The sequence below is a fragment of the Dermacentor andersoni genome, chromosome 11, assembly GCF_023375885.2.
Source record: "Dermacentor andersoni chromosome 11, qqDerAnde1_hic_scaffold, whole genome shotgun sequence".
Taxonomy (NCBI): Eukaryota; Metazoa; Arthropoda; class Arachnida; order Ixodida; family Ixodidae; genus Dermacentor; species Dermacentor andersoni.
In genome coordinates, this window is record NC_092824.1 from 75,862,335 (window position 1) to 75,934,423 (window position 72,089).

Below are 72,089 nucleotides of genomic sequence, written 5' to 3' on the forward strand. Positions count from 1 at the left end.
GTCTTGAAAGTTCTCCCGGGGTATTTAGCAAGGCAGAGAGAAGAGCCGTGATGAATATTAGGCCCTGTACTAAAATAGCTACGCATTTTAATTAATACCAATCAAAACTGTTGTTCCGATAACTTTGATTTGTAATATCAAGAACTGGCCAAAGCCCCACGCGGCCCAGCGGTATGTGTTAGAGGATGCCAAAGACTGCTAAATTGGAATGAAGGATATCGTTCACACTGTTCGTTATAGTGTACAACTGCCTCAGAAGTGACTCAATAAAACTCCCCAATCGCTGCACCAACCCTGCTGTACGACTATCAGTGCGTCTCGCTAATAATCAGACTTGTTTGCGAAATTGTTGGCAGCTGCTAAATTACGATGCAGTGAAGAAGCTGGTGACTGTGGTTCCTCACATTAGTTCTGCATATCTGTTGTCACTACACGTTCAATATGAACGGGAAGGTAATGCTAGTTCAAGAACTACGTGATATAAACGTAAACGAGAGGCCGTAAAAAGCCCGCTTTTCCATAAAGAATCGATATAAGGTTTCATCCCGTATGTACAAGTAATGGAGACTAGTTTCAAAGCTAATCGACCCTGAAGGATGAAGTCAGAGCACGAATTTAGGCACCTAAAAGAACGAGAAAAGAACATTCACCTTTTAGAGTATCGTGTATGTAATGAATTTGTACAACCTACAGTAACTTAACGTGGACTCGTGGTATGCCACGCGAGAGTATCTACACTCCAACTCTTACGGAATGCGGCCGCTGCTGGAGGATGTCGAACCTACTACCTAGAGCTCAACAGCGAAACGCCATAGCCAATGAGCAAACGCAGCGGGCACTTACAAATAACCACGCTATGTACCGATGTTAAGTTTACTTGTGGCATATAAAAAGGCATGGTGTCAATAAAAACACAACTTTCTCGTGAATGAGAAGTGCGATGCATGGGCAGGTGAAAGCTTTTTTTTTTCCTTAGGGGGGGGGGGGGCGGAGGGAGGGGAACTATTGTGTTACCAGGCGTCGGTACGCAATCGCAGCGGTGGAGCGGGGGCGTAGAGGTAGGCCATTCGCCTCGCATGCAAGAGGACCGTGGTTCGAATCCCGGTGCCACGCAATTTTCCACTCGATTAAAAAAAAATCCGCGTGTTGATAAAATTGCGTAAACAGGCTTGGAGTGCGGCATGAAAAAGCTGGCAGCATTATGTATCTAGTTCTATGACCTTGAGGCTTGCCAAAAGTGCTGCCGATGTTTGCTCAGTTGAATAAAAGTTTTGACTTGAGGAAGACGGTTGTATTGGCCATCAGTAGAGCTTTTCGGTTGCTCTGTTAACCTAGAGGCACACCGCAACACGTTTTACTGCAGTCCTGAAATGCGATCGACATAATGGAGCTATATGCATAAATATCTTACCGCCAACACTATAACGATGCGTCAAGTTAAATCGGTGTTTATCGGCAAGGAAACATTGCCAATCCGCCACTCCTAGCTGCTCCCGCTATTTCTTGGAAGGCTTACACTGCGGAGGCTTCTATGGAGCAAAGCGGTGCTCGCGTCTCTGATATCCTGCAATGGTGAACCCGTATAAGGTAGGGTGAACCCTACCTTATATGTTGGCATTCGCGGGAAAAGAAGGTCAGTGAATTTTTACTTTTGTCAATGAGACAGCTGGAGGTTTTAAAGCGCAGTTTAGGGACAGGGAAATCGGTATTCATAGTTCGGCTATGCTCTTGGTGAATCGTTGATAATTTTTTTAATGAGTATACTTTATTGTAAGATTGTTGTGCAGGCCGAAAATGGATGGCGAAAAATAAAAAAAAAATGCGCCGCTGCGCCTTGGACTTCTCTCGCGTACATAGTTGCACCGCGCTTGAAATTCCTTTCATTACTTCCTTGCACCTAGTGAAACCACAATATAAGTGAAAGGACGTGCAATCGCTTACTTGGCATTTCCAGATGGGAGACCTTGTATTTAAGGAAATAGTATTGCTCTATCACTGCGGCGTGAGTGTGTTCTTTTCTTTTATAGGTTTATGTGTCACAGTGATTCGCAGAAGAAATGTAAGTTGACGTTTTTGTCTATGGGAACAGTAGCGAACATGTTAGTAGCAAGCATATGTACGTGAGGAGGTCTGAATAATAATAATGATCATCATCATACCCGACGCGGTGGCTTAACGGACATGGTGTTGCGCTGCTAAATACGAGGTCCGGGATCAAATCCCAGCCGCGGCGGCGGCATTTTGATAGGGGGCGATGTGCAAAAACGCCCGTGTAGTGAACTTTGGGGGCACGTTAAAGATCCCCTGGTGGTCAAAATTAATCCAGAGTCCCCAAATACGGCGTGCCTCATAAACAAATCGTGGTTTTGGCACGTGACATCCCGGAATTCAATTCAATTCATTAATCATCATGACTGTCACCGACGTCGTTTACTATCATCATCGTCACGTGTACGTGCACTGCAAGACGATCTCCTGCGATATCGTGTTACGTGCCCTTCTTGTGTCAGCTTATTTCGAGTTATGCCTGCAAATTTCCAAACTTCACCATACCCCCCCCCCCCCCCCCTCCCAGTTCAGCGCCATCCTCGACTGTGCTTCCCTTACCTCTGCACCCATTCTGTAAGCAATTAACCACTGGTTATTCGCCCTACGCTGTAAGTGGCCGGCGCACCTCCATTTTTTTTCTCACAGTGTAAGCTAGAATATCGGCTACTCCCGCTGCCTCCCTAATCCGCACTGCGGTAACCCATGAACTTGATGAGCAAACTGCTTCCTCTAATGCACGTGTACGCGCAGTCTTTCCATCACGCCGTTTCTCTCTCATTCCCTTGCCTTTACTTTCCCGAGCGTGAATAAGCATGGGGTTCTTCGGCTGGTACGACTGTCTTGTTCACTATGGCAGGGGCGTTGCGTCTGCCCGTCATCCTTCGTAACAGTGGCGACCAGAATTCCCGCGGATAAGCAACAGCGGCAAGGTACCGGCCACGACAGGGAGACACCCATCGGCCCAGCCGCTGTCATGGCCCTCAAGCTTCTGGATTTTATAGAGGGCACAGATAAGTGACACGCGTACCTCGTAAAAGTCGACGCTTACAGATGACGCCAAAAAGAGGGCCTTGTTGGTTGCCGCATTGGGATCTACGACCGTGGAGATTCCTTGGGGCAGAATAGCATCGACAAAGCCGAGCTCGCTAAGCTAGGAAGTCGTTTCAACATTGAATGAGCTCTATGATCCATCACCGAACGAGATATCGGAAAGTTTCAAGTTCGTTCATCGAAGCCAACAAGAAGGAGAGTCTATGAAGGCGTTTATCGTCAAGATTCATAGGATAGCCCATAACTGCAACTTCGATGTTGCAGCGAATACTGAGGGATAGCATCATATGCGGAGTGCGGTCGAAAAACTTGCAGAAACAGCTACTAGTGAAGAAAGACTTGACCCTTTCCGAAGCCGAAACGCTTGCTCCAGCAGCAGAAACCGCACTGCTAGGTTCCCATTAGCTGGACAGGGAAGGTGACGCCGTCAGTGGGCTCAACTTTCAGCTAAAAGAGGAACCCGCAATATTAAGGAATGAGCCGAGCATGTTATCGCAACAATGTAGCTGCCGTGGCAGACAGGGGCATCAAGGCACGGCGTGCTCATTTCGAAGGCGACGGTGTTACAAATGCAGGCGACAAGGTCACTGGGCGCGACTATGTTCTCGAACAGTTCCCGAACATCGAACCTTGACGATAACCGAATGTTCAGAGGAAACTGAAGATAGCGGCAGTAATGCATTGCCAGTACGGTCAGTAAAAAGTAATGAACGTCTGGCTCCGCCCATACGGAAACTTGTCACGTGGAATGGAATTCCACTGAAGATGATAAGCGACCCCGGCTCGCCTGTCTGCGTGGTGTTCAAAGCAGTGTACGAAGCCCATCGTCATAAGTGCCCACCGTTTTCTGAGGCTGCGTTAACCCTTTCATGTAACCTTGGAAAGTTACCAGTGCTTGGCGTTCTGCAAATGCAAGCTTCCTATACGTCTGCGACAGTTGGCTGCAATCTCGTGGTGCTGAACAGCGAATATCCTAGCTTTTGCGGCCGTGACTTATTGCATAAACTCGAGATACAAGGGGTGCCGTTTCTTCACAACGCGTCGCAGTCAGCGGAAGTGAAGCTGGAGAGTCAGGGAGCTGCACCCGTCATGGACCAGTAGGCTTACCTTTTGACGGAGGGCGTGGCACTCAAGGGTCTACCCGCACCGTGCATATAAAGGACGGAGGAACACCAAAGTTCTGCAAGGCAAGAAACGTTCCATTCTCTCTATTAGCCAAGTTATCCACCTAGTTAGACCGACTCATGGCCGTGGGAATTATTTCGCCTGTTTCTTATCCAGAATGGGCAACCCCGGTGGTTCAGGCATTGAAAAGCGATGGGACAGTTCACATCAGCGGAGATTTTAAAGTAACACTGAACCCAGTCTGTGAACTGGAAAGGTATCCTCTACCCGTAGTAGACGACATTTTCGCTATGTTCTGTGGTGGAACGTAGTTCAGCGTCGTGGATTTACACGAAGCCTACAACCAGATTCGTCTGGGCAAAGATTCTCCTAAATTAGCTGTTATAAACCCTCACAACGGCCTGTTCAGTTTAAATCGGCTGCCATTTGGAATTGCGTCCACACCTGCAATTTTTCATGGAACGATTATGTTCTGCAAGGCCTTCCAGGGGTTCAAGCGCACTTAGATGATGTCCTAATAGCAGATGCAAACGATAAGCCGAATACGAACCTGCAGGCAGTTCTGCAGCGTTTCAGGAATACGGCATCAAGCCACGGGCAGACAAGTGCCGACTAGGTGAGGCGTCCGTTACGTATCTAGGACATAGAATTGAGTGGCGGTGTTGCACCCGTTAGAGAAGAATATCGAGGCAATTAAGCTGGCTCTGACTCATAGAAATATTGCGGAACTGCGGTCCCTTTGGGGCATGATTACGTTTTATAACAAATTTTTGCCTAATCTTTCCACGCTCCTCAGCTCCTTATACACACTTCTGGAAAAGAAAACGAAAGGGTCTTGCGAAGGGCCCAATCATGATGCATTCCGGAAGGCTAAAGCCATTCTCTGTTCCGCTCCGGTGCTGACTCACTTCGACACTTCAGGAGAGAGCTATTGTTGGAGGTTGACGCGTCACCCTACGGTGTGGGAGCGGCCTTATTCCATCGAATTGCAGGACAGTATCGGCCCCTAGGATTCCCATCTCGGACGCTCACTGCCACAGAAAAGTTATTCGCAGATCGAACGTGAGGCATTAGCTCTTGCCTATAGGCTGTCACGAGATTCCGAGATTATCTGCTGAGCAGAGAATCCACACTTGTAACTGACCACAAACCATTGTCGCGTCTCCAACGAGCGGGCAAACAAACGTCGGTTGTGGCCGCTACCCGCATTCAGCGATGGACTATCATATTCGGCGCCTACCGATGTCAGTTGCAACATAAGCCTGGAAAATTCACGTGCAATGCCGATGCTCTGAGCCGCTTACCTCAACCCTTACAGGAGGAAGCGGAGTGGGAATATGAGGCCCAAATTGTACTGACCCTGGACCAGCGGAATCAGCCTGCCGTGCCATTAAAGGAATTGAAAGCACTCACGGGAAGTACACGCGGGAAGGTTGGCAGCACAGTTTTGACATGGAAACGAAAGAAATGGCGGAGTTCTGCAAAAAGCGGCATGAGCTGTCTGTTACTGAAGTGGTTTACTGGGGCCATCACTTTGTAGTGGCAACAGATGCGCGAGTAAAGCTGCTAAAGCTACTACATGCAGCCCACCCAGGCGTGTCCGCTATGAAGGCAAAAGCCAGGCCTTTATTTTGGCGGCCTGGCTTAGAGCAAGTCATCGAGCCCGTTGCTGCAATATGCAACAACTGCGTGCACACATTACCGACGCCTCAGGTGAAAGAACCAGTAAATTGGCCCGATACGCGCGAAAGGTGGTCGCGCTTGCATAACGACTATGCGGGACCAATAAAATGAAAAATGATACTGGTAGTCGTCGATTCACACACAAAGTGGATTGAGGCGGTTTCCGTGTCACAGGCACCATTAATGGCCTCAGGACAATATTTAGCCGTTTTGGCGTGCCGTGCACGGTCGTGTCCGACAACGGGACGCCATTTGCAGCATGGGAGTTCGAGCAGTATACGCAGCGAAATGGAATCGCGCATATTCGAACGCCTCCCTATCAATCCCAGGGTAATGGCCTAGCCGAGCGAGCCGTTCGCACAATCAAAGAAGGCTTGAACAAGATATTAGGCGTTTCCCTCATAAAGTCGTTGGCTCTGGTGTTCTGCAATTATCGAAACCCACCACACCAAGCGCAACCACAGGAGCTACGCCGCTCTGCGCGATCAAAGGTTACTGAGGGTGAAAAAATGCGCTAACCCATGTACTTGACGAGCAAGCTATTTCCTCTAGTGCGCATGTGCGAAGTCTTTCTATCGCGCCTTCCCTCTCCCCTTTCCTTTCCTTTACATTCCCGAGCGTGAATGAACCCGGCGTTGTTCAGCCGGTACGACTCTCTCGTGTACTACGGCAGGGGCGTTGCCTCCACCCGTCAACCCATCGTAACACACACCAGTGTCTTCCTGTCTGTTAAACGTTGCTCCCTCCATTTTTCATTCTTTTGCTCGACTGCTATTACACATTCCTAGCTGTGGGTAGCGCTCAGCGGACGAAGGACAAAGGTAGTATTGTATCGTTTACTTCTTTTGTCTTTGGTCAGGGCTTGCGCAGCCCTCGTTAGAAATATCTTCAGTTACGAACTCGCCCAGCTTGCTGAGTTTATACTATTACACGATAGGTCCTTGAGAACCAGGCGAACATTGTGAGATATAAACTTGAGTATACATGAGGGCTGTCGAGAAATGAGATCTCCGTCTACATTTTGCTATATTTGTACCCTAAATGAGGCTGATCAATAACGCTATTGAATTTACACATAAAACCTATATTTGAGGCCTGTGTGGTAGCTGCGAAATTGTTTGAGGTTAGTCACGCGGTCTACTGGACCAGCTCATGCAATTGTCATGGTGTCCATCGTCCGAAACACAGAATTGTAATGACAATGAACGAGAAAACAGAAACGTCGTTTGGAGCCAGCTGACTGGTTCTTCAGGATCAGGCAGGAAAGTTGTATCCACATATTAGTTCGGATTATGCAGAGGCATGTCCAGTTGCATTTGCAGTGGAAAAAAAGCACAGCAAACGACCTGACCGTATTCAGGAAAGCTTGACAAAGACGATTTTATTCCTAGTGGCCGAGAAAGCCTACATAGGGAACACTTAAATTAGCTTGTCTCCGCTAGGACGGAAATATTTCTGAGCACAGGCTCAGGTGCCTCAAAAGTGAATGTAGCCGTTTAACAGCGCTGCTGGCACAGCAAGAATTGGTTATTAAATTTGTTTTATGCTACACGCCTTCGTATCAGGAAGGCGAAAGCGCAGAAAGCATTTGGTAAGCCTGGCTTAACGGTACGATGTGCGATGTGTATGAAATTTGCAGTCGGAAGACTTTCGCGTCTATGGTCTAATGAAAGGCGCACTAAACATAAGAAGGATCTAGCATACATGAGCTTCATTTGCCGAAGTGAGCTCATGCCTTCTCGAACAGAACTGGTTGTCCTACCAAAAATGCATGCACGTCATGCTTTATCCTTGCGTAAAGAATGTTTCAGAGGGAACCTATGTTGAGAAATCCGGAACGCCTGTGGAGCGCGTCCCTTTTCTTTGTACGTATGTAATGCAGTTTGGATGAAGCTATTCGGAGGGTAAAAGTACGTGCACGGTAAATCTTTAGGGGGCGAATGTCGCCTCTATAGTGCGTTGCAAAAAAAAAATTATCTGTGCTTCAAAACTACATGCCCTGAGAAGTAAATCGTCTCCCCAGTAACAGTTTAGTTTCTGCCGAAACTCGGGTGGCTCCCTGTAGAATGCATCTAATTTCTTTTTGCGTTTTCTCTCTTTCCTAATTAAAACAGCCTGCGCTAAATCAGCTTTTCTTACCTAGAGAAGTTTGAAAGCATTGCGTAATCTTACCTAGATAATTTCTTTTCAGTTGAGATATAATTTTTTTGAACGTTTCTTTTCTTTTTCTTCCTTTGGGGGAGGGAGAAGGGAAAGCAAGAGGCGAAAGGCAGAGGTTAACCAAATTGAGTGTCCAATTGACTACTCTGCGCAAGGGGTTCGGGTAAGGGCAGAAAAGATAACAAAACAAGAGAAGAAAAAGAAAGGCATCTATTCGCACATTCTGTAGTTTATCAATGAATCCCGTTTATCTTAAAAATCACACTAGATCTTTTAACGCATTTCGGGCTGACGTCGGCGGGCACCAGGATCCAAGTATTCTGACTTCCGTAAGGGGACGGTTGTCAATCTTGTCGAGCGTGGTGCTGAAGACTTTGCATTGAAACGACGAGAATCACAAAGAAGGTGCCTATCGTCTCGTTGCACCCGCAAACTTCACATTCTGGACTTGTGGTCATTCCTATGAGGTAGGAGGGGCCAACTTTGTGAGCGTTGGTACATACCTCTATTTCCTTGTAATTATTCGCATGGTATGTAGTGCAGAATAGCTAGACTTTGCCATAAAGAGTAACGTTTGAGAAAAGACCCCCGAGACATGCCTATGAGCTAAGCCTAGCTCATTTAAGTGGTTAAAGATAAACTTAAATGAAAAATACTCGTGGTCCACATAGCACGGAAAGTTGGTTATGTTATTTAGTGAATTGGAAAACGTGATCGAATGGCCATTTATTTTTGCTTTTACACACCTAAATTATTAAAATACTTATGTTTCGCTGTATAGCAGAGGGAAATGAAGTAGTCAATGTAATCGTTACGTCAATCTCTACACAGCAACCGACGTAAAACAGAACATTTCATTAACCAGCATACTTACTAGTCGGATTACATTAATTAATGTCTACAAAATACCTGCTGCCGACGATGGCCAAGATGGCACATATGAGCAGCTCCTTTCTGTTTTATAGAAACTGCTCTTCACGCCACCGACAAGCTGGAGCTTCGCGTTAAGAACGAGTATACATGTAAAGTAGTTCCCGACCGGAACAATAAAAACCTTTTGCCATTTATCGGAAAGAATACTAAAGTCATGGTAGTTATGGTGCAGTTACGAAACAGCACCATGTATCAATCTTCTTGAGCTTGTATCAGTGACTATAAAATTTGTAAATATATCCTTTCTTATTGATCACCTAAATGAGCTGCATGGCTGCTCCAAATTGACAAGCTCCATGGACACAGGATGTGACCAATTTGCAACGTGTTCCAGCATATGCCTGACCATGCTGTCTATTTCGCCTAATGAACCCACGCATTAATGCGATAATCATTATGAGGGTACTTCACGCACTTTCCTGGGTTGGGCCGGGCTAGTCTCGCTGGTTGTGGTGCTGGCTAGGTCTCTAACCATTCTCTCGCCAACCTAGGTGGCTGGGTAGTCAAGAGTCGAATAGCAGCGCATCGGGTGTGTGTACTAAGGGTGCAGGGTTCGAAACCCGTCGTCGGACTAATTAGGGTCACTGACTACGTGGCACTGTGTACATATATGTGGCGCTCCAACGAGTAAATTAATCAAATGAAGTATTTTTACGTGCCAAAACCACGATTCGATTACGAGGCACGCCGTAGTGTTGGACTCCGGAATAATTTTTGCCCAGAACCTATCCGCGTGTTCTGTTTTTGGTAGTTTTACTTTCAGCACGTACAGGATCGGCACAAAAGGAAATCAAAGAAATGTCTGAATGGCGGCGTCTGGGAAAGATAAACTTTACGGCGAGCCGTAAATAAGCAGAATGACCCCGTGGTACGGAAATAGAGGGACAATTGAAAGCCGCTGACCATTCGACAGGTTTTTATTTCATGTTCTTCAAATCTCGAACACTATAGGAAAACTTTTTACACTGCGCCTCTAGTTTCCATGGAAACAAAACAGCGGCACTACGGTCGAGAAAACAGGAGAAAGAAAAAAAAGGTGGCGGGAAGGACGAGGAGGAGGAGGAATTAAGCAAAAGAACAGGAGGTGGCGACACGTTCCAAAATAAATCAGGCTGACGTCTGCGTTAGTCGAAACCAACGAGGCATAACGGCACACCTCATCATGCAAACGGGGGTGACGAACAGGAACAAGATCTGGTGGAAGCGCCCGTGTGGCGTTGCGCAATCTAATTAGTGTAAAGCATGGAAACACTCCTGCGCATATGAGACGGGGAAGGCGAGAGTAGTTCGTGGTACAGAAATAAATATTCACAAATGAGGTTGTCTGTCCTCCGAAAAGAAAAGCTCACCGCGAAAGTCTCTTTTGGCTCTAAGTTTCGCGGAAGTCCGAGAGCAGTATAATAAGGAATGAACATCGCAAAAGCGAAACGACGAAGCGCTAATGGGGAAGGTGATTCAAGGAAACGCAACTGTTGTGGACCCGCTGAAAGCGTAAGCTAGTTCTTGCAGCGCCTTGTTTTAACCTTTTCTATTACCGTGTTGCTATGGTACTTTATGCATAGCTCGAAAGCTGGCGAAGAACTGGCTTCCGCTGTTAAGAAAGACACTGAGGTTATGCTTCGGCGGTCATTTATAACTTCTCTTTTCCATCGCGTCACATAAAATTCATGGTTGTAGTTGTACCATGGTTCGCTGTAATGTTGTCACATCCGCCCGCATTCACCTCCTCCATACGTACTCAAGCATCGCACTTGCCTTTACCATTTCTCGAAAGGCCATCAGCTGTGTGGCTTTGCGAGTCACGAACACATACCCAGGAATTCTGGACAAGCGTTTGGTTTCCTTTTTCGCCACCACGTGGCGTATCCACCTTAATGATTTGAAATTCGCGCCGTGACGTATGCCATGACGCACAACAAAAGAAAACATAATAAAAAGAAGCGCACCCTGAGACTGTTGCTTCACCTCGGTACTTGAAAACGAGCGCGCTCAAGTATCGGCCTTATCTGCTACTTGCCCGACTGGCAATGAATCGACGATTTTGTTAGACACCTTGCCAGACAGCTCGTTGGCATTCCGTGTGAGATGTCTGGCCGAGATAATGGCTCCCGCAAAGCTTCCCTTTGGTTTCCTTCGTTGTATTTTCCTATTATTTGTACACCACTGCAGCCGTGGGCTTCCATATAGTCAGCTTTGTGTTTCGTGGGTTTCCGGTAGAACCGGAATGATTGAATAAGAGGAAGCTTTAGCTAGGGCCTATCTTCGATGCCGGCCGCTCAAATACATGTAAAAGGCATGATTTTGTGCGAAAACAGCTCAATGACCTGAATGAGAATTGTTGCATTTAAGAGAGAACCTGTAGCATTTAAGAGAGAACGTTAAATCAGTGATTGCAGCAGAAATAATTTTGATTTAGGCCATATAGAAGTATTGACAAGACGTCGGAAATCAGTAAATCTGAAAAAAGAATAGAAGTACGAAGTTTACAAATCCGCTTGTTAGCATCAAAAACTGGTATCACATCTCTATATTGGAGCAGCTCAATCGGGCAAGTTTGACGTATGAATTTATGATGTATGTGAGGTTGTTACAATGCTTGTCAAGGTTTTGCGAATGCCACATTCAGGAATTAGTGGTGTACTTAAGGGTGGCATATGTTATATCATTTTCGTCCGCAATAAATGAAATATTAGGTGCAGCTTAGAGAATTGCGACATTATTTTTTGTTGGTGAGGTGCGGGGTTGTATACTTCAGGTAGCGTTTCTTTAAATTTCGCATATTTTCAGAATTTAAAAAAGTGGAAGTTAAATAAAAATTCGTGGTTTCTGCAATCTCATTTTAACGGTCTCTTGTGAGTTCAACATAACTAATTAATTTCGGTGCAGTGATTGTGAGAAGAAACCATTGTTCATTTCCCATGTAGGAGCTAAAGCTTCCGGTTAGGTTCGATTTAGAATATTATTGCTGAAAGAAGAAGCAAGACCGGTAGCGTATTTACAGTATGGGGGCCGCAATTCGATGGGGGTGAAAATGCGAAAACACCCTTGTACTTAGATTTTGGTGTACGTTGAAGAATCCGAGGTGGTCGAAATTTTCCTGAGTCCTCCACTATGGCGTGCCTCATAATCAGATGGTGGTTTTGGCAGGTAAAGCTCCATAATTTAATTTTTTGTAAGTTACAGAATCAGGAGTAATTTACAGTAATTGGCAAAGACAATTACTGCAGTCTAGTTTCTGAAGCATTGTCTTCTTCAGTCCCAAGCTCCTGCTCATCTTCCTCAGCGTTGTGCAGAACTGTGTAACGTATTTCCACCTGGCATAGAAGCGCCATTCCGCTGATTTTTATGCTGAAACGGACTAGTAGCGTTTTAGGCAGCCAAGTACGGCGTCATGGGATGCCTGGATGGAGCGAGTAGTAGGTGCGGTCGGAGAGATCTCATAGGTTACGTCGCTTACCTGACAAAGGACCCGTTAAGGCCGGAATAGCGGGACATTAGTTTTTTCGAGCGGCCGAAGCGGCGGCGGGGAGATCGCCGAAGGACAAGATCCCTGGGAACATAATCGGCGTCCCGGTGACTAATGTCACAAATGCTTTTCTGCGTTTTCTAAGAAGCACAAAGGCGACGGTGAGCAACTAGGCATGTTTCTTGGGCTCGAGCAATTACATGGCGGGTATATTGAAACAAGGGCTCTTGAGTAGTAGGCATTATTGTAAAAAGGCAATACTGGATCTCGGCCGTACAAGGAATAAAATGGCGAGTAACCTATAGTGTCGTAGCGTGATTAATTGTAGGCGAATGTGACAAAAGTGAGAGCAATATCTGAATCAATATCTTCCAAGCTTTCTTTATCAGTCACATTACTTACACGGCACCGTACCTCAAGTGGAGCAAAATTGAAAAGAACAAACTCGACACACTCATCAGGTCCGGCGTCAAAAGAACACTCGGTATTCCACAATCCGCTAGCACATTAAAACTACTTGAACTTGGAATTCACAATACCACAGACGAATTAATTGAAGCACAGTTTATTGCACAGATCTCCAGGCTTTCGTCAACTAAGCCGGGAATCAAAATTCTTGATGAAGCTGGTCAACTCCCTATGCAGGCTCCGCTCAACCGACACCCCCTGTCTAAATTAGCCCGTGAAGGTATAAAGGTCGAGCCCGTGCCGAGGAACATCCACCCAATATATAACGAAGGTCGCAGAAGAGCGCCGGCTAGAGCCATCCTTCGACGAATAGATCCTTACGGGGCAGATGCATTCTTCGTTGACGCCGCCAAATATGGCAGCGAAGACAGGTTTGCAATCACGGTCGTTGACGCGCGCGGAACGCTTATCAGCGCAGCATCAATCTACGCCAAACACGCGAACGAGGCGGAGGAAACCGCGATAGCCTTGGCTCTTCAAGCCGCAAAAGGCCCGGCGTCCATTTTCTCTGACTCGCGCACGGCGGTCAGGGCTTTCTCGTCCGCTCTAGTTTGTAAACACGCAGCCAACATCGTTAACAGATGCTTTCGTATTAATACGCGAGAAGAAACTGCAGGTCATATCAACATAGCATGGTTCCCGGCACACATGGACGATGCAACTAACCGAGCGGGTTGCAACCCTAACGAGCGGGCCAACTGCCTGGCGCGTGAATTCACGAACCGCGCCAGAGCTAGCAGTCCGGCTCTCCCGCAGGATTGTCCCTTCAAAGATAAACCTACAACCTTTCACGAAATTACGTCACATTACAGACAAAGCAGGAGAAAATTCCCTCCCCCCAGTCCGAAACTGAACAGGGCTCAGGCTGTTACTTTCAGGCTTTTACAGACGAGATCGTACCTCACCCCGAGAGCGCTTAGTTGGATAGACCCGAACTTTCCGCAATCGTGCTCCAAATGCGGTCACGCGTGCTGCTCCTTCGACCACATGCTCTGGCTGTGCCCGTACAACGCGGGCTCCGACTTTCATAACGAGTCCAAGTGGGACGCCTTGCTGAAGAGCTCGGATTTCACAAGCCAACTACAGGCCGTCCAGAGGGCCCGCGACGTCGCGGAGAGTCACCATCTCCCTGTCCCGTAGTGGGTGGAGCCACCAACTTGATCGGGGAGCCTTCGGGTGCCCCCTAATCAAGTTCCTCAGGACACTCTAATAAAGTTCTTGTCACTGTCACCACTTGGTAATGGTAGTGACGATAGCCTTACTGTGATTACTGTGATATATACGGGTTGGTCCGGTTACAACCTTAGACAGATGTCTTGGCCAAAGTAGAATCTATGCACGACCATTGTTGGTTAATTGAGTTACTTCGAGTGGTGTAGCACTCCAAACCAAATTCTTCATGCACAAACTCAGTGAACCATTTATTTTCTGGTTTTCAAATGCCCACATTGAAGTCTTCAATGATGGTCACAAAGGTAGTGTCATCGCAGCTAACCAATGCAAAGTGCGTGGTAATGAACTTCTCAGTACCACACTTGGGTGTGCCTGAATATACATATATAGACAGTGGATATCATAATTTCGTCTTTCGTTTGTACGGCAGACACTGCACTCCACAGTCGGTGCCTCTCTCCTCTTACGAGTCATGTTGTATGGTTGTACATACATTTCCGCCTATGCATATGCGGCAATGCCTTCTGCGCGTGAGACCATGTGCGGTTCACAAATGATTCCAGCATGCCCATCGACGGGAAACAATGCATCTTTATTATTATTATTATTATTATTATTAGTAGTAGTAGTAGTAGTAGTAGTAGTAATAGTAGTAGTAGTAGTAGTAGTAGTATGGGCGGAGCACTTGAAGCCTGCTTCACCTCTGCCGCGTGACAGCCCGATACTTCGCAACCTCCAGGATCGGCCAAAATTCTTGCTCCCTGACACGACAAATGCATTTCGGGGCAGAGGTACGCAGCTTCGCTGTGAAAGCGCCTGTACAGTCAGTATTGCCACCCTGTATTTTGTCTCGATGGCACCATCACCATCGGCACGGTCCCGCTAGGAGCTACTAGCGGTTCGCGTTCGTTATCTTCCTTGCGTCTTGACGGCGATGACGCGCTAAATCTGCACTATCATTGCGTCGTGCACCCCTACTTCGCCCAAGCCAGCTTTCGGCGGCACACGTTCGCTTTTGTATTTACATCAAAGGTTTAAACTGCTTGATTTAGAAAAAAAAACAAAACAAATGTACATCAAAAGTGCACTGGCCGCAGGGAACGTACTCACGGAGTGATGCTATTGATCACATTATCACAAGAGGCTGGGCTCTGTCAGGTCGCCCTTAAAGACGGTCTTTTTCAGCGTCAGTTATGCTTTCAGAGTTTATCTGTAAAGGATTTGTAAAATAGAAGCATGTTTATTAATTATTCGCTCAGCTAGGTAGTCTCGCGGACTGGCTCCAAGCTACACATGTCCGTTACCCACCTAAGATCAATTATTGACAATTTAATTATCGTACCTTCGTTTATTACGAAAACAACTGCTCAGCTTACTCCGTATGTAGAGGCTACCAATTTCAACACTGGAATGATAGCAATAATGTCAGCAAGATTTACATTGCTCTATTAAAATTTGGCGCCGTTAAAAAGTAACTGCCTGGATATTCATGGTGCAGTACGCTTCTGTTAAAGCAGGTGCAAATGCTCCAACGGGTTTTCTTGTCGCAATTCAAGTTCATCAACTTAAGCACATGCGCTCAACAGTACACTTCTGCTTTTACTACGGACTCTCCTACGTTATACAAGAAGCACCTCAGCGCTACGGTATATCACACAAGGTGTGCGAGAACATTGTGCGCGCTCCCGATTACATATATGAGCGTTGCTGACATCAGGCTGGGTTTCCTGGCGTCATTAAAAATAAAAACAGCTGCCTGGCGGAAATCAATGCAAAATTATTATGGTACATTATATCAAATACAGTAGCGCGCACGTGTGTGTTAGAACAAAAAGTACTGAAGTATTGGGATGAGTGCTTTGCGGAATATATTTTAACTGGCTATTGTTAACACATAAAGAAAAAAATACCGCTTTTTTTCTAGAATTATTGCTGATATACGTATGCAGTCAATGGAAACATGAGTTCCGACCTAGTGCCCGTGGTGGAGGCAGCCCCAAACCGCACGGCTACATTGGCAAACGATATATTGGTTGATCAGGGCTAGAAAATCTAAAGTGGCTCGTTACAATGGGGGCTCATACCCGAAACAAGAACGACATAATCAGGAATGGCCCATACCCTCGTAAGCAAGCAAATATGCAATGGCTGAATATGCATATACATTGTTTGACTATGCGTATGACTTGCTGTTGAATTGACACCATGTAATTATTCGTCTTTTCATTAAACATCATAATTCCCGATTTCTCTCTGCTAAACTTAAGGCCTAGGCTTTTCGCTGCGTAGCCACAAACATTCGCTCGTGTATAAATCACATTCATTCTCGATAGTGGCAGAATGTCGTCATCACACATCATTCCGGGAACCTTCTGTTGCGCGATTTGTCAATTACTCATGCAAGATAAATCAGACCCTAATTCACTGTTCTGATTCCTGATGACGCCAGAAAACCAAGCCTGATGCCGCGAACGCTCAGAAATCTATTAGGGAGAGCAAATAATGCTACCACACACCTTTTGTGATGTACCGTGGCACTGAGGCATTTCTTGAACAATGTAGGAGAATACATTGTAAAGACAGAGGTGCATCCTTGGATGCGTGTGTTCTAAGTTCATCAACTTGAATTCCACCAAGAAAACCTGTCCGAGCATTCGCACCTGCTTTATTAGATGCCTACTGCACTATCATTATACAGGTGGTCTTTTTTAACGGCACCAAATTTTAAGAAATAGATCAATGTAAATCTTCCTGACATTATTATCATTAGAGTGTTCAGACGGTAACCTCCGGATACGGAGCAAGTTGAACAGTTGTGTGCGTAATTCACGAATGTATGTTGATTATCTTTTAAATAATTGATCTTGGGTGGCTAAAGCGAATGAGTAGTTTGGAGCCTGCCTTCGACATTGTATAGTTGAGCGAATATATGCTTATGAAACATGATCCTGTAAGAGTAAGAACAAATATCTTGCAATTAAGCGCTCTCTGAAAGCCTCGCTGACGCGGAAAAAGGTCGAGGGTAACGTCGACCTGACCGCTTCCAGCCTTTTGAGATATTGTCATGAATGACACGGCTCCGTGAGCATGTTTCTTGCGGCCAGACGACTGTCGATTTTTATTCACATTGTTTTTTCCGAACGCAAGCCGTTTAAAGTTGAAATGTCAATATAGCAACAAACGTGCGCTGCCGAAAGCTCGCTTGGTCACCGAAACGATACACGATCGAATGATAGTGCAGATTTTGCGCGTCATTGCCTTCAAGACATTGCGCTGCCACCGACGGAAGCAAGATAACGAAGTTGAACTGCTTGGCAGCCTCTTACGGGCCGTGGTAGGCAAGGGCGGCATTACTGACATCGCAGGCGCTTTCTTTTTGCAGTGTCATTCGTAGTTGTCTCGTGGATTTAAACACGGGCTTTAATGGTCTCCACATCGCGTTTGTTTCCAAGAGTAGGTGTAAGCAGGAAAATGTTCGCTCACACCCGCAAACACGCAAATACCCTCGCACACGCACACACGCACTCTCTCTCCCTGGCACGAGCACACACTCTCTTCCTCAAACGCATTCACACGCCCTCTTCATCGTGCCCATCGTACGCACAGATATCCATGCGCACACAAACACGCACAGTTATGTCCGCAGGCATGCATGCTGAAACACGAACAAGCACGGTCGCACATGTGTACATTCACGCGCCGCCAGGCATGCGCCGAAAGCACGCAAGCGCACACACACATGCACTAACACGCAGATGCAGGCATGCACACACGCCGCGAACGCTCACACACACATACGCGCACTCGCGTGCAAGCATATGTACATACGGAGGCACTAGCACGCGCACACACTCTCCGCTGGCACGCACACTCACGCACACTATCTCTCTCCCTCGCGTATACACACGCTCTCTTTCCCTCACGCGCACACACATGCTGGAAACAGTGATAGGTGAGCGCGACAGTGATTATACGCCGGCTGTGCGAGATTGATAACACAGAACTTAGTTTAAAGGAAAAAAAAACTTTAAAAGAACTTATATTCTGGTCATGCAGTACAGTTTAACAAAGGAAAACATCGCAGCGTAGTACGCAACGTCCGCTTTGTCTTGTCTCTAAACAGCGTCTCTCTCTTTCTTCTCACACACACACACACACACACACACACACACACACACACTCTGTATCCCTCGCACGCAAACGCACTCTCCCTCACACGCACGTACTCTCTCTCCATCCGTCATACGCATACACACACACACGCGCGCACACACACACACACAATACGCACGCACAGATATCCATGCGCACACAAACACGCACACATTTTTTCGCAATCCTGCATGCTGAAACTGGAAAAGCACACGTTGGCACACGTACACGCACACACACGCCCACGCATGCACCGCAAGGGCGCGCACACACGCAGGCACCCACATACGCTGCGAACGCTCACACACGTCGCGAACGCTGACACACGCATACACGCACTCGCGCGCATGCAAACGCAAATACGGAGGCACACGCCCGCACACTCATACACAGAGCGAACATGCGCATAGAACCATACCCAGGCACGCTCAAGACATGCACATGCATAACCACTCTGTACCATCTCGGCTCCTTCTCAAAAGCCTGCACGTGCAAACAGGCTGCATAACCTCCCTCTACCAATACCTTTTCAATGTCAGCTGTAATAAATCGCTTTAAGGTTTAAATTTGGCGCTCTTTTAAGCCAATGTGCCCTCTGGCGGGAGGGTGCAAAACGATTTTCTCCTGTCGTTGGACTTCACCGCCCCTGTCTGACTTTCTTTAACTGCTTTAACGTACCACCAATGTTCCGACTAAGTGCCAAAATGCATATGTTGCTAGAAGGGACTGCCCTCTTGTTGTCGTCGTTTGAAACTTTTTGACCCTCGCCCTATATTCTGAAATATAAATTAGAAAAAAAAAATTCCCATTGAGTCACACTTGTGCGTTGCTGTGAAGTTCCGAAGGAGAATGTCCAGAATTCCTGGACATGTTCCGGCAGCAGCGTTAAAATAAAGGAGGAAGTGGCAAAGTGGCCACACAGCAACCCTCCTTATGACGGAGTGTCGTCATATCCAGTCACATATTTAAATATTTCGATCTACGGTGTTGCTGCTGTCTCCTTCATGAGAGGCATATATTATTGCGGTTAAAAAAACGCTTAGAAATTAGGACACTACACTGCAGAAACGTGTCCCTTTTCCTCAAAAACTGGTCGACATTATCATTAACACTCATTTTCCTGCCCCCACGCACTCGCCACTCTCCGTGCTGATGGGTTCCCGTCTCAGGTTTAAATTTGCATCAAATAAACCACTTGAACTTCGTCGAGATGTACTTAAGCTCTGCTAAAACAGCGATTACAATAAGCGTAAGCATGGAGCTGTAGTAAAAGGCAGAGAGTACAGTAATTCGAATATTTGGACAAATAATTGCAATGGAAGATCAAAGTTTAGAGTCACCATTTCAAAGAGTGTCGACCATGCGTCGCTCGTTTTCACGTATTGTACGAATGACTAGGCGAAACTGGTAATATTGAACGTTCGCTACTTTGGTGCACCACTATCCTTCATCTCGCAACTTTTATTTGGTTCTGCTTTTCTTTCAATAGAACAGGGAGAAATCTAACTGGCGATTTCGTACCTCAATATGTCCACAGAAATTCACTTGTAATAGAATAGAACAACCAATACAAACAGCAGCAGTCAGGCTATATAGGTTTCCTAATAATATACCTACATAGCCTAGCCAGGAGACAGATTAAAGTTCTTAGGAATTCTAGACATTGACGAGGTTCATTTTACTAACCGTGATATACCTCCTACGGTCTGCATTCTTTCTTTTTTGCTAGCACGGCTGAACAGGGATCGCGCGTCACGGTTTCTTTCAAACACGCTCGAATGCAGGCAGTCACGGTGTCCCGCTAACTGCGGCAGCGAGCTTAAAACAAACGAAAAACACACACAAATGTCGCAGCATTAAATCTCAAAATCTAAGCGCGCTAGATGGTATAAAAAAAGCAGGGGAGATTGAAAAGGAGGACTAGGAGACAAAGTGGAGGAAAGACGGGAAGGTTAGCCAGTGTAAGCACCGGCTGGCTACCCGGTGCTGGGGAAAGGGTTAAAGGGAATAAAAATAGAAAGAGCGACAAAAATGGACACCAGAAAATTCCCACAGTAACACGATACAGATTGAAAATATATTGCTTTAGGTGTGCCTTCACCAGCGAGCCTAGCACTCCAATAACGGGAATTCAATAGCTGTCGCGGCCGCACGACAATGTAGTTGTAAACGGAGATGGCAACGCAACCGGCTCGGGATACAAGGCGAAAGCCGGCAAATATGGCGCCGTGTACAACCCCGCCCGCTTGAGCTGTGCAATGCAAGAGGCAAATATCGTCGTTGCACTAGCGCATATTTAGGCGAAAGAAAAGCGATAGAATATTGACCCTTTTTCAACACAACATGCTGTTTTTTTTCTTCTGCACAGTAAACAAAAAAAAAAGGCTTTTGTTTTTCTTTCCGTACTAGGTTAAGTATTCTCTTCTCATTTTTTTCGCCATAGAGCTCCGCAAAAGACCAACGAAATGCTTTAACCCTGCTAGGTTCTGTTCATATAAAGCCGAACACAAGAGTCGGCCCTCACGCGGGATATGAAGGTAGCGATATAGCCCAGTCACAATTTGTAAGGTGAATCTCTAAAATCGAATGCTGCGGGATGTATAATCAATGTTTATACAGTGCACTGTGCTTTTTCCTCACTACAAGCTTTTCGTTTTTGAGACGCTTTCGGCACACTGCGAGACGCCATTGTTATCGCTCGAATACCACAAACTTGCAGAATAAAAGAGATACATGCATCTCAGTCGCACCGCAGCAAATTCTGTGTCCTTCGAGGGCTAAGAATAAGGACGTCAACTAATTTTTTTTATTTGGTGAGAAATTCGCTTGGTTATGCAATACTACTTACTGATAGTGACATACCTGATTTCAACAGTGTAGGTCACCTTATTCATTTCACTAACCTTCATGGCAACAATGCATAGTCTGAGTGCTTTTTAGAGTACCTTATCTAAATAATATTTGATAATATGGCTAGCGACCAATTGTACAGTGAAAGCACCACCAATAGCGAATGTTAGTTAACTGTCGAAGTACTATCGATACCATTAGATGGCACTTCGACACTGTGTGGATAGATTTAAGGAATGAATATTGATTGCATATTAAAGCCCGTTTTTCAATAGTTCTGCATCACTCGCTTGACACGCGCTTTGTGCAAGCTAGATTTCTTGGTAGACGATGACAAATGCAACCAGTTCCACAGAATCACAATATAAAACAGCCCCCCCCCCCCCCCCCAAAAAAAAAAAAGATCATAAGCTCCTGCTGGAGAAGACATATTGGCAGGAGTCTAGTCGCCCTATCACGGGGCCCCTTTCTGACTCGAGGAGAAATGCGGGTTAGTCCAATACAACAGTGCCATTTATTAAATTTGCTTCTGCACTTCCATGGGGGCGAAATGCGAAAGCACCCGTGTACTTAGATTTAGGTGCACGTTAAGAAAGTGGTTTTGGCACGTAAAACCCCATAACTTTTTTTTAATGTGCTGGTGTACGTACTTTCATATGGTGCGCTAAGTTCAAAGGCGAATGTAAGAAAATCACAATTTGCATGTACCAAAGTTTTAGAATGCGACAGAAGAAATAAATTTTTTTTTTTTTTGTCGTTGTAGATGCAATCATCTAAGGCATAAGAAAAAAAGAAAAGCAGAGGCGACAGAGGATAGCGTACGTCCGTTACTGAAGGCACTTTGCGATTCAACAGAGATTTGCAATTTAAAATAAAGCAATAAAAGGGACCAAAAAACCGTTATAGAGCCTGGTAAGATATAATTATATTTCCTTAGTTTGCGAGATAATGACGTGTTATTGAAATTTTTGGCATATCACAGCAGCGGATATACAACGTGGAGGACGTTTGGGCATAGGGGCAGTTATCTTCCGAATCGAGCAGTACGAACATACGAAGGAAATGAATAAATTAAGCGCTTATTATTACAAAGCTGACCCTATTGCCTGCGTAAGCAAGAAACGAAGCCCAGGCTGGTCAATACCGTATGCGATTTTCCGGTGTGCCCTGTACTACCATCCAAAGGAGAGATTATTTCCGCTCGTTAAAGAAGTCTTCTTGCCGCCAATATTGTCCCATCTGTGGTTATGCGGCTACACTAAAGAATGCCGAAGTTTAGCGACCTAATCTTAACGTTTTTTTGGAAAGTGCACTGCTTGAAGCTATAGGTTAAGAATCTCATGTGCGACGTAGCACAAATAATGAGTGCGTAAGAACAAACAACGCGGTAGCTTTTACCGTCAACGAAGTGATAGTAACCAGGCTCACACATGTCCTTTGCGATAGCCAGGATAAAACCCGAAAATCTAGAAGAAACTTAAGCAGCAGCGTCTACTTCCCCGCCTCAAAAGCACGCCGGGCCTAAACACGTCAGCTTGCCCTTGCTGATAAAGTTTTCTGGCATGTCTCTCGCTTTGCTTACTCTTATGCGTTGTCTCTCTTTCTTACTGTTCTATATCGTCACGTTTCGGGAACAAGCGCCATATAGAAAAGGACTTGATATTTTTCTCACCTACTGCAAGTTAGACCGACAAGCACCTCCGCAAAAAAGGAAGTGCATCGTAAGCGCACAACCCAAAGAGCTGAGAAAATTGCGTTCTCTTCTGCGCGACGCATACCGCATCGATTTGCCTTCTCTTCGTGTGGATCGATCGGTTGTCATCTCTACACCTGACCGATTAGCCCTACTTGTCGACAACATGCAGGCCTCTTAGATGACGTGTTTTCAACCGCTCCGTCAGTGCAGGAAATTGGATGCCACCACATCGGCGTGTATGACGCTCGGTCGATGGAAAAAAAGAAAAGCGACAGTGACGTTGTGTTGGGGTTGCCGATCCTGTCAACTGTGCGCCATTGTTCCAGAGTTTGACCTATTAATAGATGTGCAGGCAGAGATAACTCAAGAAATGTGAATGTTTTTGGTGCCACTGGACTGGATTTGATAGCAACTTACGCGCAGGATGATAAAAAGAACCTTCACCTATTTTTAGGTAAATTAGAAATATTGTTTCGCCTTGCCTGCAGCTATATTTGAAGATTAAAAAAACATTTTTTGCTTATCTAAATAATGTAAGTAAACTGAGCTCGCAAAATATAATGAGTTATGCTAAAATCACAAAATATAATTACATAATATTTCCTTTATTTTGTGATGTTATGTGCAACATGGTCCTGTTTAGTCCTCTGGACGATCATTTCGGTTCCCTATATTCTGTTCTTCGCGAAAACGGGAGTACAAAATATCCGTAAGTGTAAAATTGGAGTAATTGATAAATGTATGTAAAAAACGTCTCCACTTATAGCTTGAACCTAACGATAATGAGACTCAAATTACATGGTGAATTTCTCAGTTGCTTCCCCTATACGGATATAGTGACAGAGAGGTTGAACTTAGAAGATGAAAATTGGAGCAAGTAGAAAATATTTGCAAAAGCTTTCACTATAACGAGACTAAAAAGCACGTGGTGAATTTCTCAGTTGTGTTATACACATGTGTTCTATACCGAGACGTTGCACTTCCTTCCACAAGCAAAACAGATAAAACTGTGATTGTTTCACACACGTACCTCACGACCATCCTGCTGCTGTATTCGCAGGCTTGAGAACCCAGTCCACGAGTGCCGTCCATTCGTCGCACACGGTAGAGAGATACCACACGTTCGTGATGCTAAAGCCTCGTAGACGCTGCAAGTGGGTGAGTTATTGTATGCCTTTCCTAAGTATATGAGTACAAAGACAATATACAATAGATATATATGAAATTAGGTAGCAATGAAACCTTACCTATTTTCAATAAACCTTAGAGCGAATGCTTCAAGGCTTCCAATGTTCTCCTGCATTCCCATCATATTTAAGCCAATATTTGGAACACTAGCGATAAAGCCCTTCAGATACGTTGTCCAAAGTGACAATATTTGATTTTACAGGCGCTGGAATGCTCGGGACACGAAGATTCACTGTCCACCATAATGTGGCTCATTAATAATAGAAGAGCGAAGTTAGTGTTGCAGTTCGCGAAGCTGGAGCACAGGCAGCTATGCATAGTATAATAGCGCAAGCCCAGAAGAGGTGCCACACAAATAAGATTGTGAGGATGCTTGCACATATTAGCGCAAGGTAGAGCTCCTCTACATCTCGACGTAGAGGAGCGCCAGGTGGAAAAGGATCATGCGCTGACAAATTTCAAATGGAACAAAGCCGAAGAGAAAATTTCTAAGCGCACAGCCACAGGGCTAGACGAGGTTCCAGTTAGGCTGATTAATGAACTAGGACCAAACTGTAAGGAAGCTCTCTGGAAAGCAGTGGAAAAAACTTTAAAAGATAGGTGAATACCAGACAGATGGCGGCAAAGTAGAATGAACTTGTAAAGGTAAGGGGGAGAAAGATAAAATTCACTCGTTTAGACCGTTGACCGTTACATCCGTAATCTACAGGCTAGCAATGCAGGCAATCAAATTAAAGCTGCGAGCATAGGCAGAAAATAATGGAATTTTCGGAGAACTTCAGAATGGCTTCAGAATAGGTAGGCATATAGATGATAATTATTTGTTCTTACTTAGTGTACTGAAATATCAAAAGTAGAAAGCAGACCATTATATGTGACCTTTTTAGACATTACAGGAGCCTATGACAACGTAGACCGCAACATTTTGTGGGATATTCTGGAAGGGGAAGGCTTAGGTAACGACCGTCTACAGTTTTTGACAGAGAATCACCTAGGAAATGCCGTTTGCGTTTAATGGGAAGGGATAAGGAGCGACGAGAAAGTTCATATCAACAAGGGACTGAGGTAGGGGTGCCCTTTATTCCCATTGCTGTTTATGATGTACATGGCGAAGTTGGAGAGGTCGCTAGAACGAAGCAATATCAGGTTTAATCTCTCATACAAACAGGCGGGTACAGTAGTAGAGCATCAGCTTCCAGGTTTATTTTATGCGGACGACATTGTGCTGCTAGCTAACAAGCAAAATGATTCAAAATGATTTGCAACGTCTGGCTAATATCTGCGGACAGGAAGGCAACAATTTAGGTTTGAAATTTAAATCACGTGGTATGGTAGTAAATGAAAACAGTGAACAGACAACGGCAAAATAAAGCCAGCAAATACCTCGGGTAACAGAATATAAATACATTGGTACATGGATAAACGAAGGCAATAGATATACGGAAACACAGAAAAAAACGATAACAGTAAAGGGGAGGAGAAATGCAGCCATATTGAAGCACAAAGCGCTAGGGGATACAATAGGTACGAGGTGCTCCGCGGTATGTGGAAAGGTGTAATGGATCCAGGAATTACTTTTGGAAATGCAGTTGTTTCCTTTAAATCAGGGCTACAATCAGAACCCGATGGGAACCAAAGGTCAGTGGGACGCTGTAAGGTCGCTCTGATTGTTCGTGTGCTTAAGTGTCACGAATCGGGCCACGTGCGGTGTGTATAGAGAGGGGGTTCACTCCCCCCCCCCATGTCAGCGGGGCAACCGTTTCTGTATTATGTGGGGTCACGGACCGCGCGGTTTTCGGTGACGCGTCGCGGCAGAGGCCAGGCGGGCGAGTGCCGATTCCGGGAAGTCGGTATTGTGCGCAAGGGGTTGGCAGTCTGCCGACGGTCGCACGAGTCTGCACAGTCCTGCCTGGAAAGGGACCGCTGTACGCGGTATCGTGGGTCTGCCGCCCGAGTGCCTGACTAATTGGAGGCGCCGGCGAGGTTAAGAAGGGCTTAACAAACTTGACCCCGTGCCGCATATACGGAGAAGGAATCTATTCTTCTACGCGTCCGGAACGAAATCGCCAGCCGTGTTGTTGGGTGCGACTGCCTGTGGGGTGTCGAAGGTCAGCTTACAGTGCACGCTGTAGGGGTGCGGTGTACACGTGAAGAGTGCATTCGGACGGCGGCGTCTTGTAAACACGCACTCGGAGAACTTTGTCTTGTAGACAATAAGTTTGAAGGACAAGGAGGGCCATCCGTCTCCCACACGACCAAACTTTGAGTACAGCGGCACTACGTGGTGTCGATGCCCCTGCTTCCGAGACATTTGCGGCCTAGACGCCGTTGGGATTTGAGGCGGTCTAGCGATAACTTGTTCGGGCCTGGCGTGTTTTGCTGAGCCCGTCACTAACTACGTAGAAACGAGAGGGCAACAGAGTTTTGGGGAAAAAGGAAAAGAGCTTTGTTTTCCAATATGTTTATTTTTAAGAGTAAGCCCATCCCTCTGGGTTGTGGCTTAACAAACGGTTGACTCTGATTGGCAACTGAACCTGTGGGACGGGCCAACGGCCCTACCGCCTTTTTTTTCTTTGTATATTTGGGCTATAAAAATCGGGACGACATGCTGTCCCTCAGACTTGGCTGAAATCAGGATTGCTGATAGATCAGTGAGCCTCCGTACTATGTACGTTAAAACGAGTCTGGGCTCTAACAGTCATTGAGACAGTCGATGAGTGAGACTTTGTTTCTCAATTGTTCATGTTTGTAATGTATTTGTTTTACCTGCCATGTATATAGAAAAGTTCAACTATAAATATTTCTTGTACATCTGATCTGCATCGTTTCCTGCCTGCGTTTGATCAACAACTGCCGATCATCGTCCGAGAAGCTTCAAGTTCCAGCGGTGAAGCGAGGACAGAGAACGAACAAAACATTACTGGCGCAGCACGACAGGATCGGCAAGCCCCACAACGAGCAACGAGCAGCGAGCCAGGCGCAAGGCAACAGAGGGCCACCAGCCAATTCCGCAACGGTTGCAATTCATCTGGACGAGGACGTCAGGCGGCGCCCCCAGCAGCAACGGGTGAGCGGGATTCCTTGCGTTTTGTCTAGGCTGGCATGGCTGTTGTTCAGTGAGGTTAATGGTGTTCACGCGCAGAACAGCAAATGCGATTGAGGCTAGCGTAAACATTGATACGACATCTGAACAAAGAGAGGGTCAGAGACGGCAGGAACTGCAACGCGTCGGAGAGACCGAGTCTGAGACGTCGGATACTGAAATGGATAGTGAGACGCAAGGCGCTTCGCAGGCTCCGAGCACGACAGATCCAGAGGCCATGGCGGTGAGACGCCTGGAGCTGGAGCTGGAAAAGGTGCGCCTGCAGCTAGAGTGCGAGCGCATTGCTCTACGGAGAGTGGAGCTTGAGCAGTCGGGCAGGCCGCCTTCGGTGTCGGAAGGAAGCGATCTCCGCCGTGCCAGCACGGATGGAATATCACAGTGTGCTAAAGTGCTTAAGGCATACCGGTTGCCGGGTGACGCTGACGTTCCGATATGGTTTGATGAGGTTGAAAAGTTGTTTTCATCTTTTCAAGTACCAGAACACAGCCGTGTACATTTGATCATGCCTGCGCTGGCCGAGCGGGTCCGTTATCTGTTGCGTGGCCTCAACGACGAGGAATGTACAGATTATGAGACTGTAAAGAAGGCGGTATTAGATGAACTTAAGCTTACGCCAGCTAAATACTTGGAGAGGTTTGAAAAGGCATCTAAACGAAAGGAGGAAACTTTTGCTCAGTTCGCGTCCCGTGCTAGAACTTATTTGGCATATTACCTTCAATCTCGCAATGCAAACACAAAGGAAGATATGACGGAGCTTATGGTCGCTGACCGTATGAAAGCCAGTCTAAGCTCAGAAGCCCTTGAATATGTTCTTTTGCGGGAGGGCGAGGATTGGTTTAAGCCAGTGGAGGTGGCGAAAGTGCTCGAGACTTTCGAGCAAGCTAAAGGGAAAGGACGAGCAACTAAGCCAGCCGCAACAGCCTCATTGCCGCAGCACGCAAAACTAGCTGGCCCGCAGAGGACAAATTTAAAATGCCACGTGTGTCATATACAGGGTCACCTAGCCAGAGACTGCCCAAAAGCTTCAGATAAAGAACCGCAGGGGAAGGCGCCGACTGTGCAAAAACAAAGGGTACAGAAGGTTGCTGTTGTAAGTGAAGAACCTCCACCAGAGCAAGAAAGGGTGCTAAGTGCTAGAGTACAAGTCTTAGCTCAAAATGCTAGTTCAGGGAGATCAAAGCTGGACATTATCCCTATCATGTGCGGGGATATAGCAACGGAAGCTGTGTTGGACACAGGTAGTGAGATAACGGTCGTCCGTAAAAGTATGTTGCCCGTCGTTTTACAGCAGTCATCAGGAACAATAAGACTCGAGTCGGCATTCGGAAACAGCGTTCGAGCTAACCTAGCTACGCTGCCCGTAGGCATGCATCGCCTGGGGGCTTCGATACAACCGCAGAGGATCGATCTGGTGTGCGCGGTTACAGACGAACTTGCAGAGGGGGTTGACTGCCTGCTGTCAAAGGAAGATTGGGAACTACTACAGGCGCAGGAAAAAGAGGAGTTTGGACGAGAAAATATTCCGCGGGTAGCCAATTCCGTTGTGGTCCGATCAGTCGAAATGGTCGATAACACTGAACCAGACTGCAGTCTAAGTTGCGAAGAAACGACAGATGAAATCCCTAAATTGCAAGAGAATAGTTTCATACCAGATGTCACTGGGGTGCCCAGTCAGCGGGAGGAATTTCGAGCGGCTCAGCTTGCCGATGAAAGCCTAAAAAGGGCCTGGAATGATGCGGGAAACGACAAAGCTGGCATGTTCGTGTCAGACAGACTTTTGTACCATTGGGATTCTCCAGCGGGAGTCAAAGTCAGACAACTGGTCCTACCAGAAGAAAGACGCAATGAGGTAGTCACGCTCCGATCCCTGACAGCGAGGGACACATGCGAGGCTTTACTGGAAATTTTCAGTCATGCTGGAGTGCCGGGAACGATCTGTTCAGACCGAGGTACTAACTTTAAATCTCAACTGACACAGTTAATGTTAGAAAAACTGGGCTGTTCACCCAGGTTCTCCACTGCCGAACACTCTGAGAGCAACGGAGTGGTTGAGAGATGGAACAGAGTCCTCAAAAATATGTTGTATCATGTAATGAAACGGGACCGAAGAAAGTGGGACAAGCTGATCCCATTTGTTCTATGGGCGTATCACGAAGTGCCGCATGATACCACCGGGGTGGCGCCGTTCAGGCTATTGTACAGTAGAAACCTAAATGGGACCCTATCAATATTGCAGCAAACTTGTACGGGTGAAATCGCGGTGCTCTCAACTCGGAGAGAGAACTACGCCGACGTGGCGAGCCCGCTTACAGCTTTGACAAGGCGAGGGGTTCCTAATTCTATTCCATGGTCGGAAGATGCGCAGAGCGCGTTCGAAGGTCAAAAATTAGCTCTCTGTCAGGCTGTCGCCATGAACACTCCTGAACCTCATCAGCCTTACTGGCTATTCACTGATGCGTCGGCGACGGCGGCCGGTGCCGGTTTAGCTCAAATGTCAGCGGACGGAAAAGAAAAACCAATCACTTTTGCTAGCCATCGCTTTAACCCGACACAGGCGCGCTGGTCGACTATAGAGAGAGAAGCCTTTGCTATTATTTGGGCACTCAAGAAATTCGACTACTGGCTTTTCGGAGCAGTGGTGAATGTTGTCTCTGATCATAACCCATTGTCATATTTGACAACCAGCACCCCGCAGGGGGCCAAGTTGTCAAGATGGGCGCTTTCACTACAGCGCTACAATGTAACGGTGCGTCACCGGAAAGGAACATGTAACGCCAATCCTGATGCATTATCAAGGCTCTCGAATCGTTCATGGGAGCCATTCGAGTAAAGAGCAGAAAAGAAAGGATAGACAAAAACAGCCATGCCAGCTGGGACAGGCGTGAATGTTCCCGTTCACCCGAAGGACGTGTGCGTGGGACAGTTCAGCCTTGATGGAACTTTTTGTGGTTGTTGTCGTCCATGTGTGTGAGGGTTATAAGACTTTGGACATACTATATATGTATATAACCTGCATATGTCACTTTTCTGCTGTTGTGCCGTGCAGTGCGTTGGAGTGTTACTGTACATACATGAGTATTTCTTTTGCATGCTCACTGCCATGAATGTGTTGATCGTTCGCCCTTTTTCTTTTATCGCTGTGAGAAAATTGTTTTTTTTTTCGGTCCTTTCAGTTCATTTTCCTGTTCCTTACGGACTCCGCAGCACCCGTGTTGGGCAGAATATGTCAATTTTCTTTGACGGAACTTTCAGAGCCTAAATTCTAGGATACAGCGCCCTTTGGCTCTTGTAGTATAGCTGGGAACATTGTGAGCCCAGTATACTCTTTAGGAGGGACGTGTAAGGTCGCTCTGATTGTTCGTGTGCTTAAGTGTCACGAATCGGGCCACGTGCGGTGTGTATAGAGAGGGGGTTCACTCCCCCCCCCCATGTCAGCGGGGCAACCGTTTCTGTATTATGTGGGGTCACGGACCGCGCGGTTTTCGGTGACGCGTCGCGGCAGAGGCCAGGCGGGCGAGTGCCGATTCCGGGAAGTCGGTATTGTGCGCAAGGGGTTGGCAGTCTGCCGACGGTCGCACGAGTCTGCACAGTCCTGCCTGGAAAGGGACCGCTGTACGCGGTATCGTGGGTCTGCCGCCCGAGTGCCTGACTAATTGGAGGCGCCGGCGAGGTTAAGAAGGGCTTAACAAACTTGACCCCGTGCCGCATATACGGAGAAGGAATCTATTCTTCTACGCGTCCGGAACGAAATCGCCAGCCGTGTTGTTGGGTGCGACTGCCTGTGGGGTGTCGAAGGTCAGCTTACAGTGCACGCTGTAGGGGTGCGGTGTACACGTGAAGAGTGCATTCGGACGGCGGCGTCTTGTAAACACGCACTCGGAGAACTTTGTCTTGTAGACAATAAGTTTGAAGGACAAGGAGGGCCATCCGTCTCCCACACGACCAAACTTTGAGTACAGCGGCACTACGTGGTGTCGATGCCCCTGCTTCCGAGACATTTGCGGCCTAGACGCCGTTGGGATTTGAGGCGGTCTAGCGATAACTTGTTCGGGCCTGGCGTGTTTTGCTGAGCCCGTCACTAACTACGTAGAAACGAGAGGGCAACGGAGTTTTGGGGAAAAAGGAAAAGAGCTTTGTTTTCCAATATGTTTATTTTTAAGAGTAAGCCCATCCCTCTGGGTTGTGGCTTAACAAACGGTTGACTCTGATTGGCAACTGAACCTGTGGGACGGGCCAACGGCCCTACCGCCTTTTTTTTCTTTGTATATTTGGGCTATAAAAATCGGGACGACATGCTGTCCCTCAGACTTGGCTGAAATCAGGATTGCTGATAGATCAGTGAGCGTCCGTACTATGTACGTTAAAACGAGTCTGGGCTCTAACAGTCATTGAGACAGTCGATGAGTGAGACTTTGTTTCTCAATTGTTCATGTTTGTAATGTATTTGTTTTACCTGCCATGTATATAGAAAAGTTCAACTATAAATATTTCTTGTACATCTGATCTGCATCGTTTCCTGCCTGCGTTTGATCAACAACTGCCGATCATCGTCCGAGAAGCTTCAAGTTCCAGCGGTGAAGCGAGGACAGAGAACGAACGAAACATTACTGACGCCTCGCATTGGGCGCTCGCGGCAAGACTACAAATGAAGCTGTGCAGGGTGATATGGGCTGGGCTACTTTTGAAGTGAGAGAAGCTCGCAGTAAAATTGAGTATGAGGAACGGCTGAGGAATATGAAAGAAAGTAAATGGGCTGGGAGAGTGTTGAGGCATCTGTACAGGAAAAACATTGATTCACAGTGGAGGAAAAGAACTGGGAAGCTTACCAGAAAGTACGCGGCCTGTAGGGTGGGCAACACAGCAACAAAAAAAGTCAAGCGAAAAGTCAGAGATGCTGAAATAATCTCATGGGTGGCGGCAATTGAAAAGAAACCTGCCATGAGTAACTACTTAAGAGGAAAAAACTAAGTCAGGAAATAAACAATTTATGATAACTCAAAGGGAAGCTCATTACTTTTTGAAGTGAGAACGGGATGGCTTTGAACACGCACCTATAAAGCGAAATATAAGAAGGAAGAAGAAGCATGTGCTTGCTGCGTTAAAGCTAGGGAAACTATGCAGCATGTTTTATTAGAAAGTGAAGAGGTCTACCCAGCGGTCAATTTAGGCACCACTGGCCTTCTTGAAGCCCTTGGGTTCAGCGAGAGCAGTGGAAAAGTAAACATCTGTGCAATAGGGATTAGTAAGAGGCGATTGGAGGATTCGTGGAGGAAAAGTACTGAAACGACAAAAAACGGAGTCGTACAAAAGAAAAGTTCACAATAGGGCATCAGAAAATTTCGTTGTCGGACTTCATAGTGTGTTTTTTTTTCTTTTTTCTTGTTTAATCTAGGTAGTACATTAATCAATATAATAGCAAGAGCTTGGTGGCGCAACCCACCGCCCCGTTCCGAAGGGGACGCTCATAACATCCATCCATCCATCCATTCATGCAACGTGCGCGACTCCGAGAGAGTGCTAGTTATACAGTGTAAACTTGCATTGCCTGTTCATAAACAAGTTCCTTCGCACCCTGTCGCATCCCACAATAGGTTTGCCAAACAGGACGTGTGGAACTTTGGAACTCGACATTTTTTAACTCCTTGTATTATATGGCAGTATTGATCACAGCTGAAACAGTACGCTATCGCAGTGCCTCTGAACAAGTTGATGATGATGTATGGGGTTTATGGCGCAAGGGCCAGGTATGGCCAAAGAGCGCCATGTCTGTGGTAGTGGGTGTGCAGTGTAACTATGATTGCTATGAAATTGGTGTGACGTGGCTGTAAAGGAGCCTTAAAATATACGCTCTAAAGTGTGTAAAATATGTGTAATAAAATTATGGCGATGACGTATGACTAGTACTATGAACATATAGATGCATATAAAAAGAATGATGCGATAGGTAAAATATATCAGATTATAAGAAATGCTAGAGCACTACTACCTCCTTAGAGCCCTTGAAGCACAAGGGCCTGGAGGCATGTGCTATTCAAAACAATTATCGCAGCGGCATCCTCTGGAGCGAGGATGCGCCTCTGAACAAGTTAGCGTTTACGTTTCTCCTGGAACATTATGTCAAGACCATCCAAGAGTCTCAAGCAATTTTAAAATTGTACTTACTCTTACGTATTCAAGCATCAAAATGCTTTCTGGTCTTATGTGTTATCATGCTCACCTTTATGTACTTGAATCTTCCTAATAGCATATTGTTTACTTGTATAGCTCCCTGTTGATGTATGTCACCTTGACTGTCATTTATTGCTTTCACATTCGTTATCGCAGCTTTTGCCTGTGTATTTGCATACTATTAGCAAACGCGTGTTGTGCTGAAGTATGTCACTGACAATTTCTTACTCCGTACTTTTTGAGCGTCGACAGGCGCCCGGTACCACATCAGGCAAGTATGATGCCTTTAGTCCCAGGCTTGTGGACAGTGGCTGTCCAAAATAAAAATTTGCATTAACACAAAATTGAACCAAAGGAACTCTGATAAAATGAACCCCTTGGAGTCAATAAGATAAAAAAATCTTTTCGTTATCCACGTTATCAGACAATGCTGGAACGTGGAACCTACTAGGATTCTGCAAAAAATATTTAGCGGGCCTATGCCAGCACTCAGCAAAACAAAAAAAGTAATAGAAACACCAAACAGTTTACCTAGAGTCCTTGCTTGCCCTTTTGTCACGATTCATTGATAGAGAGCGATGTCATGTACGTCTACAGCTATCACGTAGAATCTTCATGTTGTTCCATTTGTTTATTCATATAAGTGGAGCACATTTGCAAACATGTATGTACATCAAGAGTCTTTGAGTGTCCGACTGTTCCATTGGAGCATCTGTTAATCTTGTTTACTTCTAAAATGTTACTCGTTTGAAACAAGGTGTAGAGTGCAGGAAGACCATAAGCCGGAGTGCGCTTGTTCGTTATGAAAATATGGCATCCGAGTTTGGTATCAATTGTTTCAAGTAGAAGACTAAACAGAATAGCGTTAACATGTAATCTGGACTAAGTGTTATAGCGTGGACAATTTAAGTGCTTGCCTGTTTCCTGAGCACGATCTCTTGATTACCGTTGTGTTATAATTAAGTTTACTCGCGTTATCATAAAAACTATTCCCGACTGTCCTTGTTTTCATTAATTTTCATTTACAATTTCTAACAACGACATTGAAAATGAACAAAGCACCAATCGAGCACATTCAGCTTCGTTGCGATATTATCTGTTGCTGTTTTACTCAACTCAATGGTTAGCAACATTGAGCAAGTTGTCATTAGCCGCTAATGTGCTTTCCATTATCAATGTCAGGCGAAAGACCAGGCGAAACTTAAATATAATGTACCGCGCGGTACTCTGCGCTTTTTGAAGCACCAAGCATGAATTATCGCGTGGTGACACAAAAGAAATGTGGACCACCCTCTAATGGACTTCAGCTGCAGTGAAGGGTAACAACGCACGCGAAAAACTAATTCGGTTCAGCCAGACAGAAACGCCGTTCTTGCTCTTGCTTTCATACCGTAATTTATCACCGACATTGACTACGAAACATTGCCAAAGCATCGCCTTAGTGTCCTTTCTCGTTACGAAGTCTCCCGAAATTCACCGTCTGCATGAAGCTGATTGCCGGTGTCCTTCCGGTTCCCCAGGGATGCGCAAGACTCAGAAGCATCGTGTTCATTAGGGAAAACTACATTAGGCACCGTCTAATGTGATTCACCGATCCTTAGTTCTTCCCGTCTCTCTCTCTCTCTCTCTCTCTCTAATAAATATTTCTGCTGATTACTTTATATCTCGCCCTGAACATTCGGTTGCATCGCTTTTTTTTTTCTCCGAACTGGTACAGATGTTTAGATCTCAGAATGCCTCTGAGTGTAATGGTGACTTCTTTTCTGCACGGATAACTGTTTGTCACTGCTCAATGTGAAAGGTAGTCACAAGGAACTCAGGCAAGAATCAATATGAAAAGAACGTGCGGAAAACATTGCCCCCATTGTCCGCGGTTACAAAATGTTATTCAAGGCTACACAAAATACGTCGTCATGTTCTTGTTATGACGACGATCCCTTATAAAATTAAACAAAACTCTCTCGAAAGACCATAAGTATGGAAGCTAGAAGGACGATGTACAATGTATGTAAGTGAGAGAAAAATAAAGTAGTATAGAACGAACTCGTAAAAAAAAACAAGCAAGAAAAAAACATCGTATGCGCGATATGCTCGACATAAAGCAAAGGAAATTTTGTCGTATTATGCGTATACGTTGTGCAGATATTGTGACATCTCCACATGATCAGGTATGACTGTGAGGGGGATAATTTTATGATTGAGAGCTCCCTTGTAAACGACGAAAACATGAGTTTCACTCCGCCGCCATCCGTGGTCGTTTAATGGCGAGGATCAAGCCCCGTTGTCCCCGGAACGGCTAATTTATTAAATTTCACTCTTTTGTTTCTTGCAACGTCATTAAGTTAACATTTCAGCCAACGCGTAACAGAAAATGATAGCACGAATGAACTGTCAGACATACAATCAAAAAGCACGTAGGCACAGCTTGCGAAAAAAATAAAGCTTTCACTGATGCCATCTGATTATCAAGAATGCAGGAAGGAGTGGCTGTCGTGACAATGTACGTTAGGTTTCCCTTGTTGATGTTGAATAGGTGTACAGAGGTTACGCTGATTGGTCTTCATGTTTTCAGGTAAATAACTTATCTTTGTCGTGCCAGTATGCCTTCATATGGACGCTCACGGGCACTATAGAGCCATGACTCTATTGTTTCGAAAAACCATCACAAACTGCCCCTGCTGATTAATGCAGAGACCATGAAATAAACTGCGAAATGGCAAAGCTTTTCTTGTCTGCGTGTGTTCGTTGCTAGACGGAAGTGGTAAGAACGCAACAATAATCAGCAATTATGAGCAACATCATTTTACTGGGAGTAACTAAGTAGTCGAAATGCATTTACCGCATGAATGCACAAGCAACACTTTACCGGCGTTCGTTGGATGCAACGGTTCCAGCAATCCATCATTCAGACTTATCAGTATGTGAATCCCTGGGCAAAGCTGACCAATCACATTACGCAGTTACGCCGCCAATGGAATGCAGGATTTTTTTTTTTCAGGCCCTACAGAGTTTTTATAAGAAAGCGTACGAGAATAGTGAGCGTGTCATTTTTGTAGTTAAGTTAATCGGTGAGTTGAACATAATTTGAAGCTAATAACATGAGCCATCAGCAGACGATATAACAAAAAATATATATATATTTAGTTTTCTAATAGAGCCTTGGAGGCAGTTGTCTATCGACAATATTTTTGCTGGTTCTGATGTTCTACGTGCCAGAACCACGATATGAATATGAGCCATGCAGTAGTGAGGTACTACGCATAAATTTTGACCACCTGTGGTTCGTTAACATGCACCCAATGCACGATGCATCGGCGTATGTGCAATTTACACAATATACATTTCTCACTTCATTTGACTCCTTCCTATATACCTGCGAATTCAATATTTTATGACAGCCCCTTGTTCCATGCGTTTCCCGGCGCATTTGTTTCCCCTCTCCGAACTGGCTCCTCCTTGAAAGGCTGACCACTTTAAAAGCCCTCAGTTTCGAATTTGTTCATATAGTGTTGGCGTGAACATATTCAGAGGCGGATGCAAACCTTGACACGTTTATCCGCAATGTTTTAGGAATATGCATGAAATGGTTTCAAGAGTGTCACTGCAGACATTATTGAAATTTGGCCTTTAAAGGTACTTCAACGCAAACTGCACACTAAAGTGCGAAGCACCAACATGAAAGAATCAAAAACAGTGTTACATTCGCTCCTAATATATCCGATGGTTTTTAACAACTTTTTGGTCAATACGCGTGACTTACAACCTCTCTGTCAAAAATGCACGCCGCGCCTTCTTCTTGCCTTAAGCGGTGGAGTCCGACAGGGCATTGTTTTCATTTCTTCAAAACAGCGCCACGTGATTTAGTTGTGTCTGAACATCTCTTTTTGTTCCATGACTGGTTATTGAGCTAGTATCCTGTGTTTTGATTCTTTTAAATATTGGATTTTCTCTAGAACAGTCGTTATTCTTGAGGAATTTTATTTTTGGAAAACGCAATAGCAATATGCATTGCCTTATTGCTTTTGTATTCGCAGAGACATTGTAGCAGCTTGAAGCTTTATTTTAACTACATCTGCAAGGCAATAACACAGCGTACTAAAAATAGTGTTTTATTGGACTCTTAAAGCAGACAAAGACGAAGAAAATAATTAGTTACTTCGGCACACCTTTTATTTAGTGATGAAAAAAATATTTGTGGTCAAAGCCACAATCTTGATTCAGTACGCCTATTGGTAATTCGGAAATAATTTGTGTTCCTTGTCCTTCAGTAAGGTCTTTAAATTCACTTTGGGTTGCATAATTTTGCATACATGCCGCTTGTTTTCAGTGCAACGCTTTAAATCATTACATAAATTGCGGAAACAAAAAAAAGGAAATCAATCCTCTGAGCCTCTAATATCTCATGTTCTGTGTGCATTGCCATGTATCATGTCCTGCACAGTGAGTAGCCGACCGCACACTTAGTCTGGTTAACCTCTCTGCCATTCACCTCTTGTTTTCCTTCCTGTCTTCCTTGTAAGATACTATAGAGCAAATGCGTAAGCCCGGTACTCATAGGACTTAACAGGCAATAATGCTCCCAATATAGGCGGTGCGATCACTGAAGCTACAAATATGTTGCGTGCTATCCATAACAGTAGCACCTTTTCCCCCTCATCTATCCTGTCGCGTGGAAGAAACATTAAGTGCGGAATGACACTCCTAAGCAGTACTACTAATAGAAGGAAGATCTCATGTTGTGAGGAGGAGGAGGAGGAGGAGGAAAAACGTTTATTTAGCTCTAGAAAATTCTATGAATTTCGCGGAGTCAGATGGTGTCTTCCATCTTCTTGGCAATGGCCGTCTGCCCCTAGTCCAGGGCTCCGCTGGATGCCGCTGCCAGCTGGGCCCGTCGGATCAGCCCTAGTTGGACGTCCTGACGGTCGCTGGAGAGCATTCCTTCCCATTGCTCCGCACTCGGGTTTGGTATTATTGGTGCCGCATTTGTTTTCTGGCAGGCCCACGTTATATGGTAGAGCGTGGGTGTGTCCTGGCACCATGGGCATTTGTCACTGTATTGTGTGGGTTGTATTTTGCTGAGGGTGTTTAAGTTCGGATATGCACCCGTCTGTAGCAGCCTCCAAGCTACGGAGTCCTCTCTAGTGAGAGACCTATGCGGCGAGGGGTACCGCTTCCTGCTGCCCTTATAGTGATTCAGGATAGCCGAGTATTCTCTGGGGACTGGCTCGGTTTCCTCGAGGTCATTGGCGGAGGGTGCTCGGTATGCAGTGTATCCTCGGGCTACCCTGTCGACCTCACGGTTGCCTTCCACGTCCGTGTGACCCGGCGTCCACATTATCGTGTGTCTAATTGGCTGTTCTTTTTCTGGGTTTTTTGTGTGGGGATCTTCCGAGCGGAGTATGCGGAGCGCTCTGTGACCTATTCTGCCGAACATGTAGTTTCGGCATGCTGTTTGGGAGTCGGTTAGTATTGTTAAGGACCGCCTAGTCCGATAGCCCTCCGCTGCCGCTAGAGCGACGGCCGCTTCTTCAGCCTCGACTACCGTGCAGTCCCGTAGAGATGCGCTGACGATTTCTCGCATATCCGAGTTTATCACCACCGCTACTGCGTTGGGGTTGGTCTGTCTCGCCCTTTTGGTGTATGTGGCTGCGTCCACGTATACCGTTGTTGCCTGGGAAGCTAGGGACTTTTGGATGTATTCGGCTCTCGCCTTCCTGCGTTCTTCGTGTAGGTTGGGGTCCATGTTCTTGGGAATGGGAGCCACCTTGATTGTTTTTCGTATATTGTCCGGGATAGTCGCGGTTCTTTGGGTTTCTTGTATCTGTTCGCTGCATCCCAACTTCTGCAGAAGTTCCCTGCCAGACGGAGTCTGTTGAAGTCTGCGCAGCTGAGCAACATGTTGTGCCTCTCTGAGTTCTTCGAATGTGTTATGAATTCCTAGTGCCAAGAGCTTCTCCGTGGATGTGCATTGTGGTAGGTGGAGCGCGGTTTTGTATGATTTGCGTATGATCGCGTCTATCTGCTGAACCTCGCTCTTGATTGGGTTGTAGTACGGGAGACTGTAGGTAACCCGGCTGATCACCAGACTCCTAACCAGCTTTAGCGTGTCTTCCTCTCGCATGCCTGAGCGTCTGTGGGAGACGCGCGTTATCATGCGAGCGACTTGAAGAGTTGATGTCTTGAGTAGAGCGAGAATGTGTGAGCAGCGTTGATTCGACTGTATCCACATGCCCAAAATTCTTATGAGCGTTTTCTCCGGTATTAGTTTTCCCTCGAGGTAGACGCCAAGCTTGAGCTCGTCGCTAGTCGGGACCGTGCGATTCTGTTTCCCTCTCCAGACTCTGAGCAGCTCAGATTTCTCGGTGGAGCAGGCTAGCCCTCTTGCCCTCACGTAGTTCTCCACGCAGGTCGCAGCCTCTTGCAGTCTTTCTTCTTTTTCTTTAAGTGATCCCGTGTTGGTCCAAATGGTTATGTCGTCGGCGTACATGGCATGGTGTATGCCCTCGATTTCTTTGAGTTGTTTCGCAAGGCCGATCATTGCTATGTTAAATAGCGTTGGTGAAATGACCGATCCCTGGGGGGTTCCTTTGTTGGGGGTATGGAACTTCTCCGAGCGGAGTTCTCCTAGCCCTATCGTGGCTGTTCTGTTGGACAGGAAAGCTTTGACGTAGCCGAAAACCCTCCTGCCGCAGTTCAAGTCGTCCAGGCCCGCTAGGATGGCTTCATGGCTCACGTTGTCAAAGGCTCCTTTAATGTCCAATGCCATTATCACGTTCTCTCCGTTCCTGGGAACGTTGCTTAAGACTTCTTCCTTGATTTGTAATAGTACGTCTTGGGTCGACAGCTTCGCCCTGAATCCGAACATACTGTGGGGGTATAATTCGTGATCCTCTATGTAATGTTGTAGCCTAATCGTGACCACTCTCTCGTACAACTTGCCAAGGCATGATGTGAGGGAGATGGGTCTTAGGTTTTCGATTTGTAGCTTTTTGCCCGGTTTTGGTATCATAACTACCTCTGCATGTTTCCAATCATCGGGGACGGTCTCCGCTGCCCAGTGCTTATTGAGAAAGTCGGTTAGTTCTGCGACTAGCTCGTCACTGAGATTGCGGATGAGTGCGTTGTTGATTTTGTCCGCACCTGTTGCCGTGTTTCTAGTTGTGCTTCTGATTGCTGCATAGACCTCTTCACGAGTGATGGGTCTGTCTAAGCTTGGATTTTCTCTTCCCCGGTAATCCCCTGTATAAGCCGCCGGGTTCGTGTCCCCGAAGCATTTGACACGCACTTTGTCCAAGAGTTCCTCGTCGGTTCCCTCAAATTGGTGGATTAGCCGGTATATTGATTTGTTATTCTCTGCCTTGGTTTTAGTCGGATCGATGAGCGCTTTCAGGATATGCCACGTCCTAGCTGTGCTCAGGGTTCCGTTCAGGGAGTCGCTGAAGTGTTGCCAGTTCGTTCTCGCCAACTGTGCTGCGTACTCCTCTGCTTTCGTTGTAATTTCTGCTATTTTAAGTCTGAGCTTCCTGTTGTGTTTCTGCCTTTTCCACCTCTTGATTAAGCCGCGTCTTGCTTCCCATAGCCTAAGAAGCCTGGCATCCACCTCGGGTGTCTGCGTTGTTCTTTTGACCTCTTTGGTGTGCTCGCCTTCTCTCTGCTTGAGTATGTTTCCCCATTCTTCAATTGATTGGATTCCTCCCTCGCTGAGGTGTCTGTCACATGCTTTCCTAAATGCGTTCCAATCAGTGATTTTGACTGTTCCTAGCTGCCGTTTAAGTCTGTCTGAAGTCACTTGGGTTTTGAGTATGTAGTGGTCGCTCCCCAGATTTTCCATCAGGTTTTCCCATTGCGCCTGCCATGGTCCTTTGATGAAGGTGAGGTCCGGACAAGTGTCGGTACAGACGCTGTTGCCTATTCTGGTCGGAGTTTCCGGGTCTGTGAGGAGGATGTAGCCTGCATTCTCTGCCGCTTCCGCTAGTGTCTTTCCTTTAACGTTGAAATTCTTGTATCCCCAGCTCTTGTCCCTGGCATTAAAATCGCCTAAGACGACTAGCGTGTTGCCCTTTGCCAGTTTGTTGGCGCCTTGGAAGAGCTCTTGGAATTTGGCTTTCTTTTGTTTCGGCGGGCTGTAGGTATTTACGATGAAGATGCTGCCCATTTTCTTCTTTTTCTTTGGGATAATTTCTACGATCACGTGCTCTATGTCTGTTTCGGCTATCCTATTGTGGCTTATGGCTGCAGAGGCTACCGAAGGAAGCAGGGCCTACTTCAACAATATATTCACACACAACAAACGGTACCCGACATTATTGCGCTTCAGGAAACGGGCACCACACCAACCCTAGGAGGATACACGTGCTACGAAACCCAGGAAAAAGGAAGGACGGCAATCTTAGTCAGCAAAGCGATCATAGCCATAAGCCACAATAGGATAGCTAAATGTTGTGAGGATTTTCTCCGCGGTATGGGCACTGTTAATTAGTGTTGCTGCTCTTGACAGGGCAGATATCTTAATGGAGATGAAACTTCCACTACTTAAAACGTTGGTGCGGTGTTTTCAATTTTTCTAGTGTTTAAAGACGTACATAACCAAACGCGCTTTGAACCCCCCCCCCTCCCTAACCTCTTATTGTTAAACTCGAAGTGCACGTAAGAACTAACAAAACGAGAAGGCTTCAGCAAGAATGAAAGATACAATGTGTGAAAGGAACGATGCATTCCCATGCCCGTACGGTAAAAAAAAAAAAAGAATTCCTTAGTCCGTCCACTCAGTAACGACAGGGTCCTTGCCACTTTAACGTAGTCTCTTGCTTGGCAACACAGTTTCACATCAGGCAAACATCCAACTTGCGGCTGCTACTGCAATACGAAAAAGAAACTGTGCCGACTCACGAGATGAATTCTCACATCAGAGGTAGTTCCCATACACACTACCCGCCTCTTTATGCCAGTCATACGCACTCTACAGCATGCACACAAACCAACTAGGCTCCTGTAAATTACATTGCTTGTGCTTTTCATTGTAATTACACTGCGCGTCATCGAAGGTAAACTAGCTGGCTCTGAAGTCACTTTAAAAACTAGAGCAGGTCATTTATGCATCATCACCTCGGGGAGTACTTCAATAAAGGGAAGATTTCTGAAACATCAAAAGTGATGCCATGTACGCCTGCTTAAATCTGTAAAAGAAATTGCCGGAGTATTTATAATAATTATCACACATACATTGGGTGTAAGAAGGTGAGGGTTGACACGTGAACACATCTTGTGTCCCCGTGGATTGAATTTACTTCTGGCCAATTTGGACGCATAAGTCCTTAAATCGCTTGTGACTAAAATGTACCGTTGTGGGTTACTGACCTCAGGTATAAAGGCTGCTCTTCCTCAGCCATCATTAGCTCAAAGGATTTAGGAAGTTAACTATAACAATATCGGTAACAAACTTTTGGTTTTCAAAAGTGAAATGTACAACACACTGTTAAAGGCACCTATGACGAAGCTTTTTATCCGCCTTGTGTTCCTTTGACCAAAAAGGAAAGAAAAATGTATTTGCAAGGACCAAATACAGTTATTAATGTTGTAGCTAAATGCATTCTCCGTCACTCAACAGGAACTACAGAACACAATGTGGCATTGCAAAACTGAAACAGCAGCGCTAAAGGAAAACGCCTGAATTTAGTCTAGGTTTCTATCACGCCTCTTCTTTTTGATCACCGCTTCTTGTTATCACCATTTCACATTGGCAATTATTTCAATATTGTTTTCTTTGTGTGGGACAAAAGAGTTCATTGAACCATCCGAGTGAGTGAGAGAGAGAGAAAACAAGAGTAGGAAAGGCAGGGAGGTCAACCAGAACAGCATCCGGTTTGCTACCCTACACTGGGGGTGGGGAAAGGGGAATATAAAGAGGAAGAAAGGGAGAGAGTAAGCACTGAGTACGTGTGGGAGGTACACCATACACAAGGACACTATAAACGGTCTCTTAAGCCCGTGCACTTCAAGTACTGCACTAGTGCACGAATCGCTTTTCGAGCCAGTGACGGGTGTGGCCACGGTCCGAGTATCTTCGACTCGGGGAACGATCTCGAGTCCAGTCGGCGTAAAGTGGCCCGCAGAGAGAGGCGTTGGACGTCGTAGCGAGGGCAGGTAAACAATAGGTGCTCGATGGTCTCCTCGCACCCACAGGAATCGCACATCGCGCTCTCGGCCATTCCCATACGGTAGGAGTATGCGTTCGTGAACGCCACTCCTACCATTCAGGCCATTCGGGTCAGCTAAACACACGAAAGAAACATTTGCGTCACAGCCTATGCTTTTCCTTCGGTGAAGCATATTCAATACAGTAGGGTGGCGAACTGTTTTTCGGTGGTGTCATCGCAAAACACCAAAAAATCAAAACAACGAAGAACATGCTGCGTCTACAAAAATTAGGTAACAGTACTGAGATTGCCTGAAAGTCAATGCTAAATCTCTACTTCCGTCTTTGTTTTTTGTCTATGATTGACTCCACATTATGATGGCGCGTTATCGTTTCGGGTAATTTACGTCGCGCACTGAAGAAACAAAGATAAGGGCACTGGTGAAAAAAGAAAAAAATACTGGAGAACCTTGGCGAAAAAGCTGTACAAAAGCCTAGCTGTTAGCTGTTAGGATTTCAAAGTAAGCACTGAGGAAAATAAAGAACATGCCTTTAGCGTTATGAAAATATTGAGCAAAAGTTTTCCTAGAGGCACAATTTTAGGCGAAGAGATATTTTACTTCCTTCGCTTCGATTTATGTTTCTTTTCTAACGGTCTTCTTTTTTAGCTATATAAGATTTACCAATTTCAGTCTCGCCAATGACAGTTCATAACAAATGAGAGAGTAGAACGTGCGAAAATAATTAACCTTAAATTGCAATGCTATGACGGGGACGTAAATGCACTGATTCACCAGAACAAAATTCGCATCGGACCGCAAATAATTAAAAATAAATAACAGAAATTAAGCAATTTGTTATTTATTATTACGATACTGCGATATAATATACGAGGTGATCATATTTAAGCTTTATGGAATTTCGAAATATCACCTGCTGCGGCTAATACAATTCTAGCCCTTCAGATAGATTATTCAGAGAGGCGGACGTTATTTGCATAAGAACTTGAAACACGTATTTAACTAATTAACAAGAAATCATTATTATTACGGCACATTTCGCAATTTACGAATTGTGGCCGGCGAGGTTGCAAGGCATATCCACCTGGAATAAATTTCCAGGATCACGCCAGTTTGGCGATATGCGCAACCAAACCCTCCTAAAAGTGCACTGTTGTACCACTTACCTTACCAAAACGCTATTTTATTATGAAAGCACGAATGTAACCGGAACACCCGTGTATTTCGTCCCACACTTTGGGAAATCTCTCGGAACTGGTGTCATCATTTCACTGTGAGCCGTAAAGCAATTACGAAGTTAATTAGTAACTTTTCGTTACTTAGTTTGATGTCTTTTGATTTCTCATGCTAATTATGTCCGTCTCTTCGAATAATGGAGCTCAAGAACAAGAGTTATGCTATCTGTAAGAGGAAACCACTTAATAAATTCAATATATTTAAAATGATCGCTCCAAGTACAGAGCACGGCTAGAGCCATTTGAAGCAAGCTGCAATAAATGTTATTGCGAATGACGGCATAACGAATTTTTCTGATGTGGACAACAGCCGCACTACAGTAACATCAAGAAACGCTCATATAAATTCCGAATTTGTACGTCAATTTCGCTCCTTCCAATGACATTAACACAGGCATGGTTACAAACAGAAATACTTCAAACCGATAGAGTTGTAAACTTGACCTTGCAATTTCTTTCATTATTTTACAATGATAAAAAATACTGCAGCAAATATAGGACACTTAAGAACGGTAACGTTAGTTCAAATACATTGCGTGGTGGCTCGGCGACAGCACCTTAATTTTTCACTAGTGTTTCATTGTACATCTGTGTGCTCACCCTTACCTTAATGTTTATCTTCAACAAAGAAGCTTGTTGCGTGCAGAACAGAGCCTGCGCCCACGAGCTCGAAAGCTATGCTTCGTGAGAGCTGTATGCAATTGGCTCAAACCACCACAATTGTTATACGCTTTATCACAGTTGCAAGTGCATGCTCTTACGAAATGTTTCATTGTACGAACTAATGTCACTCATTCATTCATTACAATGTTTCAAACACTTTTGGGCTATGAGAAGTGCGGTAGTCCAGGACTTCGGATTCATTTTGACCCCTTAGTTTCCTTACGGTGTGCCTAAATGTAAGCGTAAAAGCGTTCCTGCATTTCACCCCCATCAAAATGCGGCTGGCACTGCAAAAAACCAAGCAGAGGGTCATAGCCACAGATCTACCGCGACGCATCGCAAATTGCTTTATCAATATGGGCTTTTTTGTTGTATTTTAATAAAACAGAGGCTCACACAAAGTAATAAATTAAACCGTCACGACATAACGCGATCGCTTGAACAGTGAATACTTGCTTTTTAGATGAATTTCACGTTTTATTACCTCAGCCAAGTTCAACGGTACCTCCAAATTGGTTGTGCCTGCACACGATTACTCTCTTGCGGGTCTACCATCGCGCCAAGACAACTCCGTCGACGCCGAGCTACTCATCACAAAAAAAAAAAAAAAAAAAAAACAATTTACTTTCTTCAAAGGAACATTTTCTTCTCTGGTCCTGCGTGTACAAACATTATTTTGAATGTCCGTACCTTCGTCACGATCGCGGCTCGTATGCCATACTTACGGAAACAGTAGTGTACTTTCATCGGACGGCTGGGCGGGCTTCCTCGTGCATGCCCAAATGGCTGAAGTGCACGGGAAGCACTCAAACAACTCTCTCCCTCAGAGCTACTAGATTAGTGGCGCGGCTTCGAAGTTCGCTTGAGAGCTTCGCAAAAATATCGCCACTTTTTGTTTTCTCTTTTTTTTTTTCGTTTGCGAAGAGATTCCGTGGCTCTGGTCTTTTTGAGAGAAGTACAGGTTGGCGGGTAGGAGAAAGTTGACGCTGAGAAGTGCGTGGCATGCTTTATGGTAAAGTACCAAGTTTGAACACAAGTGTTTAATGCAGTCACATAAAGTATAGTCTAAATATGCATAGCGTTTACATTCAGAGCGCTTAAAAATGCAAATAGCCTAAAAAGAAAGAAAAAGGAAACTCTCTAAAATCGTTTTTTCCTTACCTTCCTTTCCTATAGCATGTCTTGCTTTCCTTGTTATATACCTTCTATAGATCATGTGATGCCGGTTTCATCACATCCGTAACAAAATATTTCGTAAAGTGGTCGGTTAACGTTTACATATGCAAATTGAGTAACCTTTGAATGTTTACTCTAATTTCTCATGCAAACAATGTTCGTCTCTTCGACTAGTCCAACTCACCGAATATAATTGTGCTATCTGCCACAGGCGTCTTTTCAAAATTCTCACATAACTGAAAAACAAATCGCCTGTATTTATTTAAGCCATTCCTCATCACGCAGTTACTTTTGAAATCGCGGGTTAGGCACATTTTTGTGCCAAAACACGCAATAGTTCCGGTGCAGGGCCAGCATCAGAGAAATGAAGTGCCTGTTTATTAACACAGGATGCGACCGAAAATAGATCATAACGTAACTTTTGACGCCACAAGCGTGTACTCCTGAATAAAATGCAACGTGTAAAAGCCACTGGAGCAGGTGTAGCCAACTTTCTTTTTTCAGTAGTCATCTTTCCGACTTTCATAGCGAAATCACTTTCGTATGATTACTGAAAACGGAAGCCTGACGAAACTCAACAGGAGATGCCACCTGGCCTGCATCGATAATGCCGAGGCACACTTTTCTCTTTAAAAGAGTCCTTTCACAAGCCTCCGTAATTTCATACATGTAGCTCCCGCTAGCGTCTAAAACAGCTCTGCACAAAGCCTATGCAAATAAGACCACGGGGCAACCATGTTGACTAGAAAACGAAAAGTGCGCCAGCTTCACCGTTGCCTTTCTACAAGTAGAAATGAGGGCACGCGGTCACTAGCGAACAAAAGAGACAAGAATTATCAAGAAAGGAAATCAAGCGTAATCTTTGGAATCAGGGTAGGATTAGCCGTGCAAAATGAAGGTCGAAATGCGGTGGCCGCCTCCTTCGTTTTCCAGCGAAGAGGCGATACGCGGACAGACGTGGAGTCAAACTGAACGCGACTATTGCAAGGACAAGCGAAGAAGCCCCAAAGATTGACTAGGATTAACACTACGTAAGGACAAATAACGAAAGCTCATGGGACGCCGCTGTAATCACCCCGCTTGTTGTCAAGTCGTGCTCGCCGGTCCACTTTCACATCCCCATGCTAATGTTTCATCTGGAGTTCTGTGAAAGACAAGCGTCTTGTTTCAGCAAAAAGTTGGGCGACTTGCGTCTGCAAAGAGGGGGAAACAATCACAGAACCAGAGAAAGACAGTCACGCAAAAGCTTTCACGTATGTTTAAGATTTCTCCATCTGCCGTTATTTCTGTCGTGACACATCAGCAAGATAGACGAGTGTCTCAGTGCAAGACTGAAGTGCATTTTCAAAACTGACCGGAATTCACACAAGCACTACACGATATAAGTCCTTTGTAGCACATTAGTTTCTTCCTTGGGTAGAAATTATTGTAGTGAGAGTTTAAGGTGCATATACACGACAAAGAAAATTAGTAAGAAGACGGAAAGCTGCCTGCCTCCATAGTCTCAATGCAGGATGCCACTATACTGAAGACAATACTTTATACTCTCCATTACTCAACCTAAGGAGACGTAAGCATTATTTTACGATATATTTTTGTTGTCACACGATCACTCTTATTTAAACTTTGGAAAACTTGTCACTCTGTAATGAATATGAATTTTGTATGAGCTCTACTTCTTTCTGTAATGCCTGAACTGCTCTGAAGATGAACGAATGAATATTTTTCGCAGAGCAAGATGAAGACGAGCGGTGCGTAAAAAAATAATCTTAAGCAACTGCGACAGTGTCAAAAAGTATATGAGTGAAATCGGCCAAGGAAACTCAGATCAGCCGTGCTGCAACTGATGCATGGTTGTATCTAAAGTCGCGATTGAAGTATACTTTTCTGTTTTAACAACAGAGACATTCTGTACTCTTAGTGAAGTTAGAGGAGAATGCGTAACTTTACGTAGACAAGAATCCGGAATTAAAGTCCCCTCGAAGGTGGTGATCGCTTATGGTGAGAGCACCGCTTCGAGAGTTACCTAAACAAACCCGACCCATGCCTATCTAGGTAAGTGGGCAGGCGTTGCAGAATTAACATCGAAGAATATGCACATTGAGGATCGACATCACTCACTGGAGTATACTGATATGCAAAGGCCTCGTGGACAATGAAAGAAACGCTTATTGAGTACTGAGCCATCGACTCCACGTTCACGCTAACTTCTACGTTAGCCTGATACGGTATGTCAGTGAAGCATGCTTTGTTCATAGTCCATCAATCATAGGTCTAATTAAGTCAACTGTACAACCAAAGTGATTAATTTCTTCCTGTCCTCGCCACAAGAATCCAGTATGCACCTGCAAACGTCCCATCCGTTAACTACCACTCAGGATAACCTTACCGTTTCTTTGAAGCCCGCTTTATTGTTATAAAGAGAGGTATCACTGTTCTACAGGGATTCCTACAAAAATTACTATATGTGGTGCTCAAATCCACGCTCCCGAGATAGCCCCCACCGAGTAACAGAAACCAATCTCGAAGGCTGTGCTTTCGCTGCGAAAGCAAAGGCAAAGCCGCTAACACTTCATGGACCCTATTATTTATGCATTCTATATATGCATTCTATATACATTCATTTTATTCGTTCTTATTTTTATCTTTTTATTCGTTTTATTAGCGCAAATATAACGTGTGACCTCATCCTCAGTATCTCATCCATTTAGCCGCCGAGCCAAAACAGCGGTTTTCCTCAAATTTTGTCGTCAATCGTCTATTCGAGGTCATTATTTTTTTACTGATTTATTTGTCAAAAAAGTGTGAACTTCTTATGCAGACGGTAACATGCAGAGGACGCCTCACTGGCATAATGAATTTACCACTAAATAACTTCGGGGTAAACAACGTCCGTCGCGACGGAGAAGTTCGAATTTACGGGAACCTGCTGTCCACTGCACAGGCTCAGCGCAGTTCTTAATTAAATTCTTCCACATGAAGGAACGCTGTCACCCAAAGGGCAGCTGAAGGCAGTTAACACCCGTCGCGCCGGTTTTAATCTCAGAGATCGGTAACGGCGTCGTGCTAGCTGAATCGAGGTCGTAGCTTCACCCGCAAGCTCGAAGGCCGTTTGCACATGTAGCGCGGCTGAACGTGAGAGCAGGCAAGGCCGCGCCGCGTCCGGTTATGTGTGCATTGACGCGTGCAGCAAATAGGAAAATGGGAAACAACCAGCCGCTTTTCGGACTGCACAATTTATGTGACGTGTTAGGGTTTGAGTGAGAAAAATAGAGGGACCTCTCTTGCTTTGTTTTCTCTCTCTCTCTATATATATATTTATATATATATATATATATATATATATATATATATATATATATATATATATATATATATATATATATATATATATATATGCGTGTGGCAGAAAGGATGTTCCACGTCCACTGCAATTTCCATTTATGCATCGTTTTGTTATTTCAATTCAGGACTGCAGTTAACTTTCCCTATACTGTTCTTGGTGTCACTGTTTGTTGGATTTTTATGATATGACTATAAATGAAACAAATCGGCTCATTCCACGAGAAAGAACTTGCAATTTTGGAGCATTTGCGCCGCTTTTCGTTTTTCGATACCGAATCTAGTCAGTGAGCATAACAATTAGTTTTTTACAGATGACAGGAAGTTGCCAGCGACACGACTGCTTTCAGCAAAACACCTCGTGCCTCGCGTAACTAACTGCCCGCAGTTCACATCGCATGTCTTTGGCGATAGTATTGAAACTAGCAGCTCGCGTTTGATTTCACTGCTTGGTGTTCGGACAGAATATCACGGCAATAAAGTAGGTGCTCAGAGCGCGTAAGCCATCCACTTCTATTTCTCTATCTGAGGCTTAAGTTTAAGCATTGATCACCCAGAGGTGCACGTAACCGTGTACGTCTTCTTCAGCGGCAGCTAAGCAAACATAGAGCACGAATTCTTTTTGTGCCAGGACTGGATGCCGTGACGTGATGTCATGGAGAAGTGGATCGTTTACTCACCTCAGGCTTCTGTGCACGTTGATTACGTTGATTACGGTGATTACGTTGATTTCTGGCCCGCATAACTTAATTTTGCCTGCAGCGTAACTGCCCTCGAACAAACTTTAGGTTAGATATGGTTACAACGACTAATTAAAGGCTGGCGATCCCATCGTAGGAACAGAATTTTCAGCTCGTCTAGGTGGTAGCCACGTTTGGCCGGGGGCTTCGGAAAGTGGCAGAAAAAACGTCCAGTATAGCGCATGCTCAGCATGTTCCTCTCACATGGGTGGGGTACTGTTCGTTCATCGTGACTGACGTCAGCTGCAGTGTAATCAAACCTGTTGTTACTGCACTGACCGCGCCTACAGATGGTGACTCGGGTCATGATTATAGGTACGCTTGCTCTAAGTGGGGGTGCGGTAGTGAGAGAAATATTCCAATTGATGGCTTATTCATTGCACTACACTTGCGGCACATAAAGTGAAGGCAGCCCAACATTACCCCGCTGCCTGTGACTGTTCAAGCGGAATTTTAAAGCGTTTCTTGAAAACATGGTTTGGTAGAAGGAATTCATGTAATACATTTAAAAGCAAACTGATTATTGTCTATGTGACCCGTGTAATATATATGCCTTAAGTGGATGGCTCTCCCTTTGATGTAAGGTGTCTTTCGGTATTTCGAGTTTCGAGAGCAGCACTTTTTGCAGTCCTTGACTTCGGGGCCTCTTCTTATGTGTGGTAAAGCAGTTTATCCGCAATATTAAACAAAATGCTATTGAAACATTCAATAAGTCAGCGTTAAATCTTTAAAGCTAAAATAACCATGTCGTTATACTGGCCGAAACTGCGCCTGATTATGAGGCACGTCGTGTTGGGGAACTGCGGAACAACCTGAACAACCATTGCTTTTCATTTTCTACCTAAATCGAAGTAGACGTACGTTTTTGCATTTCGATCCCATTGAATCGTGGCCGTCACGGCGACGATCAAACCCTGGAGCACCGCAGCGCTAAAGCCGCTATGAGCTACCGCGCCCGATGTTCAGTATTTGTTGATCAGCTACAGTGCGTAACTCAAGGAGAAATCAAAATACAACGTCCACCTCTTTCTGTGTATTCCATTTTTTTAGAGAGCTCCCAGCGAGTGAGATGCTGCACATTGTTACCTCCGGCAACCATCTGGTCCCTAATTGAATCACCGCAATCCTAATGGAATCTTTTGTGCCGAGGAGCTGCGCTCCAAAAGTGGCGCGACACCTCAGGCGTTTTGTGTTAGCGGACACTTCGATGATAGTGCTGCGTTGTTATATTTTTGGGGAAGGTATAGTTAGTGTACTAGAACTCTAGTATAGTGGTGCTGTATAGAGAAGTGGCTCGACGCACTCCGCCCATTAGCAAAGCTCATATTGCAGTTCGTATAGCATACGCGGGTGGGCAGTTTTGCGTTAAGAAAACTTTCTTTGACATCGACCTTAGTCCACCTCGCACCAATTAGTGACGATGTCACTCCCTGGTGGTGAGCGATCGGTGAGAGGCGGCTTCTTCATTCTTTTTGATTTGAGAATTTATTTGACTCGGGACTGGTTGGCTGATCAGCTACACAGTAAGGCATCAGCCAATCTCTGCTTTCCACATGCGTTGTTGTGTTTTTTCACGCGACATGATTTTCACCACGTGGAGTTCTAAAAGCAGCCTCAGCTGTGAGTTAGACTCTACACATCGTGTTCCTAAGAGCAATGTCATAGCCACTAAGCCACTGTGACAAGTAGTGAAGGTGAGTTCTGAATTGAACACGGCTAAATTATAAGAGAAACGAAATAAATTTAGAAACAAATCGAATTAGTATTTACATAAAATACTTAGTTACAAAAAGAACTGAAGATGGGAAGAAGCAACAAGCACGTTCGCATCCAAATATGTAAGATGGTCTGCAGTGTACAGTTAAGATCTTGAATCTGATTTCTCTCGTCCTTCGTATGCAGGTCAATGATCTCTGAGCAATGTGCTGCAATGAAATCTGTGTGGGGAAGTACCGCGCCAGGGGCAGGTAAAAAGGTAACAGGACAGCAGACAAAGACAATACCGAATACATATTAGTACGCGACATTGGAATTACTGAAAGCCTAGCATCCCTTATTCAGCTGCCTGCAGGTTTGTGCAAACTGGTATAGGTTTATATTACGTTGCAGCGGGAAGCGAGACTGAAAACGAATAAAGTGGATGTACAATATGCACCACGTGTACAAATTATGCGATGGTACCCAGCCATGACACGTGCTGTATTACGAAATAAAAGAAGTAAATAATATTGAGCGGTTTTACCTGCAAAAAACACAATCTTATTGTGTGGCACGCCGTAGTGGGCGACTACGGATTGCATTTTCGCCTCCTGCGATCATTCAACGTGCACCAAATCTAAATAAACAGTCGTTGCATCGAAACCAGAAAAAAAAATGAGGACCAAAATACAGACCCAAACGTACATTGTGGAGCACATTAGTTCAGAAGCACATCAAAACATGGTTCCACTGTCTGTGTTCGTAGTAGGGAGCGCGAACATGCCTAAGATGCCTGGGGCATACAGCTCCGAAAATCACTTGGGAGATGCCGCGAGTGAGGAAACAAACCATGCAGGCAGAACTGTTGCGTTAGCATCGGATTATGTGCGCAAAGCGCGGGCAATGAAATGCTTTACAACCAACAGTGTTACACACAATAGCGTTTACTTTTATTCTATGCAACGAGTGACCCTCATGGAATCTTTCTTTACCGTCCACAAAGGTAAACATTTTTGTCATACAATCTTTTTATGCTAATGTACTGGATCGTTCACAAGCTATACCGAAATGCCAACTCCAATTGAGGCGGATTCACTGTGTGAGACGTACATACAGCGATGTCCAAATAATTATGGCGATCTACGATGGTTCTTCAGGGAAGAATGGTGATGACAGGCGTACGCACAGAAAAGTACGACACGTACCAAGCAAGATTTAAGAATTCTTTACCTATTGTGTCGCACTGGGACATACCGATCCTGGGGGATTGGCGAAGAACTAGTACATTCTCAATGGCACATGCCGAATGGCTAAAAACAACTCCAATTCGAAGGATTTGTGAAATATAACTAACAATTCTAATAACAAAATAGTTTGCTTTAAAGATATCTGCCAGCCAACATAACAAGCATCTTTTCCATTTGTAGAAAGACGTATATTAATGTAATTACTATAATTATTATCCGCATGCTTGGGCAGCATACAAGGGTTGTATTAGCAGCTTCGGTGGTAGTTTCGTATACCCTTCGCATACGTATGCACAAAAATATCCGCTGAGATAGCGAGTGACCCCAAGGCACATAGCACCACACATATGGCATCCACGCGAAAAACGGGCAAGTAGGCAAAAATAGCTTAGCTTTAAAAAGAAAGCAACACTAATTAAAAACCAAGACATAGCTATCTGTGACAGCTCTTACGGTTTTCCTCTACGAATCATGTTCCGTATACCTGTTCCATCGGAACCAACCTCGAGATTCGCCGCCCGAAAGTATACCTGCTCGTACTCCGGAGCTACTACATATCGCCGCAACCACATAAGCATACTACGTGGAATGCAGAATGGATGTATCTTCACAATCATTGTACGTAACTTTGGACTACCAGTTTATTCCGCGTGCGCCTCTTTAACGCAGTTGCTGCGTCCATCCGCGTTCATCCCGAAGTCAAGTACCGCGCATTCCCACGGCATGCCTTGCAACGCAAGATCGTCACATGTGCGGCGCTTTCGCGAGAATATTCTCCGGAGCTTATCTCTTCCACCAGCTCAGCGGGGGTTCCGGCGCCAGGGCCTAAGGCGACAGAGATTTATGTATATACTTATAATAAGAGAAGTGCGAGATGCGCACTCATCCAAGCTTTATGAGGCAGCGCTTGGTTCTTTCACGTCTCTAAGGCCTCTAATCTCCGCCCTCCGGCCCTTGGCGCAACATACATGCACGAGCACGCGAGCCTCCGTGCCACAGGCATTTGAGGCAGCGTGGCAGCCCTGAACGCGTACGAAGGGAAGGTGCCGTTCTTGGGAGGGCAACCCAAGAGCAGATATTTCATTGCGATAACAACAATTATGCGGACACTTTAGGCGTGTTCGCGACGCTCGCGCACGACTACCCGTGTCGCGCTGCCACGTGATCAGCGCATGCGCGGCCAGCATTTCAAAAATCGCGAGGTCTCCGGAGACACGAGAGACGTGCAGTGTGTTTATGTGCAAAAACGACGAAGCTAGGGGCCGCACACTGATGGTGCTCTCAACAGTGAAACAAGTTGAGCGTTCCGCGTTTCGCTGTGCTATGTGCACAAACGCTAAGCGTATAACCGGTGAGCAGCAGTGCGCAGTAACCTATCGTATTGCATTCAGCGGACTCGGCGAAAGAGACAACAAACTACTTTTAAGACGGTTTTCCCTCGTTCTCATTCCTTGTACCGTTGACTAAATGTAAACGTAGGCCAGAAGTGCAGAGGCTACAAATTTGAGACGATGCTCAGGTGAATAGGAATTTCTTTTTATGTGACAAACGAGCACCGAAAATTAGATCTGCTACGCAATACGAGTCCAATGATTATATTTATATATATAACATGTCAAAAAGAAGCACATATATAATTTTTCACTGTAGGAGAATATATTGAAAACATTTGTCACTCCTATGTGATCGCCCGACTGAAAGAGCACAGGTATTTACATAACTAAGGACTCATTTTTGATGAACACCTGAACTACAAAGGAAAAATACACAGCACCTGTACAAAAAATTACCTTTCGTTTGCGTCACTTTAAATAAAGCGTTGTCTTACTTCGCTTGCAGTCTTCTAAGAACGTTATATCTTTCCATGTTCCGCAGCCACATTTCCTACTGCGCCGAGTCGTGGAGTCTAACGTTTACTTTCTACTTAGCACTGCTACATCGGCTACAAACCCGAACACTGGGCATAATCACGTTTACACCAGTCACTCATCCAGCTGACGAAAATTTATCAGTATTTACGCGGCTTAGCCTTCACTATTCTGCGGAAATACAAGACATCGCTTCTAGCAGGCAGCATTACGCGTCGCAGTTATCCACTTCCTTCTACAGCGTGTTCATGACCCCGCTTCGCAATAGGAGACAATCATCAATGGTAGCTACAATTTACCCATATGCCAAATGTACGATGCGAGAGCCTTTTTCAACTTCAGAGTACAAAGGTTTGGAATGAACTGCCACTTTTTTTTAATAAGAACTGCCAGAAACTTCAAACTATCATCTAAGGTGTTTAGAATAAATCAAAATTTTGTCGAGGGACCAACCAGTTCGTTTACGTGCAGCTTTATTTTTTTCACTTCAACTTTCATGACCGATTGCAATTATATATTGACTTATTCACTTTTTAAGTACCTGGATCACGTGTCACTTTTTTTTTTCCTTTTCCTTCGTCTTCTTTCTTTTTCTTTTTTAAGTTCGTCCCTGTAACCCACCTAACATGGAATTTGCTTGGACCGGAAACTAGCCTTCTGGTTATTGGTTCCGGTATTATGTTCTAATTGTCTAGTTTCAACTAATAGAGCTTATTGAATCGACCATGAGGAAAAGCAAAGTGTCTAAGCTTACGTCTCTTGAAGAGGTTGTAATGAAAGGTTTTCATGAGGAGTCAGTACTTTACGATGTCCATTCGTAGTATTTGAAACACTGAACATAAAAAAACAATGTTTAGGCCAAGCACAGAGGGCAATAGCTTGAAAATTCCACAAAATTAGTTTGTCCCCTGTATATGTACAAACGGTAGGAAGGGTAAAAAAAAATGAAAAACAAGGACACAACTGGCATATTGGCCAGTACAATGCTGCATTGTATATACAAATAAAAGTACCTCGCTGACGAAGCAAATGCCTAGGAAGAGACGAAACAGCTCATTAGTGGGCTGGCGTGAATACTTTACAAGACAGACTGTGGAATCGCACACCGGTGCGTGGGTGGCAATGTACTGCGAAAATTTTGGAAAAGCGGCTGCTTCATTACTAGAGTATTCAACGCTAACGAAAGAGGTTGTTGGTGAAACTGATACAGGGAAAGAAATGAACGACTCAGGTTGTCTACTAGAACCTTTCTGAATGCCGGCTTTCAGAGGAAATAATGAGTGTATCATTTGTTGGCCTGTTTGCCCAGGGCCGTCATACGTACATCATGTATAATGTGCATCAGTACATCATGCGTAGGTTCATCAGTTAGAGCGCAAGTATCTATTGTTCAGGTAGCCAAAGATAATTGCTGACCATCAATTGCATATCGGCTTACAACGGTCTTTCTTCAGAGTTATACTGTTTTAGTCCTATAGAAGTACAATTTTTTTTTATTTAATGCGCCTTGTGCCTACAGTTTGGTACGGACTACGAAATTGGCATAATATGTAAATAAGCCTCAGCAAGGCTCCGAAGCTTTGAGCAAAGGCAAGCTGATAAATATTTAGAAAGACTGACCGCAACACTGACCTTTGGCCGGCGGCCAGTCATTAATGAACTCCTGGCGCCGCAGGCTTGGTGCGAAAGTGGCCCACTTTGGGAATCGATGAACTAGATCAGTCTGCCCGCATAACAATGGGCCTGAAATAATACAAATGGGAAGCGGGGTCGCAGATACAGCCAGGAGCCCCTTATCAAATATACGGAACACAGTAGTCTGTCGATAACGCAGTAACGAGATGACCCGTCTCTCGTTTGGGAACACAATAACACTGGACATCTTTTACACGTCCATTGCACTGGTGTTACACGAGGAAAACCATAGCAAAACAACATACAGGAAATTTCTTCAGCCAAGCCACCTGAAAGGCACAAATAATATATCCAAAGCACACCAAATGAGTGAAACGCTACGCAACTGCTAAACGACTTCGGTCGTCGGCCTCGGGCAATTCGCGCCAGTGATTCATTACGGCGAATGACGCGATGTGAAGTTACGACGTCTTCATTTAGGAGCGTGGCCCTCGAAATCGTACAAAGCGAGCAGCTCAGGAACTACCGTGTTCTTTTATTATGAGTACATTGGCTGAATCCTGTATAAGTTATTGGGGTGAATATGCCATTCGATGGCTTCATTCTCTTTAGGAGATTGCCCTTCGAGGCCACGCATATTTTGTGGCATTTGCGCACTGTAAATATTGACAGCTGTCTACGTGATCTAAGTTTGAGTATGTATTGTGTGACATCGTTATTTTGTGACAGTTTGGTCCTTCACTGCTGCCTTATTCCTCTATCATTTAGTATGTACTCAATTTATATGCGTAGCAGTAGCCAACGCCGCTTAAAAGTGCCAACATATCGTAAGTACCATAGATTAGAAACACGTATTTACGGGAGCCAAAGTGGCGTTGTCTACCTCAAGCGTTGCAAGCAAAGTGCATCGGGTGTACTAGTTTCTATGATTCAATGTCTGGACGGCTAAATGCAAACTACATATAAACACTTTACAGTACCTTGCCCATAGGCTTCGCCATATTTGGTCACCTGACAGCGCCCGCCATTGAGCGCCTTTTGACCAGCGTTTGCTCTCTTGTTTACTAAGGCCGTGCTGACTGCAGACACGGCTCAGACAGCCGTTGTATCGGCCCCCACGTGGCGCAATGAGTGGATCGACCACATAAGCCTTTGGCCAAAGATGCAGGAGGAGTCTAAGCATGCGCTTCATTTATACGCTATATCTGCGTTGCAGTCTTATCGCTTGCAAGCTTGCCGACTGAAGGCAACGAATGTAGCAGTCTGAATGTAGACGCTGCCTTATATATGGGTCTGCGGACTCGTCAAGCCGCCAAGTGGCAGCTTTTTTCCGTAGCCCCTCCATCTGTAGCACCTGATGGAAAATAAAGATTTGATTTGATTTGGTACTTGCTTTCACCTTTTATATTCTAGTCTGTACACCGGAAGATTTGTAAGCCTGTTAAAGCCGCACGCCTGTTCTCGTCGTCAGTTGCATGTGCAACAAATTAATTTGTTGGCGTCCTTGGGCGCAGAGAAAATTACTGTCTGTGACCTGCTCCGGTCATGGTGGTTGGTTCCGACCACGTCACTATCGTGGCCAGCGTTGATCGGATAAATTCGAAATGACTTTTTGATTGCTTACAGCGCTGATTAAAATCTATTCGCGCACGCGTGGACAGAAACGTTGCAAATGGCTGACCGATCGGTAACTTGCTCTTCGATTCCCGACACAGAGAGAAAACTTGCGGGTGTGTCAGCCTATTATTTTCACGTTTCACCAGCCGCTATGGGAAGTAGCCCAAGTACGCCAGTGGCGCTTGCCGTGGGTGGACCCAGTGCTGACTCGCACAGTTATCGAAGTTCAACATTCCTCAATACTTCGCGGTATCAATGGCGCTAACGCCGTGTTGTTGCCGCCGGGCGATGTTAGCTTGGAAGTCACTGTCGGCTGTTGGCTGCCGGTCATTGCTGGCAGTTGGCTAGCCAGCGTTGTCGGATGGGGCTCGTGCCCGAAATGAATACGTAGATGAAATAAAGTTTTTTATTCTTACTATTCTTCAAACGATCGCACCCCTTCGCCCCTATAGGATACGTGCCATACCCGCTAGGTTATTGTGTAGATTCCCGTACTGGGAGAACCCAATTATTTGAGGAGGAAGCAGGCAACAGAAAGTAACACTGGTGTCTTCACTGTGGGAAAATGGTGCTGTCGCAGTAAATGAGTTGAGAGCTGAAGGAATGGCTGAACTCCGTTGTCTTTTCTATCGAGCAGATGGATCAATTATTTTTTTCGGCTGGCCCCGTGGCTTCTTCTGTAACAGTTTGTTAGAACCGTGAGCAAGTGTTCTTCCTGGCACATTGCTTGCTCGAAGGCAACGTAACACTCCGTAATGACTTGCATCGAAGTAGGCTTGTAAAGAACAAAGTGATCGACAGAAAGCGGGCCTCCTCCCAAGCCTGTCTACTGACTACTGATTTTAACTGAGCAATCAGTCATTTAGCTACTTGAGGCGGTGTGCAAGAAATATACGGAATAATTGAAATATGGGTAGTTGACGCGGATTTGTTGTGTTCTGCTTTGCGCCGGTGACTCTGCCGGTCGCTGTCCAACTTCAAGAACTTAGGGAGTTTTACAACTATGATTTGACTGAATTCTTCACTTTTGTTGTTTGAAAGTGAGTGCATTCTGACAATAAGGCATTCCTAGGCACGTTTCGACGTTCGTAGGAATACTTGCCTCACGATCATGGCTGCAACTGCTTGAGTCTTATAGCAGCATACTCCACTGCTGCACGAGAACACTGCATTCCTTATAACTTTAACGCAACCACAAGGAAGACGGCGATGCTGCAGGAACAAGATATCTACTAAAAATTCTTTTTTTTTCACTCGCTATCACTTGTAGAAATAAAATTAAGTCTGCATATCGATTTTTTTTTTCTTTTTCTTCAAATCCTGCAGGAGGAGATGTGACAAATTTTCTACCACTACCCATTATAATAAAAAAAAACGTTTTATCCCACTTTAAGTATGTCACCTAGGTCTTTCTTAAATAAGAATGAAACAATAACTATAATCAGCCAGAGCTATAGCGCTAAGTAAAGGACGAATACACAACGTGACAGACGACGACGAGCGCTATAGTGAGCTTTGTTGTGCCAAAGCACGAAAATAAGTAGAACGAAGAACACGTGATTAACAAAAGATGAAGCTAGTAAAAAGAAAAACGAAGGAGTACACATCTGTCACTTTGTGTACTCGCCCTTTGCTTAGCGGTTTAAACTCTCGCTGACTATGGCATGCCGACTAGCCGAAACCGTTACTCTTTAACAAACAATAACCCTGCGCTTTTATATGCTTTGAAATATTGGGGTTCTTAACCGACTGCCCTGGAACTCCTACGTTCTTTTCCAGCACACATTCTTACCCCAATACAGTGCAGCCAGTTTTTATTGGCTAAACTGCTGGTCTTTTTTTCCCTGCCATCTCCTTTTAATTCCTCATCTTTACTTACACATGAATAATCGATGAACCAACAACTAATGTTGTGCAGTGCCCACACGTGAAGATTTCGGAGGGGGCAGCCATTTCCTTGAGCACAAAGTCAAGGGGGAGGAGGAGGAGGGAAGAGAAAAGTAGAAGGCAGGGAGGTTAACCAGAATAACGTCCGGTTGGCTACCCTACACCGGGGGAATGGGAAAGGGGAAAACAAAGACCACAGGGAGAGAGAGGAGGGAAGGAAAGAAGGAAATTGCGGCGAGTTCGCTGACGCGTGTGGTCTTACAGAAAATGCATTAAAAGTCACAGATGGTCGCACAAACCCGTCGTCCTCAAGAAACACAAAAGCGCCTTCACCGCTTTATGGGCCGACGGGCGATGGGGGCGGTGTTCCAGCAGCACTTGCACAGAAAGCGGCCGATTGTCCAGTTTTTGAAAAGCTTTCGCAAGTTCTTGTCTCTCAGGAGTGTATCGTGGACAATGGCACAGCAGGTGGTCAATGTTTTCTTCCGTGCCACAGACCTCGCATGCTCCACTGTCAGTCACTCCAATTAATGTAGAGTATGCCTTTGTGAAGGCAACTCCTAACCAAAGGCGACAGAGAAGCGTAGCTTCACGTCGAGGAAGTCCGAGTGGAGGTCGGAGTTGCAGGGAGGGGTTTAGTCGATGCAGTCGCGTAAGTCGTAAGTTTGGCGAGTTCCAATCGGTCAGTGTGAGACTGCGTGCCAGGTGTCTAAGCTGCCTTGCAGCGTCAGTCCTCGAAAGCGGAATTGGAACGCTGTGTTCTTCTTGATGTGCTGTGCGAGCAGCGTTATCGGCAGAATCATTGCCACTGATGCCACAATGACCAGGTACCCATTGAAAAACGACCTCGTGACCTTTTTGTTGGACATCACGGTAAAGTTTCACGACTTCGTATGTCAATTTGTCATGACATCCGTGTCGGAGAACTGACTGCGTGCACTGTAATGCCGGTTTCGAATCGCAGAACACAGCCCATTTTCTAGGTCTTTCAGAATCAATGAATTCCAGTGCTCGACGCAAGGCCGTTAGTTCTGCCGCCGTTGAGGTCGTGACATGCGACGTCTTGAACCGCAGTGTCATTCCTCGCGTTGGTATAACCACGGCACCAGAAGAACTGCACGACGTAGTCGATCCATCGGTATAGATGTGCACGTGGTTGCTGTACTTTTCATGCAGAAGAAGTAAGCTCAGCTGTTTTAGAGCAGGGGCCGGTAGATGTCTTCTTCTGTAGTCCCGGGATCATGATACGTACTTGTGGACGGCTCAAACACCACGGAGGAAATGCTGGCTTGGCCGCAGGTGCGTACCCCGAAGTAAACGACGCACGATGTGCACTGACAATGCCACTAAATGTCGAGCAGGGCCTTTCAGCAGTGAGGCTCGCCAAGTGATGGGAAGGGGCCCTAGCATAATGCCTGAGATGCATACGCATTGTCTCAACGGTAATGTGCGTCGTGATTGGGTAATCCTGCACAAGGGCAATGGTTTCAGCCGTTGATGCACTGCGTGGTAAGCCAAGACATATCTTAAGGGCTTGGGCTTGAATACTCTGAATCGTACGCAGGTTAGTCTTGCAGGTGTTGGATATTGCAGGCAGGCTGTATCGCAGGAATCCAACGAACAACACCGTGTACAGCTGTAACATAGCGTGTATAGATACTCCCCAGCTTTTTCCTGCAAGGAACCTGAACAGGTGACAGATAGCAGTTAGCCGCTTTTTCACGTAATTGACATGCGGAGTCCAAGACAGGTCTCTGTCAATTACGACTCCCAAGAATCTGTGACATTTGCTGTATGGTATAGGTTGTCCGTTAATAGATACGCCGTAACCAGACATTGGCTTCCTCGTGAATGCCACCATTGCGCACTTTCCGCATGAAATTTCAAGTCCTTGTTCACGAAGGTAGCAAGATGTCATTGTGGCTGCCCTCTGAAGCCGAGCACGAAGCTGAAGTCGTGTCACACCTGATGCCCAAATGCAGATGTCGTCCGCATAGATGGAAAGTCGTACGGTGCTTGGCAGGTTGTAAACTAATCCGCTGAGTGTGAGATTGACTCCTCGGCTACCGTAATGCTCGGACGTCGGGCCATTTTCTGTGTGCACGTAGAATGGTCTCCTCTGTAAGTAGTTGCGCACCCACATATACACCTTACCACCCAGTCCGACGGCTTCTAACGTGCTAAGGATGGCTTCATGGGTGACATTATCATAAGCACAAAGTCAAAATACTCAGAATAAGTAAACAGCTACTGCAGCACTGAACAACCAAAGTAATTACGAAATCTAATTTCCTTTTGTTTACAGAACGTGGCCCCGGAACGTCGCAATCACGTGCATATTTCATGATTACCGAGAGAATAACGTTTTCAGTGGCAGGAAATTTAAGCGTCAAGGATACAGGAAGAGAGTGGTGTTCAGGTGAAAGCCTAAGCACACTACACGCTAGCTTGGGTGTCCCTTACTCACTCTAGAAAACTCGTTTTTGCAATAAGGGGCAACTTCCCACTCGCTAAGCAACCATCCCACAAGAACTAAAGCTTTTCCGATATTTTAGTGGATGCAACAATGCTCTCAGTAATTTCCGAGGGAATTAGTTGATACTACTTTGTCATGCATAAAGCTCTTTGTAATATTTAACACCGAGCCCGAACTACGCTGTAAGAGGTTGTCTAAGGCGTAACCTGACCTGTAGAAGCATCTATAGAGACAGACACTTGGCATATGCAAGACTATTTCTCCAGCCACCTCAAGTCATGCAATGAACTTCACGTTAATAAGCAAGCTTCGGCTAGCAAAATATTGCCATAAATACATAACCTGTTAATTATTGAACTAGTAAATGCGTCCATATCGGGACAGCGAATATGAAGGAGGAAGTTTCGAAAACATTGCGGAGATCTGAAGCACAGTTACCCTGCACGGCGAAGTGCCACTGTCCCGCTCACTCCGCCAACACGATTACAACGAAGGTACCAAATAAAACAACGGACGAAGGAAGAGGACACGGGACAACCACGTAGGTTGTCCCGCCTACGTGGTTGTCCCGTGTCGCCTTCCTTCGTCCGTTGTTTCATTTGGCTCCTTCGTTGTAATCGCGTATAACCAACTCGCCCACCAGCACCTGCTCAGCCGACAACACGGCCTAGCCTGTGTTGTCGTTTTCTGAACGCTCATGATTAATGGTAGCACAGTGATACTACCGGAGTTCGTGCTGTTTCCACTCTAGTTCTATAGGAAATTTACTGCCCTACGCTGAAGGGGTCTATGGACTGCAGTGGTTCCACCTACAAATTGGCACTGCAACTTTGTCTTGATGCCATAGCCAGCTGCTACGTATGACGGGTCCGTGTGAGCCGTACCTTGAGTATCGCAAATTCTGTGACACATCGCGTCGCCCGCAAAATTTTCTGCGGGCCGCGCACGCGTTATGTCACAGAATTTACGGTACATGTGGTTGCTTTCTTCGAAATAAAGCAGTGTTGCAAGTGAGCGCGCCTTAGCCTTTCCTGTCTCCTCGACTTGTGCGCACAAAAAAAAAAGAAGGCTGCATTTAAAAAATAGTGCGTGCACTGCCAAATTTTTTTCTGCTACGGACTGTAGCTATTTCCTCTGGAAAGTAATCAGTGATTGCTCAAAGTGCAAAGAATATTTGGCTTTTAGCACGTTTTATATAAAGCCTGCTAGCGCCCCACTTCAGCTGTACTTTTGATTTATTTGCCGTGTATGTTCTCTTCTAAAGCGCGGTGCTTTGCCCTGCCTGAATAACCTGGTGGTCTGCACGGTGAGCCACAATTCGCAACATGCTGGAACGAATTTAACCTTTATATTGTGTTGTTTCAAAACGATGAAGAAATCTGAGGTTCGGCAACACCTTGTGAAATTTCGCGTGCCGGCAAAGAAAAGAAAGTGACGAAATCGCCTTTTAGATCACGCACCCAATTTTTCTCACGCTGTGTTAATTTCTTTTTCTAGCACGAATAGCATCGTTGCAGGGGATAATTTCTTATTGCCGATAGATTCCAGTAAGTAGCAATCCATAGAAAAGTAATTAACTGCATCAAAACAAAGTAGCTGTATATTCACCACAGTACAGCGTGCAGCATACACTAGCCAGCTGCTGATTCCCTGTTCTAAAGAAGTTCGTTGCATAACTTAGGCAAATATTTGAACAGCTGCCACCTTGTTTCAGCATAGAGTAAGCGAAGAGTTTACCAGACGTTCGCGGTAATCTGTTGGGATAACGACATGTAAATTGGTGGCAGTTTCAAACCACCAGCCCGTACGCGCATTCCAGAGTGGTAAATTTATTTCTGAAGCTTTACACAATGCACCGTACATGTGCTCTTTCAAACTCTGCGCCTAGCACTCTGTTAATATGCCGGTGTAAACAATAACCAGCGATTAGCCAGATAATGAACTGCCTTTAAATTACTTGCCGTATCTCATTTCTTTAAATATTGGTGCACTGCGAGCTTTGCGCGCTGTTGAAACGAAAGGACACGAAGAAATATTCCAAATCTGCGTATGCTACAATAAATTAGATAACGGGTTCATGGAAAGCAACGTTCGCCGCCCCTGAAGCGTGTGTCATTTTATTTATTAGTTACGCGCATCGCCGCGTAGGGAATTACAGCAGGGAGGTTACAAACCTAACAAGGTACACGAACAAATTATTTCGATTCGTAACGTTCTACTACTGATGATGTACCGTGGTGCTCATAAAAGTAACCATGACTTACTAAGTTTGCTCCAAGCACTACACAGAGGAAATTTATGTGAATGAAACCTTCAGAGTACTTGCAGGAGGTGACTTGTGCTGTGTTTCGCGGAAAATTTTAGGTTGGTTCGTTGCAAATATCTGGTGGGACATTGTTGATTGATAGAATCTCGAAGGCTTTGTCGTATTACGCCGGCCTGAGGTGACAGCACGAGGTGTCCAGATATCATGTTTATTGTGGAATTAAAATGATCGTTTAACAATTGCAGACTAGGTTTCCGGGTGAGCTCGTCAGCCCGACACCAGTCGAGCAAGTGCATGCATGGGCACTTGCTTCACTCTTATCTTCTGGTTCGAGGCCACAAAGGGCCATTTTAGCATTCACTTCTCAGAATGCTAAGATAGCCAGAGAATAAGCACTTTTGAAAAGGAATGAAACGTTATGAAAACCCACCTTCTAGAGCAGAGTTACTGTGGCTGCTTACTGACTGAATTGTGGTAGTAATTGGGCGCACGAAATAGATAGCAGTGCATACGTTCACACTAAAGATCAGGCACAAAGTGAATAGTTTTTCTTCTTAGTGCGAATAAGATATCTTTAGTTCTAGCAGTACAATATGTCTGTCTGAACCATTTCGTTTTACTTCTGGATGCCTCACTTGAGGCGACTTATATGCTTCTTTTCCACTTTACGGGGCTGCTATATGGTGACAGGCTACATCGGCAAGGCGAAGCCTCATAATATATCCTCCAATAATCTCGCTAGTTCTCCTTCCATGTTGGTTTTTCGAGAAGCTTGTGAAGAAAAGCAGCAAAACAAAATACGCTAGTCTTTTATGTGACTAGAAGCTGAATGCAGCTATGCCCAGCGTCACAAAAACAACACCCGAACCATTTACACAGGGGAGCATGTAAACTAAACCACGTTGATAATATGACAGGAACAACCAGCTTAAGCATCCTTAGTATTAACTTACTTCGCGATGCTCGCCTCAAAAATTTAATACGAACTCATTCAGCAAACCACCCTTCAAGTGGTGTAAGTTCGCTCAGTTAACTCAGCAGGTCAGTTTCAGCCTTAGAATTTTTTCTCAAAACTTGCCTAATTGAATTCAATAGCAGGCACAGTGCGTTTTCTGAACGCAATTGATTAATGGTAGCGCTCGTGAAAAATAGCCTAGACGGCTTTTGTCTTTATCGGCGCCTATTCCTTTCTAGGCGTTGGCTGGGCATATATGGTGGCTTACTGAAGCTGCTAGAACTGGTTTCATTAAACACAGGGTAGTTGCCGAGTAAATGCTAAAGCTATTCGACATTTTTAAGCTTAACGTGACTCTTCGCTGAACATAGGGCCAACTTTAGCGCAATAAAGAACATTCCATTCGAAAGGCCCGCAGATGAATAATTATACAGCGGCATTTATCTTCTGTGCGATGCGTTTCTTAGAACTAAATTGCTTTCACAATTTTCTGCCATGTGTAGTGCAGTACTGTTCTACTAGTCTTATGAAGTGCGTGCCAGTTGTTAATTCCGGATTGTCTCCAAGTAAGAAGCACACCGGCGGCCGCCATTACAGCACGTACTTTTGCCGACGTCCTAGCGTTCTTGTCGATTATGCAAATTCGCGTTTGCATCGGTGTGCATGCGTGGTCTCTTGACTTTAATCCTGCAGGCTTCTCGCATTTTGGTAATAAAAGGAATATATTCAAATGTTCGCGCTCTTCACTCTATCCCAATGAAGCAGCAGGGGAAAGCTGGAATTTTAAGCAACAGTAGGCTAATGTAGGTAGTATCAAGAAGTTTCGAGACTGGCTCTATTTTGCATAAAGGTGTTTATTTATGTGCATTCGCACACTGTCCCCTTGGAAATGGTTCCCTTGCGCAGCAATGCAGGACTTGCACTGTTCCTGCCACATTGAAGATATATCCCGAAGGCTGCTTTCCCGCACGGGCGGGGTACCTTCTGCGATTAGCATTTTGTTTCAGCATTCGCATCGAAACAACGACCTTCGAGCTGGTTTTTAATTTTGGAAGAGAACGATGTAAGCAGGACCTGTGACCTTATAGCAAATCTTACTTTGCCTCTTCCCCTAGGCCCACCAGACTACTTCGGCACTGGGGTTGCGCAACTGTGTATGGGCCACTGGGTATATAAAACATTGCTTGAGAGCACACGTTCCATTCAGCGAATATTAACATAATTGTACGCGTCATCATTAGCTTGCGCAGCCGACCTATTCCCTAAGGCTTTGCTTGGCATACATCCTAATATGTGTGCTGGATCTACATATCTTGTATTTTTTTATTCTTATCTGCCCTGTTCAAAAACTCGGCACAGTGCCTTGTGCTCTGACGCAGAACATCATGAGCACTGAGCCACCTGTTCCCGTGAGTGATGCTCTTCTAAACCGTGTGTGTGTTCTTAACATTCAGGTTAATTTGGTTTATTTACACAGCGGCTCCACAGGAATATCCTGCCTTGCCGGGCTTATGTGAAAGGAGGCAATGTATGTGTGCACACAAGAGGGTTCTTAGTCATATCACATCTCGGTTCAGGCGTGGGTAGCGGGCAAGGCGCATTAACAGTAATAAAAGTCATTCAGTGAACTAGTGAAATATAACCGACCAGTTATAACAGGACCACAAGAAAATGAAAATGTTCTTTGAAAAATCTATAGATATCAGGGCAGAATTTTTTTTCTCCACGAATACAGCAGTGAATCGCATGACGAAGTTCGATAATGAATCAGCTTATAATATGCCCTCATTACACCAATCTTCAAGTTTTGCCGTGCTATTTCTGTATTTTTTTTTTGTTCGGGCTTATCTCTCCAGAAATAAATACAGGCAAACGACTGCGGCAAAGAATAATAAATCAGACAGAAAGCGGCGCCCAATATGACGATTTGCCACCACGTCCGTCCATAACAAAACAAAACATTGTACCGCGCGTTAATCGCATTGGCCCGTATTGCACTCAGCTTCCTATGTGTGAAAGCTCAGCATGGAAGTTTCCGGGTCGCGTTCATGTTCGGAGCCAATCCTTATCGGCAGGCGCGAGGGAAGCCGCTTCCGGACCAGCGATGACACCATGATGCTCTCTGAGGCGCGTTTTGCATAAATACACCTGTGTAATTCCTTTACATTTATACGTTCTTGCGTTGCGAAAACATTTTACCTCATAGCTGCTTCGCTTCCTGCACACCTGCCGTTGGAGGCTGGTAGCCTGAGATACCCCCATCATGCAAATTATGTGGGCAGTAAAGGCAGAATACATTGCGACTACCGTAAATACATGACCCAATACTAGGTTTCTCATCTCGTTAGATTTCCATACATACCTTTCCCCAATTCGAGACCTTTATTTTTATCATAATGTCCTGAGCATTCGCACGGGCTTAGGAGGCTTTGTGACGAGCTTGAACTTCAATTTTGGTTGAAGACAATAGACATAGGATTTGCCGGCCAGCTTGAGAAACTCGTATGTGAAGGATAGCGAGACGTTAAAAGGAATTCCTTATACCTTCACGAACTCCTAAGGGTCTGTTATGATGCTGGCCGAAACCTACTCAAGTCTTTGCAAACGCTTTAACACATATGGTGCAGTTCATTCAACAAGTCTCTTTGTCAGTGTGTTGGTTCGGGCCTGAGGCATTCCTTATTTGACCAATGTTGACTTCTTCAAGGCTTCAGTTTGCTGTGAGCGTCTCTCTTTTTTAGCAGTATTGTGGAGACAACGATGTTACCTCTCTTCGTTTTTCCGTAATAGCAGTCATAAATGAACCTTGCTCGTCTTACATGCAAATCACAATAGGAAGAGCACTCGGTGAAACTGCGTATTAGTTCTGGTATGACCCTACGGGTGAATTTGTCATATAATCGTTGTGGTCAAACATATCATCTGTATTTGGCGCGAATGATCCAGGACTGAGTGCGTAGCTTCAGTGGTGAACCGGCGAAACATGATACCTGAGTATATTTTCTAATACATTTTGCCTGGTATGCAGAATACGCAAGCGAAAAACAGCAGTTGCGAGGAAGAAATCTACTCGTTTCATTTCCTTCCGCTTATATTGCTACGGCTACTAGCATGGTGAATGAGAAGACTTCATATAGAGAAAAGGCCAGTGTATGAAGAAGAGAGAGCGATATGACAAACTTTAAAGGTGCCTTCCTCCCCCAGCAGCCATGTGCCAAATGCCTTAGGTAAACAGCGGCAGGGTTTTAGAACAAAGTGTAATCTGAATGAGCTAGTGGCAATCGTAGAATGCAACTGAGTTTCCTCCTTGAACAGAATACTAAACAAAAACAGCAGAAAATATATTGCATATTTAATTATTAAGGTACCATCAGTCCCCCCCCCCCCACCTACTGCCCATCTTTCTCCCCTCATATTTGTGTTAAAATTTATGTGGTAAAATTTGTGGTAAAACTCTTGAGCACAGCACAAGAGCAACAACAGTAAAAACGTCTTGGAGGGTGCTTTACGCTGTGTTTGTGTTTTTGTTTCTAATAACACAAGTCCTTTCTTTACTCCATCTTCAATGAAGCCTCTCTTTAAAGAAGCGACGCTTAAAATGTTCACCAAATTTCGCATAAATGTGCTGAACTTCATTTACAGCTCCGGTTGGGCTAACTTGTCCAAGTTCGTTGAAGCGAAATCTAAAGAAATAGTCAATTTTTCACATCGTAAACACGTGGATGGTTAATAGATACCTTCCATTATTATCGTCTTCACCATAGCTATAGTCCTAATTTGAACGACTCCTCAATAAAAACGGAGGCTAAGCTAAAATATTAAACGACAGGTATGAACCTCAAGGTTATTATGCATACATATAGATAGGCAGCATACATATAGATTGGGAGCATACATATAGATAGGGAGCAATGGCGAAACGTTAAAGAAAGCGACTCAGATGGATTGTGTTCAATACGCATTACTGTTTACGGCTACAGACGTTGCTTCATACCTTCACACGCCCAACAATCACCACTCTGCCACAATGTAAGGTATTCGATAACGCGTCGCTCCATGTTTTCATTAGGCAAAATGAATTCCTTACACTGCCAAAAAAAAAACGCAACCACAACTATCTGCGTTGACTTGGGAGGTACATGTTGCCTATTTCAACGCGGTGACAGAATACTGCCTTCTTATCGGACTTAGGAGTTACTCTACGTAAGTAACCCTGTAACGATAAAACACAGTTGCACAAATAAAAATTAGAACGAGATGGTCGCCTTTATTTCTCGCCATCGACAGTACATTTGCAATCACTCGCGAAAGATGCGGAAGGGTAGTTGTAACATAATTACTATCGGAATTACTTCATTCTAAATTTGTTCGATGAGCTCTCCGTAACAGAAAATTTGTTCAAGTGTATAAAAAAGCAGTTATGGTCAATGTCCTAGCATTCCTTTCTGTGTTTAAATAGGAATTATGCCGTATCAGAATTGGAAACCACAATATATGGCGCTGAACAATACAGAGTTAAACATGCTTCCCCGACGAGCTTCAACGACCGTCTTCAGCTACCAACTGTGTATGTATGCGTGTTGTTGCTGTTATAATTAAACAAAAGATGACTACGCTGGCGTCAGGAAATTTAGGCTTTTTCTGTGAAGAGAACAAAGCATATATGTTTTCACAGTTGAACTAGTGATCGGTGTCCTAGAGTAAAACCTATTCCACATATTAGGCGTGAGAAAACCCGAACATCAATAAAAATGGAGAAAAATAAAGAACGGCAAAATCGGTCAGGACATAAAAACGAAGGAAGCTGAGGGCGTCAGTTTACGACACTTCTGCTCGTAGCCTAAACTCAAGATGAAAAGAGTCGACAAGCAGCGCTGGTAAGAGCCACGCCTTGGTCTCTAACACGTGACCTCCTAGACCCTCTATTGCAGAACGTGACAAGAATGCACGGTGCAGAATCTCATATCAAACCACGTTGGGCAACGTGTGGCGCATCCAGGAGACGTGGAACCACTAGATAGGAGAAGACATAGCACGGTCCTCTAATCGAAAAAACTAATCCCTTAGGCTCTCTTTCCTACCTCTCGACGGCAACACTTTTTCTGTCGCAAACGTTCCACGGTCTCTATATACACACGTTGTGGCATTAACCGAACAGCGTGTCATTATAGCAACTTTTCGAGATCAAGAATTTATTAGGAGCACATGCATGTCGCGTTCTTAACAATATTTGGGCTTGCTTAATATTCTATTGTCGTCACCATTGCTATAAATGCCATCGTTCGTTTACCTTCCTCGACAAAGGCGGCCTTTCCCAGTGACACGAAATTGCCAGTACTCATTGTGGGTTGTCGAAATTGTCCAAACTCATTATGCTTGGCGATATTCTACTCCTATTACTTCGTGCATTTATTCGTAGCTTCAGAATTACATGACCTTTTCAACTTCGTTTCTATTACATTTTTCGTTGTTTCTATTTATTTCAACTATAACATCAAGTGGCCTTTTTCTCAAATTTAAGGCAACACCTTTCAATGCAAAATTTCAGGGCTCCCAGTTTGCCACTTTCTCATAAAGCTTCGGTTTCTATAGTTCTACGTCGAATTTTTACGTTATATTGCCTGTTGCAGTGCGATATATTACAACCATTAGCGTATGCTTCATGTACTATTTCATTATTATTTCGCATGCGCTCTAATTTTCTGCCTAGAAGCGAAAATTGCGAGAATTTCGGAAGGGCGTTTAAACAATATAACTGTGAGCTCGTAGAAAAATTCAGCTGAGTACTGCTACTGAGTGAGATTTTCCTGTTTTTGTTTATATTGACTGATTTATTTCATGATGTTAGAATGGGTTGTACAAACC

The 72,089-nt window shown here is 45.1% G+C and overlaps 1 protein-coding gene across 1 annotated transcript; it reads left to right on the top strand.

Moving 5' to 3' along the window:
• The first annotated feature begins 25,674 nt into the window (after nucleotides 1-25,674).
• On the top strand, nucleotides 25,675-29,926 carry LOC140213999 (uncharacterized). The gene is made up of 2 exons (XM_072285215.1): nucleotides 25,675-29,292; nucleotides 29,782-29,926. Exons 1-2 carry the CDS (start codon nucleotides 27,119-27,121, stop codon nucleotides 29,924-29,926), a joined length of 2,319 nt encoding a protein of 772 aa, XP_072141316.1. The 5' UTR covers nucleotides 25,675-27,118.
• Nucleotides 29,927-72,089: the final 42,163 nt, after the last annotated feature.

Excerpts from the sequence above, each read along its gene's own strand:
- LOC140213999 (XM_072285215.1), top strand. The coding sequence starts at position 27,119 with ATGGTGTTCACGCGCAGAACAGCAAATGCGATTGAGGCTAGCGTAAAC. Across the intron at positions 29,293-29,781 it reads GTGGCGCCGTTCAGGCTATT|CACCCCGCAGGGGGCCAAGT; the intron begins GTACAGTAGAAA and ends TTTGACAACCAG.